The following is a 72,089-nucleotide window of genomic DNA, read 5'->3' on the forward strand; positions in this document are numbered from 1 at the left end:
TGACAAAATACCTGAGCAAATCAACTTTAGAGGAGAAAACACTTATTTTGGCTCACAGTTCAGAGGTCTCAGTGCATGGTCACTTGAACCCATCCCCTTGGGCCTGTGATGGGGCAGAATGTCAGGGCAGGAAGCACATGGGGAGCAAAGGAGCTCGCCTCGTGGCTATCAGAGAACAGAGAGGCAAAAGAAGGGGCTGGAGTCTCCAAATCTTCTTCAAGGGCATGCCCCCAAGGACCTAACTTCCTTCCATTAAGTCCCACTTCTTAAAGTTTTCAACACCTCCCAATAGCACTAGAGACTGGCAACCATGTCTTTAGCAAATGGCCTTTGGAGGGCATTTAATATCAAAACTATAATGGCTCCTCTCTTTCACTATTTCAACATTAACTCAAGAAATATTCATTGAACAGCTACTCTGTTCCAAGCACTGTTCTAGAAGCTCTGCTCACTAGTGAACAAAACAGTCCAAATTCCTGCCTTTATAGAATAATGACACGCACATTGTATGTTTGTGTGTACATGTACATATGTATATTACATGTGTAATGTCAGATGGTCCTAAGTATTGTGAAGACCCATTAAGTAGAGAAGGAGAATCAGAAGTGCTGGGGTGAGGTGCTGATTTATAGAGAGTGATCAAGAACAGACTTTCCAATAAGGGGACCTTGGAGCAGAACCCTCAAGAAAAAAGCCACGCAGACACCTGTTTTCCTGATTCCCGGGTGAACATCAGTTGCAAAAGGTGAGATCATGTTTAGTCTGTTCACAGAACAGTGAGGAGGTCAGTATGGTTGGGAAGGAAGGAGGAGAGGAGGAAAGAGGGAGGATCGAGCAGATCATCTGCTGTGCTAAGGCCTTTGACTTTTTCTCTAGGTGACAAAGAGACCCACTGGAGGGCTGGGAGGAACACATCAACAATTTCTGAAAGCTCTACCTTCAAATCCTTTCCATCTGATCCTTTCTCACTACCTCTAAGTCCACACCATTTCTCCCTAGGACCATCACCACAACCTCTTAACTGGACCCCTTACTTGCACCCTTCCCCCTTTCTAATCCATTCATCCCAAGATAGCCACAATGATCATTTTATAACACACACACACAACTGGGCATGGTGGCTCATGTCTATAATACCAACTACTTGGGAGGCAGAGATCGGGAAGATTGCTGTTTGAGGCCAGACCAGACAAAAACTTTGTGAGACCCTATCTCAAAGAATAAATTGGATGTGATGGCATGTGCTTGTGGTCCCAGCTATGCAGGTGGTGGAGGTAGGAGGATCATGGTCTGAGGCTGGCCCTGGACAAAAGCATGAGACTGTATATGAAAAATAACTAAAGCACAACAGGGCTGAGGGCATTGTTCAAGTGGTAGTGTCTGCCTAGCAACCGCAAGGCCATGAGTTCAAACATCAGTACTACCAATGAAGAAAAGCAGAGATAAAAGAACATACACAGAATCCAGGCATTCCTTGAGTAAAGTGTCTAATGATTTCTCATCCAACAACATGGCCTACAAGGCCCTACACGAGCCTCCCCTTTCTTGTTACCTCTTACCACTCCCATTCATTCCTCTTCAATCATGTTGACTTCCTGTCTGTTTTTTGATCAGGTTAGACACCTGCTCATCCCCTCCCTTGCATTCTCATGCACTTACTCCTTCATCCAGGCATTCTTATACCTTGCTGCTTCACTTTATTCAAATCCCTTCTCAGTCACTTCTTCTCAGAAGTCTTCCTAATTCTTCTATCTAGAGCAACAGGCTTTGGAATTCTCTGTCCTATCACTCCATATTGTATTTCTTCCTGACACTTTTGTTTCTGAGCCAGGGTCTTGCTATGTAGCCCACGCTGACTTTAATCTTGTGATCCTCTTGCTTACAGCAACCAAGCACTGGAGTGTGTGCCATATGGGTGTGTGCCACCATGCCTGGCTCTTCGTGGCACTTTTTATCTCTTGACATATTGCATATTTGTTTAGCTTCTCGCTCCTTCTAAAATAATGCCTAGCATATAGTAGGGACTCAGTAAATGTCTTTTGAATCAATGTATGAGAAGTGGGGAGAGAGAAAAACTATTAAAGTATTCACACATATGTACATACAATTGCAAAAGTGATGAATCAACACCTGGTACTAGGAGAGCCTGTGGTAAGGAACCCCAACTTAATTAGTGAAGACAGGGTACCCTTCCAGTGGAAATAATGCCTGAGTTGAAATCTGATCAGCCCAAAAAGCAAAGAAGGAGTTAACCAAGCAAAGAGGCCAGAGAAGAGTGTTCTAACCTGTGGAAACAGCACATGCAAAAGCCCTGAGGTAGAAAGAGGTCTGGCAAATATAAACAAGAGAAAAGGAAGCAGTGTATTTGGAGTGGACACAATGAGGAGCATGGTGTAAGATGAACTGAAAAGGTAGGCAGGAGCCAGGGGAACAGGGCTTTGTAGGCCATATTGGAGAACGTTGTCTTTTTCCTAAGAATAGTGAGCTATTGAAGGGTTTTACAGAAATATGCATTGAGGAGTATAGGGAAGGTAGGGAGGGAAGGGACATCATCAGATGTGAATATTTACGTTATCAGTCTGGTTGCAGTGTGGAAAAAGGATTGAGAGAGTAGGTAAACATGGATACAGCACTTAGAGGGCTATTCTCATGGTCTAAGGAAGAGAGAGATGGTAGTTGCATCTGGAGGCTGGGGAAAAGGAGGTGGAAGTAGAATGAAGTCAATGGATTTGAGAGAGATCTAGCAAATAAAGTCAAAAGACTTGGTACTGAACTGGCTATAAGAAAGAAAGGGTATCAAGGATAATCTCTAGCTTCGGGGGTTGTATAACTTGATTGAATAAATATTCTTTTCCCTGAGATAGGAAACTGGAAGAACATCATGTTTAGTAAAGAAAACAAGCACTTCTGTTCTGAATGTGTTGATTTTGAAGAGTCTTAGAGTTATTTAAGAAGTGGTGGTGACAGTAGTCAGTTGAGAAAGAGGTCTGAGTAAAGATATAAATTTGGGGGCCAATAATACAGAGGTGACTATGGAAACCTTGAGCTCTAACTTAACCCACAGAGAGTGAGACACAAAGAGAGACTAAGCCCAAGCTTTGTGTAATTCCAACATTTCCCAGCCAAGTGGAAGTTAGGAGTCTGCAAACATTACTGAGAAAGAATGGGCAAAGGAGGTAGGAGGAAAAACAGAAGGAGGCTAATATCCTAAAGTTCAGAGAAGAACAGATTCTAACAAGGTGGAACTAATCACCTGATGAGAAGTAGAAGATTTGGATGCCTGAAAGTGTAGGATTCAGGAGCATGGAAGTTAACTGTAACCTTAGTGTTTGAGTGATGAGCCCAAACAAAGACTCAAGGGGGATGGATGAAGAGGAGAGGAATATCTAGTCCGGATAATGTGGAGGATACTTTTCAGGAGTTTGGAGGTGGAAGAATGGACAGATGGAACAGAATGTGGGGGTAGGAGAAAGTGAGTCAAGTGAGATCATTGCTTTTCTTAAAGGTATAGATTTCAGCATGGTTAAGGAACAACAGAAAGGGTCCAGTAGAGAGCAGCAGGTTGAAAGAATATACCACAGAAAGAGGGTGTTATTGACAGTATGAAGCACTGGAGAGAGCAGGAGGAGAAGATGGGATTGAAGTCCAGGTGGGAGGACTGGCTTTCAATAGGAGAAGGCATAGTTCTTTTGCAAGAGGGGGAGGTTAGGATGGGGACAGACACAGTGAAGTTTATGACCTTGGTATATACCGCAGATATTATCCATTTACTTATTTTTAGTACTTGTGGAATTGGACTAGGAGACAAGTGACCTTGACTCTAGTCTGGGATATTTCTCTAAATAGGTTTTTAATCTTGGGAAAGTTATTTGTCATTTCTTTGCTCGTTTTTAAAGTGAGGATGCTTTTACTAGATGATCTCTAAGATTTTCTTGAGACAGAATTTTACTATTTTGCCTAGGCTGGTCTCAAATCCCCATACTCAAGCCACATACCTTCAAGCCTCCAAAGTGCTAGAACTACAGGTATACACCTGGCTTGTAAGGTTTCTTAGAACAATACTATTCTAAGTAAATCAAAAGAAGATGAAATCAAAAAAATACTTCAAATGTTCATTTTCTTGTGTTCTCAAATGCAAGTGCTTACTTCCACAAAGTTCAAGGTGATGGGCTGAGTCAATGCATTTAAATTCACTTTCCTTCCAAAATCCCACTAAAATGGCAAAATAAATATAAAAATAAGAAAAAGATAAGCGTGCTAGAAAGCTAGAAAAGGTATCACCAGTAGACCATTACAATATAGCGAGCCAGGTACCGTGTTAAACAGCTTACATGCTGTTTAAATTATTCTACAAGGCAGGTACTATTAATGACAATGTTCTTTAAATTGATGTAAACAGCCACAGAAAGGTTAAATAGCTTGTCCAAGACAGGCAGTCTGGTTCTAGTCTGTATGCTAGACCACTAGATTATGTGACTTCCCAGAAACAGTAATAACTTTCTGAAAATTATATTGTGGAACCCATACCCTGCCAACCCAGGAACAGGAGAAGGATATGAGAGAAATGATCATGAATTTTCTAAATGGAGTCCCAGAAAAGCTCAGAGTTAGCAGGGCCTGGGACCTGGAGTGAGTCATGGATCAGAAAGCAGAGAAGTGAGCTGAAATTCTGCCAAAGCAGTTGGGCCACTCTCCAGCTCTGTGCAGTGTCTTACTGTAGTGCTCACCTCTGACTACAGCTGCTGAGCACAGGTTTCTAAATAAAGTTCTTGTGCACAGAGAGGGAGCATAGCATGGACTTTGTGATTGGAAGGAGAAATGGAGAGTGCCCAGGTAATTTAGGGGCCATCCTAAGGATATTGTGACAAAAAGCATCTTGTTACCACTATTAAATCCCCTAATGCACTAAATACTCAATAGGATGCTTTTCCAACCTTGGAACTACTAACTACCTAGATTTCAACCAGTCCTTACTCACACTTGTTAAACAGGAACCCTCCTCTCAGCACACTCTCAACCATTCACCTGCACAGTTCTGTCACATTCAGAGGGAAGGCCTGTCAGGAGAACAGTGATGCTCACAACTGCTGAGGACTCCAAGTCAGTTACCAAAACATAGTAGTCTAGTTCTTCATATGAATGGCCAATCAGAAGACATTTAAGTTCTGACAACATGATAGATACACACTAGGATGAAAGGCAAGACAACTGACTTCAGAGGGAACCAATGTGCAAAACAGAAGATACAGCTTAAAAATTCTAATTAGTATTTTGGGAGATGTCCATAGGAAAATAATTAGTCTGGTATAAAAAAGAAATAATCCAAGAATAAGACAGAGTTCCTTCAAATTGAGAACATAATTGCTGAAATGAAATAACTCAGAAAAACTGATAAGGAACCATGGAAATAACCCCAAAACTGTCTTAGTTATTTGGCAGCCCAAGTCATGAAAAACACTATGGACTATGAATATATATACATATACACATATATACACATGCATATATAGGAATATATAGGAATTCCCTGTTAAAGGTTTCAAATCAGTAAAAAAAATAGTTCAATTGATAATACTGAGACAATTGGCTACTCATTGGAAAAAAAGAATCAAGCTTAAGGTCTACCTTAAATATAGGTTATACCCTTTCTCTCCTGCTTCAATTTCTTTATCTCTATTAAATCATTCCAATCAACCTTCAGACATGAAGGATGCCTCTCTCATCTCCAACACATTCTCCTTGGCCTCCATTTCCATTTCTCTTGAGCTTGTTGTCCATGGTTTCTCTCTATCTCTACTTCTCACCTTTACATTCCTAAAGGTAAAACTACCGCATTAGGTCTCCCACTTTGACCACTCCTACGTATTTGCTCTTGTCAAGGTCGCTAGTCACCTCAGTGTTACTAAATCCAATGACTCTGCTCTGTTCTCATCCTCCTCGACCTCTTAGAGGTATGTGGCACAGCTGATCGCTCCCCTTTCCCTCTTCAAATACTCTCCTCTGGGCTTCCATGTGCTACCATTACCTCCTGGTTTTCCCTCACTTCACTACCTCTTTCTTCTTAATCTCCTCTAGATCTCAGGTTGCTTCAGGGATTGACTGATTCTGGTCTTTCTTCTCTGATTCCACAGTCTCTGCTTTGATGACACTAGCCCAGAGTTTTCAATATCCTCTATGTAACTATGGCTCATAAATGTACATCTCCAGCCCAGACCTCTAACAGGTAGATACCTCTTCTAATAGGCATCTCAAACTTAATATGTCTAAAACTGAATTCTTAATTTCCCAACCCCAATTTGTTACCCACACTTTACACAAAAGGAAATACCATAAGGTTAAAGGTATAAAGTTAAACTATTAAACTACTAAAAGAATATATAGCAGCACATATATAGTAAATATATTATAATGTATGTATATTTCTAAGCCAGACATGAAGCTCAAGAATCCTAAAGGGAATGATTTGCCAACTGACATAGAGTAAACTTCTGTGCCTTACCAGCCAAGTTACAAGACAAATACCAGACTGAGAGAAACTACTTGTGGTTCCTATTCATAGTGATTGCTATGTCTTATATTTAAAAGACTTTCTACAAATCATTGAGAAAAGGCAAAGAAGCCAGTAGAAAACTCAGCACAGAATATGAATATCTAAATCAGAAGAAGGAATGTCAAGTCAACAGACATTTGAGTCAATGTTCGACTTCACTAGAAGTTAGGGAGGTACAGATTGGCAAAAGCTTGAAAGAACAATAAAACCTAGTATTAACAAAAATATGGGAACAGACTATTCTCATATACTTGTTGTAAATGTAAATTCACTCAACATTTCTGGATGGCAATTTGGCAGAATCTATCAAAATTTAAAGTACATGTGATTTACAAAGCAATAAACCACTTTATGAAATCTATTTTGAAAAAATGCTGTTTCTCTAAATGTATCAAATATATTTACAAAGAAATGTGCATTTAACAAAAACACATTTCTGATTTATAACAAGATAAGTACAAGCCAACTATAACGTCTCAGCAAGAACACTGTTCATCTGGGCATACCTCCAGAGAGACTAAGCTGTTGGTCTTTGCTCAATTTAGAAGCAAAACTAAACCCAACCAATGTAAGGAATATCAGTCTATAGAGAGGTACAGTGAAACTACTGATGTCTGTCTGTGTGACTGAAGAGTGGTAGACAAGGGAGAGTTCTAAGGTGAGTCTAGAAAGACAGTCAAGGATAAGATCACTCAGAGCCTTGTGGGCAGGCCATTGTAAGGAGTTTGGGTTTTACTGTGTTGGATAAAATAGGATAGTGCTATTGGAGCATTTTGATACAAAATCATCAGAGCATTTGGGGCAGAGTTTTTAAAAATTGTTCCAGCTGTTTTGTAAAACTTTTTGTAGAAGAGGACAAGAGTGTAGGTCGACAGTCCAACTTGGCAGCTCTTTCAGGCAAGCAGGCAAGAGATGATGGGGATCATGGGAGTGGAGATGGGGTCATGGATTCAGATTCTGGATATATTTGGAGTTAAGGCCAATTGGATGTGTAGGGTGAAGAAGAGAGAAATCAAGGATGATGCCTGAATCTTTGGTTTGACAGTTGGGGTGCTAAGAATGAAGGAAAGACATGATTATTTACTTTGATACTGAAATCACCAAGAATGATGACAAGGTAGTGGTGAAGTCAATGAACCACTTCAAGTGAACAAGTGGGACTTTACAAGTGTATCCAGAGAGTAAATTAATTCAATTAACAAAAATTTATTGAGTTCTTACAGTGTGCCCGGCACTGTTCTAGCCTCTATGTGCTATTGCTGAATCCATGCCACATTTTTTGGCTGTCTTGTCTCCGTGCAGACATCACACCTGCCATTTGAGAAGGGTCCATGCCTAATGCCACCTTTATTTCTCTGCCCCACCTCATTGGGCACACACTTGCCCAATACATACTTGCTAATTGACTGAATCAAATGCTATTGAACAGATGTTGCAGTGAGTGCAAATATGCTAAATCAATCACTTAACATCATATTACTGTTTCAATATGATAATCCATGTAGCCTCCAGTATGAGGTGATAGCATTGAAGGACTGTATAAATTTTTGTTAATCTAATCTATAATTTCTTTAGAATCACCTAAAAATCAAAGATTATGTTATTTAAAAGGCAGTATGAAATACGTTAGGGAGCAAGAAAAAAATGCAGTCAAGATAATAATCACGTTTTCAAGCTTGAAAATGAGATAGATAGTTGAGTCTGGCATTTTCACATTAAGATGTTGCAGGTTTATTATTATTTAAATCTAATTTCTAGGATAAACTTGGAAAATGGGAAACCAAAGGGCTTTTATTCTTATATCCTGACTCTTCTAATACTATCATTACAACTTCAGCATGAACACTGTGGGGTGGTGCTAACAGTGGAATGTTAGAACAGCGATCGCTGCGTACTAACTTTCTTTACCTGGGCTGACATGACCAGCGCACCTGAGTATCACAGCCTGTAAGTTCTACAGATAAACAGAGCATGAACCCAGCCCACCTGTTTATGCCTTCCAGTTGAGGGTGATACACTTGGCATGCCATAACCTCAGATCATCTTGGTTTCAAATGGAAAGCAAAGCTAACCTGGAAGAGTCCAAACACCTAAAGGCGACTTTACAAGATGAAATGTTTTTCTCAAGCTGTCGTGTCATTGCCTGGGATAGTGGGACATGTTCAGGACTTAAGCTATTTGCAAAACCAATTTGTGATTTTTAGAGAGTAATCTTAGTATTTTTTCTTGTATCAAGGAAGCATTTAATAAACAAAGTCAGTTATGTAAATGAGGTGTGGTAAGAGGCAAAAAAGAATTTGAGCAAACTGATCCTAAATGACATTCATTTTTTAAAAATATGCAGTTTTTATGAGAAAGATTTGAGAAATTCATAATATTGACAAATATCACAAGGGTAAATCTATAAGCCTACTGTTCTCCAAGCCATGGCTTTGTTCAGACTAATTAAGAACTCTGAAATGTTTGATTTACTTTTTGAAAGATTCACATTGAGAAAGGCATGATCAGAATATTAGCTAATTCTTACCTTCTCTCTCCAAGCCTTAGAAATGACCAAATAATCTACACCAAGAAAACAGGTGGCAGTCTGAAAAGGAAGAGGTTGCAGCTTTCAAATGATTTGGCTCTTCAGGGCTCCAGAAAGAGCCCGATTTGTTACTGGTTGAGAAGGAAGGGAAAGAAAAGATACTTAAAATAAATTACTCCAGTTTTGCTTTATCAGGTTTCTTTTGTAGGAAGCAATGATTTCAATATTTCATTGCAATTGCTAATGGCCAGTATATTTTTATCTTGTACTATGAAAAAGTTTGTTCTTGTTCGAAGTACTTGTGATTCTCAGAGAGCAGGCCATTCCAACCATGCAAAGGCATGCCTGAAGCCACATCTGGTTCACACAATTAGGGCTGAATGTAGACCAGTGAGAGGTATTAGGTGTAAATTAATCACAAGGAGCATTATATTTAGAAATTCTGTCAGATAATTGTTGAGCATTGGGTGCTTAGAATCCACCCCCATATTTTCCTTTTTTTTTGACAATAGAATGTACTGTTACCTTAATAAACTATTTTAGGACCAATAAAACTGGATTACTTAGCAAACAGGTGGCTGTACGTGTACTTCATTACTTTGTTAATTTGTTTATAACACCTCACAAGTCATTTACTATTTTACAGATGCTTGTGACTTTCACTTCCAGTGTGTTTATGTGAAGAGTATAAGGTTTTGGTACCAACTAAATTAAAGAGCAAGGGAAGAGGTCAGACTATGGGGACATAACTGAAATCTCTCTTACACACACACACACACACACACACACACACACACACACGTTCACAAAGGAGATGTTAAGTGATGCTTTCTTTAGACAATGGTGACCAGTGAATTAACTTATTACTTTCTTAATGGCTTTTACATCCCAAAGTGATGGTAAGGAGTCTTTACAAGCAACGGCCAGTATCTGAAACAACAGACTAGATGTATTTTGCTTTCTTTTGACAAATTTTGGGCTACCAAAATTACACATTTTAATGTAAAAAATGAAATGGCTCTCTTCTCATGATTGCAGAGCTAAGTTATGTTGTAGAGTTGTATGACCCAACCACTATGTTCAGAAGGCAAATCATTTTTTCTTTCATTTAGAAAAGCAACTATCTAGTAAATCAATGTTTAAGTGGTTCTGGCTTATATTTGAAGGACACTATTTTGGTTTGCAATCTTTATTGTTGTAACTTTATTCACCTTTACTGATTCATCCCTGGTAAAAATCTGGGCACGAGTGGCTCATTCCTGCAAGTCCCACTCAGGAGGCTAAGATTTGAAGTATTAGAGCTTGAGGCCAGCTTGGGCAAAAAGTTCTTGAGACTCCATCTCATCCAATAGCTGGGCATGATGGCATGCGCCTGTCATCCCAGCTATGATGGGAAGCCTAAAATAGGAAGATCACAGTCCAGGCTAGCCTGAACAAACAACTGCAAGCTCCTATCTCAAAAATAACCAGAGCAGAAAGGGCTGGAGGTGTAGCTCAAGTGATAGAGAGCATGCCTAGCAAATGCAAAGCCCTGAGTTGAAACCCCAGTACTGCTAAAAAAAAAAAAAAAACACTTGCAAGATTTCAAGAAATCCCAGACATCAACTAAAAAATTCTCAGAGCAGAAATGAGCTTGAAGTACAGGAACTCTTCTCTGTCTAAAGAGGGCAATGATTCCACTTACAGAAGCTTTAATGAAAGAGTGCCATGGCAATTTACTTTAATGCTTCTAAATTATAACTTAATGCTACACCATCAGTATATTCACCAATACTGAATTTGGAAAGCACAATCAAGAAGGACTCACAATTGTATTGGAACTACACAACTTAGCACAATGCCAGGAACTGATTCTAAAACAAAAAACTTAAGTATGCATGATAAAATTCTTGTCTTCAGGGGATCCATGAGCCTTTCCAAAAGGTACACAAGAAGTTGTGCAGTGCGTGTGCAAAATACATTTTTCTGGGAGTGGACTCATCACTTCAATTAAAGGAGCCCAGAGAGGCTAAGAAACAGTACATGGTAGAATTATTTTTAATAATTGAAGCTGTAGACCACAGGAAATTCAGTTTTGCACGAGTCAATTTTAATGAAAGAAAACTGACTAGAAAAGAAAACAATAGGTAATTTGCAAGTACTGAGCCTGGAAAAAAAATCCAAGTTGTTATTTCCTTTATGAGTTCTGGTTTAGAATGGGAGAAGGGGGACAGAACTGGGAACACAAGTTGGAAATAAGGTCCTAAGGGATTTAGGATGAATAAAGAAATACCATGAATTTAAAATGCAACTTAAGTCCAATTTTCAGTTTTTGCATATTATCAACTTATTTTTATTATTTAGTATCACAAACTTCAATTAGAATACTTTTAAAAATATTCTTTTGCATGCATTTAACAAATTGGACAAAAGGACAAGTATCCAGTTTACCTGCATTTTAACTAGGAAATTTTAAATGAGGAGCCAGTTAACATGTATTTAAAATCATTAGGAACATACAGGTAACAATGAAAATTCCAACGGTTAATGCATTATGCAACCTACCACTATGCACACGTTTGTGTAACACTACTAATAATGACCCCGGAGCACAGGCAAGTGGAGATGGAGGACTCTCCCTAAAAAGCAAGTGTAAGGGGTTAAATATCATCATCGTCGTCATCACTACTGAGGACAAAGCTGCTGCCTGTGGACTGAGGCCCATCTTCCTTCACATTCCCCACAGTCCCCCTCTCATCAGAATCATCAAACAATTTCTCATTGGAACCCTCCTCCTCGTCATTGGAATTGTTATCCTTGAACAACTTTTCATCCACATCTTCATCTTCCTTTAGATCTGCATCTTCTTCATCTTCCTTTTCATCTGAGTCTTCAAACAGCTTTTCATCTGCATCATCTTCTTCCTCTTTTTCATCAGCATCTTCACACCCTTTCTCATCTGCATCATCTTCATCCTCTTTCTCATCAGACTCATCGTCAAAAACCTTTTCACACGTACCTTCCTCTTCCTCCTTTTCATCTGAATCTTCAGCAAACTCTCTCTCAGAGCCTTCCTCATCCAACACCCTTTCAGAGCCTTCATCAAGTTCAGATTTGTCAGTGTCATTTTCTTCTAACTCTTTGTCAAGAAGGTTTTCAGGAAACTCCTTGTCAGAGCCATCTTCATCGAAATCTTTATCAAGACCGTTTTCTTCAAATTCTTTTTCAGAGCCTTCTTCAGACTGCTTTTCAGAGCAGTCTTCGTCAGTTTCTCTCTCTGAGTTGTCCTCCTCCAACTCCTTCTTGGGGCTGTCCTCTTCAGACTCCTTGTCAGGGTCAGCATCTTGAGACTCTTTTGCTAGGCTATTCTCTTCATACTCATTTCTGATTCTCTTCTTAAACCCACTTTCTGAGCCATTCTCTTTCACCTCCTTTTTAGCATTACCCTCTTCACACTCTTTTTTGGGGCCACCACCTTCAGAATCTCTCTCAAGGAAGCCCTCTTCAGATTCTTTTTTGGAGAAGCCTTCTTTCACCTCTTTTTCAGACCCACCTTCTTTAGCATCTTTTCCCGAAGCATCTTCTTCAAATTCTCCCCCATCTTCTGTTTTTTCAAACTTGTTCTCATCTATAGGGTCTTCAAATGCCATTCCAGCTGCAGCTTCTTGAGCATTCATTTTGGATGTGCTCGGGTGTGCTGAAAAATGCCTCATTCTAGAAGGCCCTGCTCTTTCTGGAGCACAGACAGAATCTGAACGCTGAAGGCCTCTGTTTGCCTCAGGAGCATTGAGGAATGCCTCCCATCCTCTCAGCCTTTCCTCCCTTTCTCTTGAGGTCTCTTCTACCTGTGGATAGTAGAAATTGCCATTATAATGAGTTTTACACAAAGGAAGTATCAACTTCTCTGAGCATTTCTAATATTGATGAAAGCACCTTGAGTTTGTAAGACAATACTTTTAAGGAAATTTAAGCAATTCCCTGTCCTCAGTTTTAGAACTCTGCATCTTAATTTGTTGACCTTAAATAAGATCATTTAAATAAATGCAAACAGCATAATATTACAGAAGACAGGAAGAGAAACATTTTAGTTTCATGTGTCCTTTTCTTATTACTATTCTGAGCAAGTCTCAGTGTTTCAGACTTAGAAACTGAAACACTGAAATGTTTTTTCTATCTTCTGAATGCAAAGTATTATTTAAAAGAACTGTTGTTACACAAAACCGATTAAACCAAACCCCCAACTTCAAGGTGAAGGACAGATAGATCAGTATTTGTTGAGACTGAAACAATTCCTATCCCTTCACAGTTGCAGAATTTACCTGATAATCTGTAGTCCCATCCCATGCTTGGGCAGTGATTTGACGGCCACCAAACCACCTCCCATCAAGGGTTTGAATACAATAATCAGCTTCCTCTGGATCCCTAAAAGACACAGAGGCCACACCATCTGGATGCCTCTGGAAAGATAAGAAAGAACAAGAAGGAATAATGGTAAGATTAAAAACAAAACACATTTGATAAAGTAGGCAAGTTGATCCTTTGAGCTAAAGACTTTATGAAGTCTGTCTTCTATTTTATCCCAGTCAAAGACATGCAGTCAGCTGCTGCGTTAGCCTCATCTTATCTAGCAAGAACCAAGCACAATGTTCTTGGAAACATTTTTGCTGACAACACCATTAAACAAGAGGGAAGACAGTGTAACTGTTGGAAGATGCCCCATCTTCAAACTTCAGCTTCCTCATCTGTAAAGTGGGTAGAATAGTTCCTTCCTATATAAAAGGTTTATGAGGATTACATGAGATAACATACAAAGCAGTTTGTAACACACCAGCAATAAATGGTAATTTTTAATTATTGTGTATCAGTGTTGGTAATAGAAGGGCAAGAAGAAGAAATACACAAGAAGATATATTTCTATTGTTCCAAATACAGAGGTAAATAATTCACAGAGAATGAAAAACGTGGATAAATAAGAAACTATACATTTTTCTTGTACTTTCATTTACCTAATCAAACACTCTTGAAGTGATGATAAAGGGAAATGAGACAGGCATATCAAATCTATCAAAGCTTTGACTTGTAAATCATGTTCATCTAACTATTATGGACACATGACTACCACTAGATAACAGACCTACTGTATAAAAAACAGTAATGTACAATCCAGGGGCATTTTAATGTCTGATAATCTTTATTAAGCTAGAAGAATGACTGCTTTAGGATTCATTTGTGTAGGCCATGAACTTACATCAAAGAGAAGGAGCTTCCTAATTTGTCCAAACTTTGAACACTCCACTCGAAGGTCTTCTCTGATCTCATTCAGCACCAATGGATCATCCTGTAAAAATAAGCATGATTAGAATAGGTTTGCCCCTTTCTATAATTCCTGTGAATTCAAATTTCTTGCTTGACAAACCAACAAATGAAAAAGGTTTTGTTTAAGGTTGGTTATGTTTGTGTGCAATCTGTAAGAAAAAAATAAAAAATAAGTGGTTAAGTTTGCCTTTACTTTAAGACAGAGGAAATGGACAATTATGGTATAAAGCAGATGTCTACAGTGACAAAGGAAAAGGAAGGAAAGTGGGAATTGTGTCAAATTAACAGCAGCTGTGAGAACAGAAGTCCTGTGGCACATACTGAGTAAGAGCCTGCTAACTCCTGTTCTGCACAGGCATCATAATCATACTGATGAAGCCCTTTGCTCTGTGTTTTAGATTTGTAGTTATGGAAATGTTTTAATAGAGAGATATCCCTTTCATTGACTTAATCTAAGGTTTTTTGGCATTACTGGGCTCTGAACTCAAGGTTTTGTCCTTGGTAGGCAGGCACTCCACCGTTTAAGTCATGCCTCCAGCCTTTTTTTTTTTTTTGCTGGAAATTTTGGAGATAGTGTCTAGGGTCTTACTTTCTGTCCAGGCTAGCCTGGACCACAATCCTATTTTATGCTTTTTGCAGTTTCTGGAACGACAGGCACACACCACCATGCCCAGCTTTTTTCCATTGAGATGGGGTCTTGTGAACTTTCTTGTCCAAGCTGGCCTATAACTGTGATTCTCCTGATCTCAGTCTCACAAGTAGCTAGGGTTATAGGCATAAGCTACTGGCACCAGGCTTAAGATTGTATTTTGAGCTTTTGAGATTCTATTTTAGCCAGGTGAGGTGGCCCAAACCTGTAATCCCAGTTACTCAAGAAGCAGAGATCAGGAAGACCATGGTCCAAGGCCCTGGTGAGGCAAAAAGCAAGAGACCCTATCTGAAAAATAATTTTAAGAAGAAAAAGTACAGGTGTATGACTCAAGTGGTAGAGCACTGGTCTAGCAAGCACGAGGCCCTGAGTTCAAAACCCAGTACTGCCAAAAAAGATTCTATTTTAATTCACAGGATAAACTTTATAAGGATTCCTGTTTCTTATCTGGTGGCACAGTATTACATACTACATGATGTATTAAGCACACAATGATATACATTCTTGCTGTTACTTTTTTAAAACACTGTGAGTATATTAAGAAATTCAAATACTGCTGTTTCTGGTGGTCTTGAGTTCAGTGGATTTTCCTCCCCAAAAAAACAAAAGGACTGACGATTCCCAGTGGAAATGAACAAATCTTTCTCTGACTTTCAGAGCATAAAAAAAGGCTCAGAAAAAGTTATAGTATCAACTTGAATTTTAACTCTAAACATATTTAAATGAAGATTCCTAGCTATGAATTTCTACTGAAGTAGAAATTCAACTTTTATTTTCTAGGAAACATTTAACATTTCTTACAAGTTTTTCTTTTTCTCACCAACTAAAGAGGAATTACAATGAACTACCAAAAAAGTGGCTTTTCTTCCCCTAAAGTTCTTTCAAAAAGCCAAAATAAACAAATGGCAGGTAATTAGTACAATTAGACTTAAAATAAAAATGGTAAAATCCTACTCATTTGCACAAATAAAAGGCTCAAAAAACCACACCTGGCAGACTAGACTTCCCCACTTCTCTAACCTAATTTTGGAGAAGAAAGAGGCCAATTTGCTTTACACAGACCACTTGAAACCAGGCGGGATGTGCAGACGACAGTGCACACCAACATAGATTTCTCTCCTTGTGAACTCTGAAGCCCACCACTGCCAGAACAAAGTATCCTGCCACCCTCTGAGGCATAAATTCTGAGAAGAAAACTTGCCTTTATTTACAAAGATGCTAAAGCCAAAATGTTTTATCCACTGAGTGAATGAAAAGAGCTTTTGCTTGGAAGTAACATGGATTCCATCCTATCATTCGTAAATAGTAAAGGCTGGGTCTGGAAGTGTAGCTCAGTGGGAGAGCATATGCTTAGCATGCACAAGGCCCTAACACCATAAAATACTGCTGGTATATTAACAAATATATATCGAGGGTCTTCTGTGTGCCAGGCACAATTCTATACACTGGGATACAATAGCAAACAAAGTAGACAAAGTGCTGGCTCTAACTGTAGCTCACATTCCAGCAAAGGAGATAAAATTATTTCAAATAATAATAAATGCTATGAAGGAAACAAACAGTTATATAAAGGCTCTGTAACTCCAAAGTAAAGTTTACACTAAACCAAGAGTAATTTGTTTTTAAACAATCAGGAATTTATTAAGCATGAAAATTTTATTTAAAAAAATATCCATTCGAAAAAAATTGCGAAGGACAATGTGGAATAAATGTAACTTTTGGGGGCAAATAATATTTGTTAAACTATTGAAAGCTAAGTCGGCCCAGGGTGACAGTTACATTCAAATAAGGTATCTCCATGAGTAAGGCAGGAGGCAGAAACAAGAAGAGATACAATCAGAGACTTCTACTAGCAGAAGGCTCAGATACTTTGAACTAACTTTGCACTTACACGCAGGTTTGAGCATCAGGAATATGAAATATGTAAGTCAAGAACTTCAAATCATAGAAGTAAATAGGTCATCTAATAAACAAACCATGGATAAAATGTGACGAATCACAGGAAACTCTGGGGTGTGCCTAGTAGACTAGATACTGTGATTTATCTATGCATTCCTTTTAAAGTCCCATGCAATAAGGACAGCATTTCCAAAAGCAACTACAGATGCTCAACTTACAATGGGGTTATGTCCCAATAAACCCAAGATAAATTGAAAATAGATTAAGTAGAAAATGTATTAGCTTTAACATACTCAGGATGCTTATACTAGCTTATGGTTGGGCAATATGATCCAACACCAAGTCTATTTTACAACAAAGCGCTGAGTATCTCAGATAGCTTACTGGATACTGTACAATACATTGAACAGTAGGTTGTTTGCCCCCATGCTTGCATGGATGGCTGGGAGCTCCAACTCCTGCCACTGCTTGGCAGCCTAGGGAAAGATCAAAATCCAAAACACAGCTCCTGCTAGATGTGCATTGCTTTCACACCACTTTTACATAAAGTTGAAAATTTTTAAGTCATACCGTCTAAGTCAGAGACTGTATACTGTGTACATTTGTATCTTTTAATCATACTTTAGTATTACTACAAATCTAAAGCAGCTATTATATTTAAAGATTCTTGTGGATTTCTGGTCAGAAGAGACATTAAGCAACTTTATAAAGAGGTCACAGAACTATCTAATAATGTCAAAAGATGTCCAGACTCCACAGGTACACAGTACACCCTATCATATCACTAGCCACAGTGATGGAGTTCCACTGCCCATTTTGGGGCCTCTTATAAGGGGACTAAAATGATACTGTCATTGTGATACTTAACAAACCATATACACAAGAATGGGTATTAGTTGCAACAAGAACATTTATGAACCTGGGATTTTACATTACGAACATCTCTTCTCATGTGTAACTTGCTATTATTAATTCCAGAACCAAGCAGAGAAGAGTTGTTTTCCCACTAATGATAATATCAATCTACAACAGCAAAAAGAGATAAGAATAGAGGCACAGGGCTGGGCACAGTGGCTCATGCCTGGAATCTCAGCTACTCAGGAGACGGAGATCAGGAAGACAGTGGCTCAAGGACAGCCCAGGCAAAATGTTACTGAGCCCCCACCTCAACAAAAAGCTAGGTGTGGGTGGTGGTGAACAGCTGTAATCCCAGCTGTATAGAACACTTAGGTAGGAGGATCAAGGTCTGAAGCTAGCCTCAGGGAGAAGTGAAACCCAACCTGAAAAATAAACTAAAAGCAAAAAGGGCTGGGGGCGTGGCTCAAGTGTAGACAGCCTGTCCAACAAATGCAAAAGCCCTGAGTTTAAACACTAGTATCACCAAAAAATAAAAATCACCAAAAAATAAAGAAAAGAAAAAAACGGAGACACGATAAAGCACTTGGACCCTTGACAACAATTAATTTCTCTTACACCTCCTTAGTAGCTAACTTTTCTCCATTCATTCACTTTAATTTGCTGCTCTTGGAATCTTACATACACATTAAGTATTATAACCTCCTCCTAAGAGTCACAAAAGAGTTTTGTAAAAGTGAGGGCCTAAAAAATAACCCCCAAAACCAGGTACTGAACTAAACTAAGGTTTTTTAAGGATCAAACTTCTAGTGGCAAAGTGAAGTTTACATTTGCAAGGGTAAAACTGTACTCTCCACCAAAATCAGCCCAGATTTATTGAACTGCTCTCAAACTCCACAAGCTGTTCCCATCAGTTTTTTAATGACTTTCCATACCAAGCAGCTGTTGTTTGGGGGCCACAGTATGAGTACTAAACAGTCTTACCTGGGATGCAATTAAAAGAGCATTGGGCTAAACAAAGGGAGATCCAAAAAAATTAGATTCTTGGCTCTATTTTTCTGCCTTACAGGATGTAGCATGTTAAAGATGGGGCAAAATAAGCTTTGAGCTCTCTTGAAAGAAAGTGTATTTGTTAAAATACCATTTCCTACCTCAAAATCCATAGGATGAAACATATTTTTGATGATGACAACTCGTTCATGGCGCATCCTGGATGGTCCGGCTCTTCTCTCAGGTCTCCAATCCAACTGCCTAATGCAATAAAATAGTAACAATAAACTGAATTTTGGTTAGATTTGTTGGAGAAAATGAGTGGTTAATATAATCCTTCGTTGAGTATTTAATACTCAAAAATACTCCAAAACAATAACATGCATTTTAGTCACAGTTCCATTCTGAAATAGAAATATTTGCAGGGGAAAAATAAATTCATTTTCTGAAATCCTCAGCATACATTTTCTTAAAGCAGCTCTTGTCTCATTATGTAAACATTCCAATGAGGCTTCTAAAATTGCTAATTATTTAGTATTTTAGCTAAATACTTGGCTGTCTAGGAAGATATAGTTGCCCCTTGTCACCTGCAGAGGATTGGTTCCAGGACTCACCTTGAATACTAAAATCCTAGGACGGTCAAGTCCTTTACAGAAAACAGTATAATATTTGCATATAACCTACATATATCCTCCCAAGTATTTGACATCAACTCTAGATCACTTGTAATACCTTATACGATGTAAATGCTACTTAAGTAGCTGTCATACAGCATTATTTATGTAATAATGACAAGAAAAAAGTTTGTACACATTCAGTACAGATGCAATTTTTCCCAAGTATTTTCAGTCCATGGTAGGCTGAGTGTGCAGATGCAGAACCTATGGATATGAAAGGCTGATTGTACTTCTGAATTCAAAAAATTTTTAAATTGTATTAGTTTTCTGGAATCTTATTACAAAGAACAAACTGCACTGAAATATAAAACCACTCACTTTTTGTTACAATTTTAAATTGTTTATAAAATTTGTTCACATCTATTTTTTACTAATCTTATAAAAATTATGAGACAGCACAACCAAAGCACAATGTTAGACATGTAACAGAATTCACTTGATGAAAGTATTTATCATTTTGACTGATTTCTTAAAACCACCGTGTTTCAAAATGTCTGTTTAACAACAAACATTAACAGAAACATGATATTACATATATACTATTTACAACTACACTAAGACATAAATGCAATGATAAAACACATCATTTCTAATTTGTACTAACAAATCTGTATATAAAAACTTAGCTTTTGGTATAGCTGATTTCAATCTACATTGAACATGAACTTTGTTATGTAAACCTAAACTATCAAACTTAATTAGATGTTAACATTTCCCAAACACATGGCTTCCCTTAGCTTAATCTCTCTCTTATATTACAAATAACCACCTCAGGAAAAGAAAACCACCACTACTGCCGAATCAGTCCATCATACAGACTACTGAAGACCCCCCCCCCACACACCGATGAGCTAATGAAATTCTTTTAGAATAATAATCTGTAGACATTTGATGGAATAAAACTAAGTGGCTATTACCAAAAATATACTTTATTCATATGAAACTTTGAAAAAGGAAAAAAATACACACTTTTGTTGCAGAGACAGCTTCTTCTTATAATCTTTGCACTTCTTCTTCTTCTTTGAGGCATCATATTCCCCCTTCAGTTGAAACTTTGCCACCTCGACATGTAACTTGTAGCCTCTAATTTCATCTTCATCCAAAAGCTTCAATGCAAGCTCCACAGATTCTCGCTTTATGAAGATAAAATAAAATACAGTAAGTTACACACTAAGATGAAAGTTAAGGAGTTTTTTAGGTGAATAGTAACTACCTACTTTGAGATTATAAAAACTCTAGAACATAAATCGGGAAATTTGCATTGGAAACATAGCTTTACTTAACCAGCATGTGAATTTGGGCATGTTGCTCAAGCTCTCTGAGCCCCAATTTCTTTACCTGTAAAATGGAATAGCAATGCCTTTATCACAGAGCTCCTGACAAAACTAAATGAAAGGACAGGAACCAGCATATCATAAATAGTCAATAAATTGTATTTCTGGGTAATTTTGCCTCTTGGAGCCTCAATTTCTTATCTGCAGAATGAGGCAAGCAGACTTGCATGATTTCTAAGGTGCACTCCAATTCTAAAAATTTGTAAAAACTCCCTCTTAAAAGATTGGATGACTGAAGGAACTGGAGAAAAATAGACATTTAACTTTTTGCTTCATCAACTAATATGCGGGCCTGTAATGCATTGATAAGTAGAAGATAATTATCTGATGGCTAACATTAAATACATTTCTAGATTTGGGTTCCTACACAAACAGGGTAGTTATCAGCCCCACACAGTGAAAGATCTGAGGCTCTGAGGAAACATAAAAAGACAACTGAATTCAGCTGCTCACATCGTATGTGGATCTTGGAACAATTAATTATATTTTTCTGGACCTTAATTTACTAGTCTGACAACCTTGCACTTTTCATGGGCCCTGAATTACACATACAGGTTTCATAAAACCCCGTTTTTTAATTTAAAATATTTCAAAATCCAATCAAACATCCTAAGAATCACTTCTCATATTTTCAGGAGTTCTTGGAACTTGCAAAACTCTCAAATCTTACATTTAAAGATTACAAAAGTATCTTCCTAGAATGGTCATGTTCTCATGCTCATGTCCTATCTTCATCATGTGTAAGAACCAGGTCAAAAACCTATCACCTAGATAAAAGTTTCAAATTTAAATGATGACAAACAGCATGGTTGGTGATGATGACAGAAATAGACAAGTCAAGACTACAAGCAGATAACTGGTTGAAAAGAAAGTCAATTTTGCTTGAAGCATGTTGATTCTGCAACATGCAGCAGAATCCTCAGTGGAATCAGAGAGGTCATGGCTGTGGAGGATGATGGTGGATGTAGGACGGGAGGATCCTGAGCTTTAGGCTCACTGGTCACACAACCTGGATACTTCGCTTACACACTAGGTGTCCTTGGGCAAAGTGCTCAGACCTTTCTTGGGCCTCAGCATCTTCATTTGTAAAGTGGTGGTAATGACAGTGCCTCACACAGCATTATTAAAGTGCGATGAGCTAATCCAGTACCCATCACAATACATTTTAATGATTATAAAAGTGGAATTTTTACTTACTTTGTCAAAATTTCATGTTATCTTTCAAATAAGTTGTTTGATTTGTTCAGAAAAGATAAATTCCAATAAATAAGTCATTTAATTAAATAATGCCAAGTTCAGTCTAAAAAAAAAGCCTACCATACAAAAACCTGTCAGCCCAATTCTACCCTCTTCTGATCCCTCTAGCATATTGTACATTCAAAACTTACCTGTGTTGTTTGTACCATTATTTTATCATTTTGACTTCACTTTGGAATTATTTTCAGGTTCTATGACAAATTTACATGTCATCACCATGCCCACTTCTTTTACACCTGGCAGTAATACATACTTAAGGTGACAAGTGTTACAGGAATGATGGCTGCCTTTGGCACTGAGCTTTCCCTGTACAATTCATGACACCAAGTTTACACAAAGTTCTGCAAATTTCTAATACCATTCTCTTCTTTCCCATTTAAAGCAGCAAACATATGCTATCATCTCCTTCACGGTCTAATTCAGAGGTCAGAAAATCCTTTTATAATCAGGCAGTTAGTAAACAGTTTAAGTTTGAGGGCCACGAGGTCTATGATGCAACCAATCAACTCTGCTGATGAAACACAAAAGACTAGTGAAACACAGCCATAGACAAGTATGTAAGTGAATGAGAATGGCTGTGTTCCAATAAAACTTTAATTAACAAAGGAAAGGAAGGTAAAACAGATCCTGTCTGGGGGTTGGTAACAGTGGGAGGGGGGAGGACATAAAGAAAGGTTGAAGGAGGGCAAATATGATGGAAATATTTTGTATTCATGTATCAAAATGGAACAATGAGACCTGTTGAAACTATTCCAGGAATTGGGGGAAGAGGAGATAAAGGAGAATGATGGAGGGGTTGAATTTAACTACGATGTATCGTAAGCACTTTTGCAAATGTCACAATGTACCCCCAGTACAATAATAATATGCTAATAAAAAATAAAATAAAATGAACAAAACAAAACTTTATTTTTAAAAAGGTTGCAGGCTGGACTTTGCTAAACCCTTGTCTAATTCATTCCACTGAGCAAATGTCAATGGCTTTTTTTCTTCCTGTATGTAAAAATGTTTTCTTCATTGAAGACATGCACTAATAAAGAGATCTTTTACATTGAGAATTTTAAGACAAAAGAGGCACTTTAGTCTCATATAATATTTTGACCAGATAACAAAGGCAAGTGATACACACAGGTACTCTATGTGTAAAACTGAAATTTCAGTTTCCTTCATATCTTGTTTTGAACAGTTCTCAGTTATCATCTATAAAAGATTATAGCCCTGGCTCCAGAGTTAAAAATGGAAACACAAGAAGTTTATTGGCCATATAACTGACCTTCAAATAACAGCAAAGCCCATCTCCTTTCAGATTTCCTTGATTATCTTTGTAAAGTTTGACCTTAAATTCTTCTGTCTGAGGATCTCTCATAATAATGCCAAATTTGGACATAAGCTGTATAAATTCATCCACTGTAATATCTGGAGGCAAACCTGTAATTTCAGAAGAAAATTTTAAATATTTATAAGGGTGAGAATTACTTAGCATGCTACCAATTAGAAATTTACAACTTAGATGAGTGCAAAGCTGACTTTCTAAATCAATGCAAAAATACCTTATCTGTAGAACTGAGGAATAGTCACAATTTTATGTATTCAAATACACAGTAAAATTATGCTTTGCTCAGGACTCACTGAATCTGAAGGGGCAAAGTGCCATAAGTTACCTAAATCAGATGAAATTTGCACATACTTAATTTTTCTTAGTTCTGTAATAAACAAATTTCTCACTAATGAAACAGCTGAACAAAAAATGACAGGATAAAAAATGCACTTTAGAGAAACTGAAAATAAAAAATCACTTTGGGAAAAATATCAACATCAGATATTTCCAACCCTAAGTTTGTTTAAAAAGGTATACATACCAGACACATACACGTTTGTATTTCTATCTTCTTCAACATGAAACCATCCTAAAAATCAAAATGAAATAAATAAATACTTATTAAGAAAAGATAAGAGTCACATTAGGAAATCTTGACAGTGTGGCAGTTTCTTGAAACTTTCAGGAATTTTCTCTTACCCTTAAGAAGACTAAGACAAACTTATTTCATATTACTACTCAGTTTTAAAAATATTTGAACCTTTTTATGGATAATTATAGAGCCCCATCTAAAAAATTATGATTCTTTATGACTGATATTACTTTGATTAATAAAATCTCACCTTATTATTTCTTCAATCCTATTATAATTCTCTAAAATGCAACTATATGTTCATACTCATTTTTAATTTTTTACACCCATGCTTTATAAACTAGAACCACTTGCCTGCTTCAGCCTTTCTTTTTTCTCCCTTCTTTCTAGGATCAGTGGGTTCAGGGGTTTTTCTTTGTGGTGGTTCTTCTACAGGCCTAGTATTGTTGTCCTGGACATTTGCAGTAGAACTAGATGCACCATCACTAGAGAAGCCATAATTAGCCTGATATGTAGCAATGAAATCTTCGGTGATCTAAATAAGAAAGTCAGTACAGATACATATAGAAATTCAAGGTTATTTCTACCCACAGAAGTTTAAAATGTGCTATATTACTGTATATTCAGTATAGAAGTGTTTCTATAGATAATAGTTGTAGTAATTACAGTATAAATACAAGAATATTCACCTTATATAGAAAACTGCATACTATGATAAAAGTAAGACACAGGTAGGTACTTGGATTATCAACACCAAAGTGTGAGACAGGTTAAAGCATTTTAAATGATATTGGCAACTTTTTTAGTAGTTTTATATATAAATTACTAGTTTCTTACCATATACTTGACTAAGGCTACAAATATATAAAACAAAGGAATTATCTGGTAATGATGAAACAAAATAAAACCAAAAGGTCAACTAACAATCTAACTACAGAATCTACTTTTTTTTACTGTATCAATGCACAAATATATTTATACAGAAAATATTTATATGCCAATATGAAGACAGCACACAACATGGAACTCTGATTTGGTACATAAAGGAATGGGACTAACAATTGTCAAACAAAATGCTCATTTTAACTCTGTAACTAATTAAGTCATATTACCATTTAGTGTCAGAACAAATTAAAGTTAAGTGCAGTTCATATCTGTCTTCCTAGCTTGGGGGTGGGGAAGTTCTGTTGCACAATGACAAAAATGCAGTTACATCATTATATCAATAATAGTAGGTAACAGAAATGAGGAAATTTAAAACTCAAAATTTGAAGAGGTACAGGCTTCAAAACATAAAAGAAAAGTTATCAATTAATCACTTACTAGACTATTGTCAAAGGTACTCAGAAGGTGGAAAAAACCAACTCTGAATTCAAGCTGGCTTTACACGTAGAAAAGTGAAATAGTAAATTGTAAAGATTTGGAGGACTGCAATATACATGAATGCAAAATGGGAATGAAAAATTGAAATAAAGAATTTTAAAATAACAATTTACTTCCACAACGTAAACATATTTTGTTTTACTGGCTTTCAAGTCACTTAGTGTGCTGTTCACATCCTTCTAACTGATGCTCTGCCCCTATGATGGTTAGATTAACAAGGTACTTTTACTACAAGGTTTAAGGCACCAAGTTTAACACTAGTTACTTTGCTTCCCAAGCTGAAATATAACACTTAACAATTTTCAAGTACTTCAAACAAATGTACACAGATCTTTTCCATCCATCCTCTGTGCATCTCTAGTCATATTACTGCGGTTATATGGTTCCAACGTAGATACCCTGGGGATTTAGTAGAAAAATAAAGCAAGGTGCAAAGAAAAAGTTCAGTCAATAAATGGCTACTGTAAAAAAATCAACAAGCTGCATTTTGCACATAGCATATAAGCTAAACATCTGAATAAGGCTGGCTATCTGAGAGGAACAGTTACTAAACCTGGTGTTTTTCCTCTTTGCAATAAAAAGCAGTCATCAGTGTAATGACCAACTATGACCTTCACAGACAAAATTAATACGGCCGAAAAAAAGACATTTAAGACACCACCCTAAATATTTACGTTTCTCTACACATCAGTACTGTAACAGACACAACAAAATGACGCGTCACCATCCCATTCACGAGGGACTAGGACCAAGGACCTCAGCAAAGCAAACGTAAAAGGAGTGCCCTGTAAGGCTGGCTGGGGGCCCGCTCCGCAGTGGCGACCACACCACTCTCACCTTGGGGAACCAAGCTTTCTTGTCCAGATCCCACTCATAAGGGGTATCAGCCGGCTGCTGCCCGAAAGAATCCGTTTCTCCGCTGGGATCTTTCGGGGTGTCACCGTCCTTGGTGTCTCCATACAATTCTTGCATTCGCAACTGCTCATCAAACTCGTCATTCCCACCCAAGTTGTTGGTGCTCATGTTTCCTACCTAGGCCAGGAGCAGGGTTCAGAGAAGCGAAGAGGGCCAAGATGACGCTGGAGGGGAGCAGAGAAAGGGAGATCAGTAGCGCTAGGCTCTTGCCCTGCCGCCCCCCGGCCCGCCTCCCGGCCCGCCTTCCCGCAGCGCCCCAGCAGTCTCCGGGAAGTCGGGACCACACAGCAGCTGCACCGCCCCTGGCTCCGCCCACGCACCCCACGTGTGCGCACGCACGCGCGCGCGCCTTGATTCTCCCAGCTCGGCCCGCGCCGCTTCTCACCAGGCTCGCTCCGCAGGCCCTGGGCGCCGCTACTCAGTCCAGGGCTCAGCGGGAGCGCGCACGCGCGCTGCCGCCTCTAGAGACCAAGTCGGAGACGGCTGTAGCTCCCGCGGCAAGTCAGGAAATTATTTTGAAAAGGAAGCCCAGCTCAGACTGACGCAGTGACCACTCTAGGCGCGTACCGACGTCGCGGGTTGCGACGCCACGCCCACAGTGGCGTCAGAAGGCGTCGACGCAGGCGTGCGGCTCAGGACTCTGGGGCGGAGCGCCAGGGGGCGCGCTGCTGCCGTTGTGGACACCCACCGGAGTACGCCTACAGAGGGACACGACCCGCGGGGACCATAGCATCCTAGAGACCTCGTTCTCAGCGGGGTCCCCGGCAGGTCGAGTCTGGTTTGGCCCCGGCGGTAGCCCGAATGACGGCGTGGGAATATTCCCATGCAGCAGGCGCTGGGCGCGCATCGCGGCGGCCGCCATCTTGGGGAAGTGGGTGGGGTGAGCAGAACGAGTTTTTCTCCCATGGGGTAAACGACGCGCCTCCTTCGTCCAAAGACTCCTCCCTTGCGCTGGAACCGTGTCTTTTACTTATTTGCAGATGACTGCCCTAGGCTAGTCCCTGCTCTAGTGCATCGTGGTAGTCTATCTACCCACCTGGCACGCGGTCTGATGTCTAGTGTGGAGTGAATGAATGAGTGAACGAATGATGGGTAAAAGGGCCAACTTTTTCTTATTCTCACCCCGTCTTCCTTTATCCCTCTGGCAGTTTTGTGGGGAGGAGGGAGGAGCCTGCCCTTGTACTGCAGGACATGGAGGTGCTCACATCTCACAGTTGAGGTTTGAGTGTAAACATCCCAGGGTATGAACACCAGTTTCAACTGTCCACTTGAGTCCACTTCTTCAGCATGCTGCTGCACTAAGTAGAACCTTTTTTCCCATTTATTTGGGTTTTCTTTAATTTCATTCAACAATGTTTTACAAATTACATTGTATCCCTCTTGCAGTTTGAGTACTTTTTGTACTTTTTTTCATTTCATTTAGTTTATCTAATTTGCTGGAATACAGTTGTTAACGTTCTTTTATAGTTCTTTTAATTTTTGTAAGGTTATTAGCAACACCTCTTTTTCTGATTTTGTTAGCATATTATAGTTGTACAGGGGAATACATTGTGATATTTACATATATGCTTACAAGATATCTTAGTTGGGTTTACTCCCTCCATTGTTGTCCCTCTTCCCGCCTTCTAAAAACAATTTCAACATGTTTCATTATTCTGTTTTCATATATGGATACAAAATGCATCTACCATATATACCCTCATTTCCACTTTCTTGTGCCCACCCCCTCCCACTGATACCATTCCCCGGAAAAGGCTTATTTTCCCCTCCTGCCCTTCATTTTTAAAATTAAGTGTATATTGATAGTCAAAGGGGGTTTCCTTGGTACTTCAGGCCTGTATGTATCGTGCTTTAAGCAAATTAACCCCCTCCCCGTTACTAACTCTCTATCACCATGCTCCCCTAACATTCAACAGGTTACTGTACAGTGCATTATATTCATATATAGATGGTTGTTTCAATATTTTTCATTCTCTAACATTTTCTTTATCTCTCCTCCCTCCCATAGCCCCCTCAAATGGACTCACTAATACAGTTTTGTTCTCTCTCACTATATATGTATATATGTATGTGTGTGCGTGTGTGTGTGTGTGTGTGTATATATATATATATATAAGGTTATATATGTTTCTGTATTTGCATTAACTTATAGATCTAGCTTCCACATACACGGGAAAACATGCATTCTTGATTTTTTGAGCCTGACTTACCTTCACTTAACATGAAGTTCTCCAGTTCCATCCATTTACCTACAAACAACAAAATTCCATTCTTCTTTATGGCTGAATAAAACTCCAGTTTAATCTAGTCATCGGTGTGGGACATCTGGACTGCTTCCAAAGCTTGACTAGTGTAAAAAGTGCTGCAATAAACGTGGGTGTGCATAGAACTGTTCTTTTCCTGTAGAAATTGCACAAGTTGCCAAAAGTGCAGAGGTCTATATTTTTTAATTAGATATTGCGTTCCTACTAATTTGCTGGGTACTGTTGGAGGTTCTGGTGACAGCGGTCAAGAAGAGAAGCACATCTCACGGAGACAGGTGATTGGTAAGTAATATGATGGGAGAAATACGGGATGCTCAAGAGCAGTGACTCTCAAAACTTTTTGCTCTCGGCACCCTTTTATGCTAAAAAAAAAAAATGCTGTTGAAGACCCCCAGAGAGCTTTTTCGTATGTGGATATTTATCAGTACTTGCTGTAATATTAAAGCTGCCATTTATTTCTTATTCATTAAAAACAACAATGAACCCATTATGTGTAAACATCAGTATCATAATCCAGACTTGAGAGTAGGGAAAAGCTTGCCAGAAGAAATCATTTCTACTATTGTAGGGCCTTTGCTTGTAAACATAGCAGATGAATGTGGTTGTAGAAAATCCTGGCTCTCCACATTCCTAGGGTATACGAATCTGATTTTAACCATAACAATGTCTTTTTAATAGTAGTTTGTTCTTGTTTTAAATTATGTTTCTTTTTCATGAAGTTCTTGTTCTCATAGGAGCTATTGGAGAACTGCATTTGCATGCATTTTATGAGTTTTATTAGGCTCATTTAAACATTGCTAAATATTTCTTCCTAGATCCAAAAATAGTATATGGCTCTTTTCAACAATATACTGTTGTGCTCCCTTTTTCATTCCTGAGTGAGTTCACAGCATAGGAGACAATGTGCTATGCCACTTTATTGCACATGATACTCTTAAATGCCTGTTGTACCCACAAACCCCCTTCCAAGCAAATGACCAAAAAGTTTATGTCTAGATCCAGTGTCATCCTGTTACTCTGGCCCAAAGGCTGTCTGGAGGCCTGTGTGAGAGGTAGCATTGCATTCTACATTTGATTTTACTAAGTGGGCCAATAAAAGCCTCTTCCAGGAAGTTTGGGTATGAAACAGAATAAGGTGTGTAGAATAGAGTAGAAGCAAAGCAAGAAGACCTACCTAAGGAAGGTAAAAGGCAGGCCAGGAGCCTGTTATGGAGAAGTTCCCTAGGGATGAAAGAAGCAGCTAAAGCAGCAGACTCCAGAGGGTCATGGAGCAGTGGAATTGGAAGCTAAGTATACTTGTACCTGCAGTGCCATTCTCTTTGGCCATGACATGTAACAGTTTTTGTTTTTTTAACAATGCTCTGGTCTACAGGTTTCGGTTCTTTCTTAGGCTTACTTCCCTATATTTTTGTAGAATAAATTCCTAGTGACTGAGGTACTTGGGAAGCATCTCTGTCTGTGTAACCTCTCCTTTTCAAGATTTTTTACAAGTCACAGAAACACTCAAAGTAACGAGCAAAACCAGAGGCTATAAGATAGGGGGTTGCTCCTGAAACTCCATGACCACTATGGAGATGGACCATGTGAGAGACTGGTGGACCTGTGAAAAGGAAGAAGATGGAATCCAAACAGCTGCCTTCCTTGAAAAGCAGCATCATTCTCTCGCTGACTTCTGTAAGGGGTAATCTGTGTTTTACTCCTGGCCATGGCCTTCTTGATGGATAAAAATACATTAACCTACAAAACCAGAGACTGGTTGCTGGAAGAAGTTACCTACTTTGCCTAGGAACTATAGCAAACTAGGTTTTTTAATGGCCTCTTCAAGCCCTCTCTGTTTAGGAATGTTTTTGTCCCCTTATCGTGTAATTTGAAGACTTAGTGGAAATAAAAGGAACTCCTGACAAAAAAGATCGATGGATTGCTGACCTAAGATGGTTTAAATTGCAGAAATTCTTTAAAACCTAGTCTGTTATTTGTAATAGGTATGCCAATGTTAAACTATTACTTCCAACTTCAATGAGGAAGACTTGCCCACTAGACATGTCTTTTGTTTATCTAACTTTGTGACTGTATTTTTTTGCTTCATAGATATTATTATAGTCCATATCCTAAATCTTGGGCAAGAAAAGACCCTGAACAAAATTGCAACATAAACAATATTTGTTTTGCTTATGTCCACCACTTCCTCTTATCTAGGACTCTCCAAATAAATGAATTCTTCCATAGAACATTTCTGATACCACAATAATCTGAGTGAAAGAAATTCTGGATATTGTGGCTTACTTGTTCCGTTAGCCCTGACAAGGATAATCTGTTAAAAGAAAGACCACTCACTCCAAAAACTTAAAAGAGCCACAAATTTTAACCCCAATTATCTAGCTTTGGATGCCTTATAAAACCATTCAGGGAATTATTTCATATCAGATCTTTAACTCATGTAGGGGTTAGTAAGAACAAAAACAAGTTCTTTGTGCTCTTAGTTTTCTGAACTGTTAAAAGGCTGTTGGATTTTGTAAGCTGGAACTTTCATCAATTTATTTCTAAAATGTTATGCTTAGAGAAAGTAACTCAGGAAGGTAGGAAAAATAATTTGGAGTTTTGTGATATAAAAATGACATCTTGGAATTAAAATTGTTCTTAGTTATATTTTATCAGAAATAGTATTTTAGGATATAAAGTTACTCAAAGCCACTGAAACTTTATTTCATATTTATTTGTTTCCCCACCTTTTACAATGTCTACCTTAAAACAATATTAGTACAGTATCAGCACCCACATTTTAAGTAAACCAATTTTACAGAGATTTAAAGGCTAGTGTTAATATAGAGCCCCTTTTTGAGCCACGCCATTAGAAGTTCACAACTACACAAGCCATTTAAAGAAAGCTTAAATATACCAAAAAGCACACTTGAAAATCAAGTTTTTAAAAATACAATTTTAACTATATGCCAAATATAAGCTTTAATTTGCTCCAGGAATACATTTTCTGAAACCACAAATTTAAATCTAACAAATCTATTGACAACAGTTACTTAAATGACATTTATTAACAAGCTTATTTTATTAGCACGTAGGAGCAGAGGACAGAAAATCAGAGCCTTCCCTCTGACTTGCAGGGACAGAGATGAATTAGGTCATACTCTTACAGGACTTAGGCACCCATCCAGTTGAATGAAGTCAAGCAGGAAGATGATCTGATGATTACTGCACACCTAGGTGTTAGGGATTTCGTGTGGTACTTCTGCAGGTTTTAGAAAGAGGGCACTGCTTACCCAGAAGAAATGAATTTCCTTAAAGAATTTCAGAAGCTGGCAGGGTTGCAGACTCTGGGGTCCTTAATGACATGGCACACACACATGGCCACTTATTCTGCCGGGGAATAAGGCAAGTTCTTAATACTTGGGATAGATAACTTTGCCCAGTTACTAATCAATAGCAGTTCCTGTCATGAAGTCAGAAAGTGTTGACCCAGTAAGGGAAGTACCTTGCCTCAGATTTTTAACTCGGTACCTTAAACCTGCTGATGCTAAAACATTGTTACCTCAATTGCCGAGATTTAGTTGCAATGTAATAACAATTAATGGAAAAGGGCAGTCACCATGAAAGTTTTTTTTAAGGAAACTGCTGAGGAGATGTCTTACCTCTTTTTGAACCCCTTTTCATATACAAAGTAGAATCCCTAGATTTATATCACATAATAAACACAAACACAATTTTATAACAATCACATGAGCATATGAGAAATTAGAAGTATCAGAGATAGGATGGAAACAAATTGAGTTTTTAAGCTTCATCTTGGTTATTTCACCTTCCCTCCTATTCACCCTCCCCTTTCATTGGCAGTATCCAAACCTGCCTGTATCTACTTAGTGGGCTTCATTTTATTTAGAAAGCCCAATGACATTTGTGTCTGCACTTCAAAGAAAATCATGGTTTGTCTTTTACTTATAGAGCTCTTGCATTCTGGAAATTTCAACACAATTCACAAACAACAAAAACCCAGACACCATACACCTATGAACAGTGTAGAGATGGGTGCACACACTGGGAGGTAAAACACCATTTTAAATGGAAATCTAGACTCTGTCCTCTTCCTTCTTCACATTACACCCAGTGAACAAGGTCACACTAATTTCAGACATCTGTGTGCTAGCAGTGCCCGGGACCCTTCCCATCACAGCCAGGTTGTTAAGAGGGGTATCAGCAAGAGGAGGCTCAGGCAGCCCTGCCTTGCAGCAGAAGAGCTGAGCTTTAAAATGCTTCTGGAAGGTTTTGCTCAGCCAGTAGAGAGCAAAGGGGTTTACACAAGAATTACTGAAAGCCAGCACCCGAGAGAAAATGGTAACAATAAAATGAATGGCAGAGGGGTCTGTATAGCTTTGGTAAGTGAATGAGTGGTAGAGATACAGGAGGTGATTTGGCAACCAGCAGAGAGCAAACAGAGCCACCAGCACCAATACAGTTTTGGCAATTCTCTTCCGGGATTCGATCTACAGGGAGAGAAAAATGGCACACACACAAAAAAATCATTTAGCTAGCAGAAATAAAAGCCATCCTGTAGATTTATGTAGAAATTTACAGTTAACAAGCTGGTCTTCTTGGAGCATGTGCTTGTGAGCTGAGACATGCAGGAAATCAACCTGTGGCTACAGCATAGAGCGAGTTAATTGGCATGGTAACCAGTGATCCTAAGTCTTATTAACTCTAATTCAGAGACTTCCCACCATCCCCCTGATTTTAAAATACTCTAGAATGTCTCCAGTTAGTTCAAGGAGTGCTGTGGCATTCCCTGCGATTTAATTTAATTAAAAATAAAGACACTATCCAAAACTGCCTTCACTGGATCAATAGGTTAAAATAATCTGGAGCTCACCAAAGCTGTCAAGTTTGTATCAAAACTTGTTTTCAATCTATAAAAACTCTAAAGATACAGTCAGAGGAATAAAAAACAAATGTGCCATCCTTCATATTTGCAAATACTCCTACATACATCTACTAATAAGAGAGACGAACCAGATTAAGTGAAAATATAACCTGTGGTCACGGACAGAGCAAAGATAACTAACTAGTACATGGGCACTGAACATGCAGCTCCAGCCTCATGAGTACTGTTGTGAAACTAACCCAATGGACTAGCTCCAAAAAAAAAAACTCTCCCTCTTCCTATTCCCATCCCTCTTTCCCTCCTCCCTATGTGTGTACTGATTAGGAGATAAATTTAATCACCCCCTCCCCAGAATAGAAATGCTTTTATTCCTAATCAAATGGAACTATGTTTTTGCAACATATCTTTTATTCTCTCGGTATTTATGAGAAGAGACCACACCTGGCTCTTGCAATGGTCTTAATCAAGTGTCTGTGAGTCATTGTGTTGCCCGTGGCACTTCATTTTCCCCTCCCAGACCTCAGTTCACATCTGTGTGTATATGGTTTGCATTGAATAAGGTGATGGTCTTGCCAGTTCTACAATTCTGTGCATTTCTATTATTCTGTTACGCTCTCTTAAATAAAAGATGCTCTGCTTTACATTCTCCCTTATGTGATGTTTCTCACTATTCCATAGGGTAAATCACTTTGCTCCCAAACTTCAGCTGTCCCCTCTCTAACAATAATAGTCTCACTGTTTATTGAATGCAGAGTAACACAAGGAACTACGATGAGCATTTCATCTATGTCATCTAATCCTCATCTTAATTTTACAGGCTCACAGAGGTTAAATTGATTGCTCAGTTCATGTCTGATAGAGTTGGGATTAAAACCAGAGCCTGTGCACATAACAAAAATACACACTGCTATTGTATTTATACACAGGTAATTATACAGTTGCTCACTCTGCAAAAGTATGGATTTCACCTCTAAATCCAAACTATATTTGCATGAGTAGTGGTTAATACATACCTGCTTTCGGGCATGGCTTTGCTCCTCAGTAGGTATGTTCAAAGTGCTTTTGTACAGAGTCCTAGCAATCAAAGAATAATAGACAGAGATAATCGAGAGTGGGATAATGTAGAACACTAAGAAACACAACAGAGAATGGATTTCTTGCAGAAGCCTCTCAGAGACAGGATAGGAGGCACACGATTCAAATGTCATATTCTTGTTAGGATCTCGAAAAGTATATACATTTGAGAATATAGCCTCTGGCAGAGCAAATATCATAGACACGATCCAGATGCAGCCAGCTTTTGCACAAGTCTTCAGGATGGCATTGGGGGGCTGTCGCTCAAGCGGCTTCACAACGGCTTTATATCTAGAAACACATAATCAGAGGCAAAGGTCAAAATTCACAGGCACATTTCGCAATTTTAGGATTGGAGTTATCGTAGTAGTCATCCAGTTCTACCCCTTATCTATTTCTATATAACCAAGTCAATATTAACCAAGTAGAATTGGTTATGGCTTCAAAGACATATAAGACACCCCAGGATTTTCATTTAGGCTAATCAGTTTTCCTTTATTCACTCCTGTGAGATATTCCAGATTTGTCATTTTATAATTATATACAGACCCTCTCTTTTTATGTGCAACCAAGAGTAATTCACTTCCTATGTATTACCTTAAGTATTCTAAAAGAGTACTTTTTGTATAAGTGACTCACGTTAAACCAAATTAATTCTCCTCTTCTCATGAGTGAGCAGTCTTTGACCTTCCTAGAAAAGAATTCCAGGGATTTACAGCGATAAAGATGAGAGGGTTAATTTCTTCCCCATTCAGAAGCACTACTTTGTTGCCCAAGCTGATCAATCAGTGGGGAGATTTAAGGCAAGCCAAGGGTGAAATTGGAAGCCTTGTGCCAGTGCAAAGATGCCTCCTCAGTCAGACAAATCCACCTTAAAGTCTATAACCTTTACAGAAGTCTGCACTCAGGTAGAATATATGACCATTCAAAGAAAAATCAGAAAAAGACACAAGGAAAGCTTTTCCCCCTTGTCAGATTCCAAAATCTGTAGAAGAAGCTATTCCTTTTGGCACTGCCAGTCATTGATTACTTACAGACTTCCTGCAGGCTTTTTAAAACATCACTTTTAACATTTGGAACCTCAATTTTTTCATGTTTTCACAGTTATCCTTCTACAATAGGAACACAGAAAAACACAGTACTTAGACTGAAAACATCCTAACACAGTCCAAACACCCTGACGGCGAGAGGTTTTCGTACTCTATCCATACAGCTCTAAAAGTCAATCAGGGTTAATTTATTTTTCTGGAAACCATAATGTCACTGAATTCCTATAGAGAAAACAAATAGAATTAACAAACTGATGACATTACACTGAGTTGCCAGGGAGCTGAAAACCTTACTGTTTTTCAGTCATTAGCTAATTTGATAAATTTCAAATAAATTAGGTGCATGCTATCTCTTTACCATCCTTCCGATATACAGTAATGCATGGGTGGTCAATTTCACACCTATGCCGATATTTTATGTTGACTATATTGTGCCACTAGGCTGCACTAATGTATAAAGCATGGGTTTTTTTTTTTTTTTACACCTGCAGCAATTTGCCTTACTTAATAAGCAGGAGGAAAATAAAAACACTGTTCGGTATTCCTTCAAGCAAATAATTACATTTCAAAGAAAAGAAATCCCCCCCAACAGCATACATTTTCAAGTACTTCCCAGTTGCTAGCACAGGAATTTTAATATTTTTACACCAACTTTTTATTTAAAATGCCACCGGATTTTCCAATCCTAGATCTAGGTTACCAAGCATGAGAAAAGCAGAAACGGTAGCCGGTAAAAGCTAAGTACAAGCTTTTCTTTTCTTTTTGCCTAATTTCACCTCCCGGCAAATATAACAGAGAAAAGAAACTCACCTGTCAGCGCTGAGAATTGTTAATGTGAACACTGACACACCAACAGAAGTGAGCCGGATGAAAGAGAGCACCTTACAACCAATTCTTCCGAACAGCCATCCTTCTGCGAGGTAGTGGGTCGCATCCACCGGCACACATGTCAGCAGAAGTAAAAGGTCCCCGAAAGCCAGACTGGTGATGAAAATATTTGGAACTGTTTGCATGGATTTGGTCTTGAAAAAGACTTTGATGAGAATAGCATTTCCAAGGATGCCCACCGAAATGATCACAGCATAAGTGATATAGATGGCACACAGTGCTTCTATTCCTGGAGAGTTGTCCCCGGTCTGTCCTTTATTTGTGGTTTCGTTGGAAACCACAGAGCTTGATGATTCTGTGTCATTTGTGATTGAAATTAAAGTCTGATTAGGTGACTGAGGCTGCCTTAGAGACATTTCTCCTGGAGACTGTGCCTTCAATATTTCTCCTGCTCAGTTCAAATGTAGTTGATTGTCACGTCTAGTGCCTACGTCTAGTAATGAGGTGGTGTTAGGAGAACAGAGCACAACAGAATGGAAAGAAAATCCAAGACATCAGGATACTCCTTTCCTACGGTTGTTCTGTGTCTCCCAGCATGCTTGGCTAAGCGCTTACCGATCTGGCACTCGAGAGTGGGAGGTGGAGGATGGAGGAGTCTTACTGGTTTTCCTATGACATAAGAGGAGGGAGGGGGCTGGGGAAATGCTCTGCAGTTGCTTGTTCTCCCCTAATGAGGACTCCTTGAATAATTAGACTCATTAAGTGATCTTAGTGTTTATTAGCATCACCCTGTCTTCGTGTCTACCCACCATGGTCTGTAGAGATTTTGGTGATTTTCTCCTAAAAATACCTCATTTACCCCTCTACAGTCACTGGGTAGTCTAATGCACTTCCTTTTACATGACAAATAAGAGTAGTTGTCCCCTGAAAGCACTGACTTGAACCCACTCCTCAAGATTTAATATCATGGCAGTGCTGAAGTAACAAATCATTCATACCTTGACAGGGCTTATGCCACCTCCAAGAAGCAATAATTCAGGTGACCTGGGCTTCATACTAGCTCCGACACATGGTAATTACCAATTTTGCATATTCCTGGGGCTACACTGTGCCATATCAAAGTAACCTTTAAGAAATGAAAAATCTAGACAAACTGCCAGCTCTTTTGTCTTTAAATGCTCTAATAAAAACAATTTTCCCATTTGACTATTTTAATATTGCATATTTGGGGTGGGGGGTGGAAGCTCTTTAGGGATTTTCTCTCTAGAAACGGTTAAAATGAAACTTCCTTATCCCAAAACAAAATAAACCATAACAATGCCAGTTGAGTTCCTGACACAAAAGGACCTGTAAAAATGAAAATCATTATTTCCAGAGGAGATTACTCCAGAGATGAGGGGCCTGGCCATTGTGTTTACATCAACTGAAGGAAGTAAAAAGTTAAAGCTATCACCTTAGTGCTAGCAAACAAAGCTCATTTTAAAAATAAAAAATGGGGGGTGAGAATGGGAGACCAGCAGTTTGAAGGCACCTAAGAAGTATTCTCTGAAATTTATCAGATTCAATGGATCCTCTCTCAGCTAGGAAAAACTTTGCATGGAAGGTCTTTATACGCATAACCATATTAGAAATCAGTCTGGGAAGTAAAATAGAAACAGTAACATATTTGGCTAGCTGATGACCAGCGGAAGCAAATGAAGGCTGCTCGTTAGGCCAACAGAACAGGTGCAATAAATTCTACAGAGAACTTGAAGTGGAAGAATTGCATCAAATGCCTGGTTCATTTGAGCCCTCCACACCACACCCATCCTCTACTCTTTATGAAATTATCTCCACTGCTTGGAGTTACTCAGCTAAATACATGCTTTGGATAGGAATGGGGAGGGGGAGTGTTTTCATAAACCCCAATCCTGAAGCTTTTAAGTATATGCACTTGAGTCATTTCATACAATGGACTGACTCTTTAAAATCATTTCTATTGCTGGGTGAGATGGCTCACACCTGTAATCCTAGCTACTCAGGAGACAGAGATTGAGAAGATCACGGTTCACTGCCAACCTGGACAGAAAGTTCATGAGACCCAATCTGAACCAATGGCTGTTTGTGATGGGCGTGCCTATCATCTCAGCTACATGAAGAAGCACAAATAGGAGGATCTTGTCTAGGCTGGCCCAGGCATAAAGCTAGACCCTATCTCAAAAATAACTAACCCCAAAATGGCTGACAGAGTAGCACAAGTGCGAGGCTGTGATTTCAATCTCCAGTATATTACCACCAAAACCAAAAATCATCCCTACAAAAAATAAAAGGGGCTCTTCAGTTCACATCTCTTTCTCACCTAATGATGAGGTCACTCCAGGATTTCCATGTATCATTTGGCAAAGATAGTGGTATCTCCCATACCACTATCTGACCTCTACACAGCACTGCTCTGTAAGAAGCATGAAATTTCTGAAATTATCTGAATTCCCAAGATCTCAGTCATGCTTTCAGCAGGTGCAGCCATCAGCGTCCTCTGCCTTCTTACTCTGTCTTCTGGTCAAGAGAAGTCAGGAGACAGTAGCAGTATTGGAATGGTGCTGGAGAGATGGGATCTTAGAATTCCAGATTCCCAGAATATCAGAGATGGAAGTGACCTTAGAGATGATGAAATCAAATGCTTTCATTTGCAGAGACAGAAATGAGGTCCAAGGGGGGAAGTAGCTCATCCAAGGTCTTGAAAGTACTTGGTAGCAGAACTGAGATGAAACTGATTCTTTCTGGCTTGCAAAAAGGTAAAAATCATTGACAGGAGCTGAAAAACACTCAGTTCCTGCCAGCAAGCCATATTTTCTCATTTGGCATCGTAGACTTAGGTTTTCTGCATATTCTGTTAACCCAAGAATAAGAGATTTCCAAGCTAACCAGCAATTCATGATATTCATCTGTTTTTATATCTGCTCTTCATCTAGTTAATCATTTTTAACAGGCGCTTCAGGGCATTGGCCTATACAAAATGATGAAATCACCTTTTGTGTTTAGTGCATAATTGGTCAATATTGTCATCCAAGATTTTCAAAACCAACTACTTGGTTATAGACTAAGCAGTTGAAATATAATCCTAATGAAGCTTTTAACTCAAAGGAAGTATTGGACATTGAACACATCAATCACTAATTTTCTGAAATCGGATTCCCTGGTTCAGCCCAATTCAGTTACTGTAAAATATTTTTTAAATGTCCAAGGTGTTTGGGAACTAAGAGTGCTGAAGAACCCTTCTCTGCCTCTAAGTTGATGGAGAGAAGCGAAAAACTTGACTCTGAGATTCTCAGCCATTAGTTAATAAGTACAGTGGTTCTCAAATTTTGGCTTCCACCAGAATTACCAGTCAGGCTTATCAAAACAGAGATTGCTGAGTCTCACCTCCAGAGGTTCCAATTTGGAAGGTTTGGCATGTGTTCTGAGCATGCGTCTTCCACAAGTTCCCAGGTGATGTCACTGCTGGTGGCCAGGGAAATGCACTCAGAATCATTTATTTATGATCAAAGTAATCCAATTTGTTCAGGAGAATCATGGGTTTTTCCTGTTATTAAGGCCTAGGAGGTATTTCTGTGGGTCTTCATTAAAGAAAAATGTACTACGTTATGTAATACACATGTCAAAAATCTTCCTGGACCTGCAACTCCTCCCTATAAATCTCTACTTCTGGTGAGCTAGATTTACTGAATTTTTGGGTACCTCTGCCCAAATGGCCCTGGGTTGATCTTCCCAATGGAAGAAGATAAATGGGATAAACTTTTCGCTTCTGACTCAAGCACACTCTGTATATTCGGGGACTGAAAAGTAACCCAAACTCTCAATCACTAATTACAGGGGTCCCTTCTTTTATACTCTTGGGCTAAGAAACAGGATTGATTTCTTTGTCATAAATTCACAGGGTTTTATCAATTGTAAGAGGATACACCTTGACTCCTAGGTATATTTGGATCTCTGTAACAATGATTCCTGTTGTTACCAAATTCTCTCCTCTTCTTGCCCCAAAGCTTGTTGGTACAGTTTCAAATATCAAGAGGTGATCATTATTCAGAATGGCCTCCACAGAGAACAAGTAAAATAAATACAAATTACAAGGATAGACTCTAATAAAAGTAACATCTTCAATTGAACCTTTAGCAAACGGAAGTTTTTGTTAAAGGCAAATTCTTGGCATGACGAAACCTAATGGCAGGGCTGGGTGCATGGCTCAAGTGGTGGAGCATCTGCCTAGCAAGTGTAAGGCCCTGAGTTCAAATACCATAAAACCAAAAAAAGTTGGAAGGCTGATTTTGCTGGAGGTGTGGCTCAAGTGGTACAGCCCTTGTCTAGCAAGTACAAGGTCCTGAGTTCAAATCCCAAACAGCCAAAAATAAAAATAAACAATAAACTTAATGTCTCCCTAAAAGTGGATAACCATGTAGGCTGTTCCCAGATTTAAACACCTTTATAGACAACTTTGTCACTATTTATGTCCACTCACACATGCCTGATCTCACATGCTGTGACCAATGTGAAGCTCTACGATCATAATAGATTGAGACAATTTTGGATTAGATAAAATGTTTAGGCTTCCTGGATATTGAAGTATGAATTATAAAGAAGATGAATTTATCTCAATGCATTTCTACTTCTCAGTAATATTCTTTCTTTGCTGAGAATTCTCACCTATACCCCTGATCATGTGTCCCATTCACACATGGCATGGCTTGCTTTCAGCCTCCTACTCATTAATCCCTGTTAAATTGTTTCAAATCAATGAAGACCACACATTTACCATACGGGCCCACAATTCTACTCCTAGGTATCTACCCAAAATAAATGAAAGCATATGTCCACACACAGACTATAAATCAAATGAATATGGAAGCATTTTTCATAAAAACAAATCATAAATACTCAAATGCCCATAAGTTAGAAAACGAGTAAACAAAATGGTTATTCAATAATGGAATACTACATAAAATAAAAATGAAAAACTATTACTGGATGAATTTTAAACATATGCGATGAAATACCATTAATGATTCCTTAATATAAAATTTCTAGCAAAGATGAAACCATAAATAATGGATAGCACATCACCGGTTGACTGAGTCTGAAGTTTGGGGCAAGGATAATTGCTAAGGAGCATAGGGAAAATTTTGGGATAGTGGAGGTGTTCTGAAACTATGTGATGTAGTTGCCTGGTTGTATAAAGTTATTAGAACTTAAATTGTACACTTAAAGTAGGTGAATTTGTGACATGAAAATTAGAGTCAATGAAGCCGAAGAATGTGGGTGGGGGAGAAGTAAGCCTGGTGCTAGATGCTGTAGAGGGCTTAGAGATGAGAAAGATATTTCTAGCAGTCTCCACCACATTCTGTCAGGACTAGGGCTCATACTCTTGAGAGCTACATAGCACATGGATCAAATAATGAAAGAGTTACGATAAGGGCATGAACAATCACAAAATCTGAATTTCTCTGGCCCCAATACACACTTGCTCATACAGGATGTCTAGCTTCTTGTTAAGTCCTCCACCTCAAGCACTTTTGGGAACCTGTAAAGATTGGGGTCCTAGCTATAGTTTGGAGCCAAGGTTCTGCTAGAGTCAGTGGCAATTTTTAATCCTTTTGGGTCTTTCATAAGACCTTCCCTGTACTCATAAACAGAGATACTCCCCCCGACACTATTGCTGTCCCACTGGGAGTCCCAGACTCTGTCCTACAGTCTCTATATCACTCTGCCAAGTATAATCATTTTTTCCACTATTTCACCAAACACAGCAGTCCCTCTCCAGTGATCATCATTGGTCTGCAGAGCACTGCCAGCATGACAAGTTATGATAAGCCTACAAATTAAAAATTAGGTCTTTTATCCAGTAATATCCAAATTACAAAGGCATTGAGGGCTTTTGTAGGAAGAATTTTTTTTAGGAAGAATACTAATGATATACGTAAAGAAAAGAGAAGTAGAACAATGAAACCTCTTGAAATTGCTTTAAGTGGGGTAGGGAGGGGGTCAAGCGGGGGAGATAATGGGGGCCATCCAACTTTGTGTAATGTATGCCTATTCGAAATCATCACAATGAATCCTCCTGTACGATGAATATATCCTAATAAAAATGAGAAAAAGATTTCTAATGATGTCCCTCATTAAACAGAACTAAGGATCTCTAGGTTCCCATGAACCAGTCTCTACTTTCTTTGTTCAATGCAGTCGACTTGGTGATTGGCAACTTAGTCTTGCCTCTTGAAATGGACTTTGAAACCACTAACTTCAAGGAGGTCCTACTCCTTAATATCAGACCCCAAACTCTAAAGTTGATACAGGAAAGAGTAGGAAATACTTTGGAAGTAATAGGTATAGGCAAGGACTTCCTCAATGGAACCAGCTCAGCAACTAAGAGAAAGCATACACAAATGGGACCTTATAAAACTAAAAAGCTTCTGCTCAACAAAAAGAATGGTCTCTAAACTGAAGAGACCACCCACTGAGTGGGAGAAAATATTTGCCAGTTATACATCAGACAAAGGACTGATAATCAGAATATACAGGGAACACCAAATACCAAATCAGAATATACAGGGAACACCAAAAACTAAACTCTCCCAAAATTAACGAACCAATGAAGAAATGGGAAAGTGAACTAAACAGAACTTTCTCAAAAGAAGAAATTCAAATGGCCAAAAAACACATGAAAAAGTGCTCACTATCTCTAGCCATAAAGGAAATGCAAATCAAAACTACACTAAGATTCCACCTCACCCCTGTTAGAATAGCCATCATTAGAAGCACCACCAACAACAGGTGTTGGCAAGGATGTGGGGAGAAAGGAACCCTTATACACCGCTGGTGGGAATGCAAACTAGTACAACCACTCTGAAAAAAATCTGGAGGCTTCTTAAAAATCTAAACATAGCCTGCAATTTGATCCAGCAATACCACTCTTGGGGATATACTCAAAGGAATGGGTCACAGGTTACTCCAGAGGTACTTGTACACCCATGTTTATTGCAGCCCTATTCACAATAGCCAAGTTATGGAAACAGCCAAAATGCCCCACTACTGACGAATGGATAAAGAAAATGTGGTTATACACAATGGAATTTTATGCAGCCATGAAGAAGAATGAAATCTTATCATTCGCAAGTAAGAGGATGGAACTGGAGAACATCATCCTGAACGAGGTTAGCCAGGCCCAGAAGACCAAAAATCGTATGTTCTCCCTCATATGCGGACATTAGATCAAGGGCAAACACAACAAGGGGATTGGACTTTGATCACATGATAAGGTGAGTGCACACAAGTGAGGTATGAGGATAGGTAGGTAATCCAAAAAAAAAAAGGTAGCATTTGCTGTCTTCAATGCAAAGGAACTAAGGCAGAAACCTTAACGCAACAGAGGGCAATAGGAGAAGGGGACTAGGAACTAGAGAAAAGGTTAGTTCGAGAAGAATCAATTTAGAAAGTAACACATATGTACATGGAAGCAATGCGAGTCAACTCCCTGTATAGCTATCCTTATCTCAACTGGCAAAAAAAACATTGGTCCTTCCTATTATTGCTTATACTCTCTCTTCAACAAAATTAGAGATAAGGGAAAAACAGTTTCTGCTTGGAAGCAAGGGGGTCGGGGGGAGAGAGAGGGTTGGGGGAAAGGGAGGGGGCAGGGAAGAAGGGGGGAATAATGACCCAATCATTATATGCACATATGAATAAAGGAAATTTAAAAAAAGGAGGTCCTACGTACTGCTCTCAGTTGACTATTATTCCCATTTGTATATGAGGAAGATGAGATGCAGAGCAAATCAAGTTATCAAGTTGAAACCAGGCTGTTGGTTCTATACAGTTTGTGCTCCTAACCACTACCCTAACAGAAAGAAGTAGTCTCAACCAAGCCACCAGCTTTGACTAGGTCCAACACAGAATTCTGACTTGAGTCATCCTCATGAAGATTAAGTACCTCAGGAAATCATCTATACTCTGTCAGACTCAGGTCAGAGATGTCCTAAGGAAAAAATGGCGTGGATCCCTAATGGCTTAGATGCAGCTCTGGCCTTGGAGGAGCATCCACCAGGTGTCCAGAATGACAGCGTGTCTGATCCAGAACGCCCCACCAATGACCTGGATTCTGCTTCTCCTTCCATGGAAAATGTCCTCTTAGAGGAGCATCCTTGTTCCTTCTCTGCAAGCTCTATCCAAGGCCATTAAACATCATTTATGCTGTTGATTTCAGCAATTCATGTTAGGAAAAGGAGTCAGGGTCATGTTTCCTTTGCTGCCATGAGACTCCTTCATGGGTGCAAATCTATGATAGGACACAGGCATAAGTCCTGGGAGGCTGTGCTGGGACAGATTCAGATAACAGCTATCATAGTATATTCCTAATGTAGACTTGAGCTCTATGTCCAAGTCAACTTTGTCCATGGCATTGCTGTTACCTCCCTTTGGGAAGCTTTATCTCCTGAGTGGCCCCCCATGACTGCCCCAACTGACCAAACTTGCTTGGTATAGCTGAATCCCAACAAGGACCACAGTCTAATCTCAAGCTAAAATCTATGCCACAAGCAAGATAGAAATTAAATTCTATCATACTTCAGAGGAAAGAGAGATCACAACTAGTTAAAGGAGGGTTGAGGACTCAGGAAAGGATTTATGGGAGGGTCCAGTTTTTAGAGAAACTGCAAAGGATTTCAATAGCTAAAACCAGGGTCAGGGAAGAAATCAAAAATAAAATATACAGCAAGGACACAGAGGTGGGAGTGGTTGGGGTCATGAGCAGTCAGTTTTGCTGTGATGTGGGTGTGAATAGCGAAGCAAGGGAAAATAAGTCCAACAAAGGAGGTTGAGGTTAACTTGTAGATCACATTTGAGCTGTGGGTTGAATTCACATCTCATTCAATAACTGATAAGTAATTCAAATATTTTAGCAGATGGGTGATGAATTTGAACCCCTCTCTTCACTGCCTCAGATAAGATATCAATTCTGATATACTTTGTGGGATATAATTGTGATATAATTGTGGGATACAGGCACCACAATTATACTTATGGTTAGGCTGTACACTTCAGTGAATTAAAGTGGATGTCTGGATCAGCTTGGCTCATATAAAAACGTCCAGGGCACACCTAGTCCCTTAAAAAGTGTACTAGGATATATGGCATGGGGAAGATGAGGATTAGTGACCACTAGCTGTTTCAAGGGATTCTTCCAGATCCTCACAGTAACACTCAGCCCTTGATTTACCACCTCCACCCCTTACCATGAAATGACATAATTCCCCATCTAGGAGATTTTGTAAATTATCAAGAGAAGAACTGGTATCCAAAATTTAGGAAAGGTAGGAAAATATAGGGCTGAAGTCATCTGAATTAAATGCTGAGACAGGGCCACAAAAGTAAGAACAGTCGCTTGAAGCTAAGACAAGAGAGCTGGCCAAGAGCTCCCTTCGCTTTAAAGCCAAGCCTGGTTATATGGACTTGGGATGTGGGGCTGAATGCTCAGGTAAGAGACCTGTGGTCCCAAGAATGGGGACTGGAAGAGGTCATAGTCTGCGATATGGCAAGATCTGCACTGCCCTCTTCCAGGCTACATAAACCCCTTACAGCCAGGTGCAAGAGAAGGGTGGCTTTCCTGGGCCATGTTTACATTCAGGCTGTAGGGACTGTGTCCATGGTGTCCTCATTACTGAATGTTATTTGTTTGTCTAAAACACATTTCTATCAGAAGTGCAGGGGACCTGAATAATAGAACATCACATACCATGACACACAAACTAAGTATCAATTGTAAGAAAATAAACATGTAGATGAGCTGAGCTAATAGTTGTGACTAATAAAAATAGTTTGAAACTCTGGAGATGCATAAAGATAATAAAAAAGAAGTGGACCATGGACTCCTGACAAGCAAAACAAATCACTGTGGCACTGTGAATTTGTAAGTATGCTTCAGTGCACATTTTCTTTCTTTCTTTTGTTACCTGTAGGGTGCCTTGGTTTCACAGTGGGGTGACTGATGCACTCAATAACTCCCTACATCACCTGGCATGTATAAAAGCAAGGGGTCGTGCCCCTGCCCATCCCAGGTGCAATGGGGACCAGGGGAGCACATTGCCTGGGCATCAGCAGGAGAGAGTCAGGGAGAGCGAGGACTAAGCTGCGTGTTCACTGTACACCTGGCCTTTCTCACCCGGAAGCAACCTACCCAGGAGATGACTTCCCAATGCAGCTCTGGTAGGAACACCAAGGGTTTCCATCCCCCACCTGTTTGGAGCCAAGTGTGCCTGGCATCCCTCAGAGGAACTGGCCAGGCCTGCTCCTAGAGAGGCAGCATGCATCCCATGAGTGCAGAGCCTGCCAATCAGGAGGGCTGCGTGGACTCGCAGCCCTTAGCTAAGGAGAAGTTCACTATGGACGTGAGCTTGGGGAATGAACACCCCCTAGATCAACCTGAGGTTGGTTACCAGAGGTGGAGTGAGAAAAAGGTTTTCAAAACAAGACTTCCTCTGGCCCTGTTCCAGTTTTCCTCGTCTCTTAGAGTATATAACAAGGTTTCATATGATGACAATTAAATGAACTGTTCTAAAGATCTCCACACACACCACGTTTGAGTGCATATGCATATGCAAAGTTACCTGCATAATCTCAAAAATGATGTCTTGAAAGGTCTTGGAAAGGATATTTGATCAAAACAACCATGAGTATCAAAAGGGGATAAGCTGGTAAAGCCAGAACAATTTGCCAACAAGGCATTCTAGAGTCCTCTAAAGTCTGGCTTTCACTTGTCACAGTCCTGGATATTTGGAGCTCTCTGCTTTATTCTATTCTTTGGCTCCCTTTACATGAAAGTAGCTGTATTTGGCCTTTACAGGGCTAGGGTATTAGATTTAGGTAATGTTATACTCTTTCCACTGTGTCTGCTACAGACAAAGGATCCCTATCTCTCTCCATTTCTAGATGGCTAAGTTAGGACTACTTCTTAAACCTTCATCAGTGAGTGACTTAAGGACATACAATGATGAAGACTTGAAGAGGATATATGATCATGATTTTGAGAAATATGAAAGCAGAAGCTGGAAAACAAGGATTTAAACTTTCCATAAAGTGATTCATCCTCTTTCCACAAGGATCAATGCACTCTTTCCACAGTCCTTTACTCTGTCTTCTGTTGGTCCTAAATTTAAACTGTCTAGGCTCTCCAGCTTCTCCCTTCTCTCAGATAGACTGAAATATGAAAGCTGTTATTTGTGCCTTTTCAGAGGCCAGGACTGGAAGCTCCATCAGTTTTTCTATTTTCCCAGAGACCAATCTACTTCCAAAAGAAGCAGCTGTGCATCAAAAGTCATTTTCCCCTTTCTTGACGGGGAAGAGGGCACCCCAAAGGGAGACTTAGAGGGAGCTGGAGTCCAAAGAAAGCAGGATGTGGTAAAGGAAATATTGCTGCTCTGTGAGTTCTAGAATTTGGTTCACAGGCCTCTATAGCTTTGTGCCTTTAGCTTCTGCAGACTTCTGTCTGAGAGGCTATGACTGAACAGCTGTGTGAGTGCCTCTATAGAGGCTGAGATCTGGAAACATCAGCTTTTCCAGAACCTTACCTATTTCTGATAGAAGAGATCGTGTACTGATTAAAAGGGGTTTAGATCAACAGAGATGCTCCCCTTGGTGGGTGGCTGGGAGGAAGCCCAGAAGGAGATTGGGTAAGACGTCACAGACAGTAAGAATTAGTATTTGTCAAGTGGGAACAGCAGAGACCAAGTTGTTGCCTTGTCCCCAGTGACTCCCCTTCATTGGTGCTACCCCTGTGGGAGGACACTCTGTATGCAGACCAGACAGGAAACTCAGCTGTGAGTTCTCCAGAGCATGGTAGAAACAGTGGAGAACACGTTTTGCCTCAGAACACAGGGTAGGAGATCCCTTTTCGGGGATACAGCAGCTGTGTTTTTGACTTTACAGAGGCAGGTGCCTAGAATTACTCACAGCTTTTCTGTCATCTTTCAGCTTTATCTGTGTGGAAGAGATAAGTGTGGGTGGTAATTTGTGGTAGAAAAATGTGCATCAGTAGTGATCTTGCCTTGTATGATGGGTTGAAAGACAGCTCAAAGGCTGATTTGCCAAAGAGGCTGGCCTTGTTTAGGGACTTCTGAAAGTATTCTGTGGACTGGTAAGAATAATAAGGGGAAACTTCCTCCTGTCCCCATAGCAGGCCCCTTGCAGTGCTATTGACTGTGCCCATACATTCACTCACTCTACCCTTCTCTAAGTCTTTCTTTTTTTACTGATACTTCGATGTGTTTGCCTTACACAGTCAGAGCTTAGACCTAAGGGTTTTTGCACTTTTTCCTGCTTTGTATTTTTGTCCAAGGGAAAAGTGTGTGTTGGTTCATAAAGGAAATGGTTCAGTTAGCAAATAACTTCTAAGGCTTTCAAAAGAGCCTAAAGAAGAAAACAATTCAGGCATAACTGAGTATTTACACCAGGGCAACAGGCAGTGGTGGAATTGAAGTGCAGACAGGCGGAGAACAAATTTGATCAGTTTGTGGTACATGGAAACTTTTTCAAAGTTCATCTCAAATCAGATATCATAGACTGTGACTACTTCTAAAGCTGGCCTTGTTTAAGGGTAGCTGTGCCACTCCTTATCCATCCTACTTGCTTTCACTGTCACCTTTGTTCCATCTTATAAGAGAGTCTTTAAAACTAGAACTATTTAAAAATGAATAAGCCATTGTTCCCTGGCTGCTGAGGGAAGATTTTAACCTAGCCTCTGCCCTGCACCTTTCTGCTTCGTAGTTCCTACTATTCACTACTCCAGGAAGTGTGGCCTGGGCCCCAAGGTCAAGGACTCTCTTTCCTAATGTCACCCTTTACTTCTCCATCCTCCTTCTATGCTAAGACATTGGAGAGCAGGATTCCATGGGGTCAGGCTTGAAGACTGGCCTTTGGGGGCCTTCCCATCCCAGGTTTGCTTCATAGTTCCTATATTTTTGTAAGCCCCTGAGAGTGGTAGTCCCTTACCCCCTATTGCCTATCCTGGATGGAAGAGTTGACACTTGACCCCTCCTCTCTGCTGCTTAGCCCCCCCTCTTCCTTCTAGTAGCTTCCGGAACTTGCTGAGTCTTTTCCAACTGTGGAAGCAGCTTTATGAGCATGTGGCTTGCCAATTCACACAGAGCTCAGTGCTTAGAAGGGCCTTGCACTTGCTTTCTTGTTCTGCTGTCATCATTTTGAAATTCTTAATAGTTCTGGAACAAAAGGTCCCAAATTTTTTGTTTTTCCTGAGCCCCACAAGTTATGTAGCTGGTCCTGTGTGGCTATCTTGTCCTGAGATCAAGGAGGGAAATGGATATGATGCATTCCCCTCTACCAAACCAGGCCTTGTACTCTGTGGCTTTTTCAGTGCAGACCTTAACAGACTTCTGTGGATGCCTTAAGAGGTCAGCAGGTAGCTCTTCTCTGGTGGATGAGATAGATGTGCCTTATCTCCAGTCATGGGGTCTATGATCTCCATTGAAAGACTAACTAGCTCGGAGGCCAGCAGGTGTGAGGGAAGAAATATGTGCATGATGCTTTGTGATGAATAAGGGTTGCTTGGCTCAGATTCCTTGGAGCTTGTGGGGTGTGCTTTGCAGTGTGTGTTTCCAGCCACATTTCTATGCAACAAAGCAGAATCTCAGCCTGTCCCTGAAATTCTGCTGGCACTGGGAGCAAGACTCACAGGCAGGACATGGCCTGGCCTTGAGTGCTTAAGAAGACTAAGGTGAAGGTGTCTACTTGGGTCAGGTCATGGTGTAAATCCAATCTTCCTTCCTGCCTTCCTCCCTCCTTTCCTTGCTTTCTTCCTTTCTGCCTCCCTCCCCTCTTTCCTTCCTTCCTTCCCTTTTTACCACTCTCCTTCCCTCTCTGCCTTCTTTCCATTATCTTTAAGTCTGTGAATTTAACTTGTCTCCTAAAACACCATTCTGTAGCACCTTGCCAGGGTTACCAAAAGAATGCCTCCAGGAGAGCAACTCACTTTGCCAGTAGGGGTGGCACAGGCAGTCTGCCTTAGCTTTTATTGGCTGTACCAGGTGCTCTGGTCACATAATCTCAGAAACAGACATCCTGCAGGGGGTGGGGCCTCTGTGTTTTAAAGGGGATCTTCTGTGTATGACTTTTCCCAGAATATTCTCCATACTCAGCCTTTGCACCAAAGGAAGACGGGAGTCTTGGCAGGCTGACTTCTTGGGTATGATTTCATTGCCCTGAGCTGTGGTTGGGAAAGAGGGCCACAAGAGAAATACAGTGGGAACAGTGGACAAATACAGAGGCTGAGGACAAGCAGGAGCTGGTGATACTTAGAAGTGCTTGATATAAATACCTCTGCTTTTTCTTTACATCAGACTTGGAGCAAAGGACTGGTCAACAGGCAGAGTGTGACCACAGCAGGCAATAGGTGTGTAGATCCTGGGATCCATTTATGTACCAAAAGAAACGGGAGGCTCTGAGGGAAGGAGAGAGGAGAGGTGCTGGGGCAATGAAGAATCTGGTGAAATAGAAGAGAAATTCAGAGAGGTCTTCAGAAAACTGTTGACAGGTATCAAATTCTAGAAATAAGATTTTGGTCTATAGAAGAGAAGCCAGCAAGAGCAAGGCTGGTGTTGTGGCATGACAACAGGATGACAGAGTTCAAGCTAGCTACAATTCATTTATTGCTCTTGCTTTACTAGCTAGATAAGTGCAGTGACCTAAAAAAAAAGGTTTAGAACAGCTCCCTTGGCTGCTGTAGAATACTAGCCCTTACTTGGACCACACTCTGGTGTTTGTGTAGAGTTTTACCTTGCCTGAATTGTAAGACTTTGGAGTCTGAGGCACGGTACCCAGTTCAGAGTATGGTGGTGTGATATTCTGTGTAAGCTCTGGTTTCCTCCTAGTTCTTGTGTCTACATGGTCTCCCCTCAGCAAACTGTGCATGGAGAGGGTTAGCATGGCTGTGATACACCAAGGTCTATATCCCCGTATGAGGATAACTACAGAAGATTTCACAAGGCACTAAAGGCTTATACTGTTGTGGCTGCCTCTGTCACAAAGACCCATCCTCTGGGGTATAGTGAGACCCATCTTTGGTGCACTGTGGCAAAATATTTGATGCAATCCAGTTGAATTTATAAGTCCCCTCACTCCTAAAGAGGCCACAGGACACCAAGTCACACCATTTGCAATGCAACCTAACTGCCAAGGAGCCAGGTATTATTACAGCTCCAGCAATCCTGCATGCTGGGACCCTGGTTGAATTGAAGACAAAATTACACACCCTACTTGCCATGGCAAAACTGAACACTAAGGAAGGCAGCACTGCTTCAGAAGACATAGACCAGTACTCCCTGGAAGTCCACAGCTATAAACAAGAAGAAGGAAAAGTTCCAGCAGCTTATGCCATAAGGAGCCACAATATGGCGGCTAGAGGGTAAGGAACAGAAATACAAAATGAAACCTAAGATCTGACCTTATCGGAAATTCAAATTTTAATTTAATTAAAGTTTACATGCAAGTAAAGAACAGAAACAGGGTTGATTGGCTATTATACCTCTTCAACAATGGCTCTGACCTAAACTTGTCTCTTCCCAATATCGACCAAGTGGTAAGTATGTCATGTAATCATTAGTTGGCAATCTACTGTAGGCTCCTACCAACCTCTTATAAAGGGCCCATCCTGACAAGGGTCCCTATATCCTGTACTGGATTTTTGTGACCTAACAAATAGCCCACCCCTCCACAGGGGTACATACTCATTGGCAGGGACCTTAGCAACCTAACCTCATCAGAGGGCAGATAACTGATAAGCAGGATTAGTATGACTGAATACCATTTTGGCAAACACTTGGAATGCAGAAAATGCTCCTCCCATCCCCCCAAAGACCTACCTAGATGCAGATGTTTGACAGCTATTTATTAGGAGTGCTCCCCCACATTAGAGGGCATCTCTGCTACCCCTAATTAGGCAAGCATTCCCTGTCAAAGAGGCCCTGAAGGAATTGGAATTACTGAGCACCCATGAGGGCATCCCAATACCACTGTTTACCAAATTCAAACACAAAATAAACCATTCAAATGCTCCTGAAGCTCAAATCATCAAAACCTCCAGCAGACTTGCTGATACTACAAACTTTGAGATTTAGGGCCAATGACTGAAAATGCTATCTTGAAACTACAGAACATCTTAGGACAGGCCACACAAATACCCCAATGGATATCAAATATCAAATCAAAATAGCTAGCAATATTGCTCAAATTTTTACATAAGCTGTCCTGAACCCCCAAGGACATTTTTTTACTGGGTGCCCCTGTAGTTTCAGATGATTATCTGTGCACTTTGCTCCAGAGCTCCTCCTGCTAGCAGGTAGATTTTCATACTGAGCTGGGTATGGCAAACCCGTATCACTTACATACATGCAACTATACTTACAAGTGTCTTGGCACAGTGAAGCAAATGTCAGGGGTGACGTGCAGAAAAATAAAAGTGAATGCATTAAGTCACTCCTAGAAAGATGACATTTGATGAAACCATTTATATCTACCAGGTGAGATACCATCAGAAGATCCCACCATACTCTGCCCATAGGAAGCAACCTATTCTGCTTCTTTGATCTCCCATCATCCACGTGGAATAATTGTCAGACATTAGTCCACCTCTGGAACTATTCAATCATTCAGTGATACTGCATATATATAACTCTTGCCAGTAGGCCCTCTTGTGCAAGGATAGGCAAAACAAGGAGAAATGAGTCCACTGCTAAAAGGGGTTCTGGAGACACATATACTGGAATAAACCTTTGTATTACCTGTGATCACTGGCCCTAGTGTGGTGTGTTTAGATATCTAACACCTTAAAGCAGGAAGAAACAGTAGACCCTGCAGTGGGCATAAGGACCAGAGTCCTATATACGACACCAGGCTCGGGGGAGAAGCACACATCCAGTGACTAGAACAGGCATTCAAGGAGGGCATGGTCTTTGGGACAATGTATGTGCATTATGGTAAAGAGCAAGGCTTTGCCTTTTTTCCACTCATTCACAGGGCCCCGGATGTGCTAGATACGGGCACTGGGCTAAGTGCTGGATATACAATAATGACTAAAACATGATGATACTAGCTATATTAGTCTATTGAGGCTGCCATAGCAAAACATCATAGGTTGGGTGGCTTAAATAGACATCTATTTTCTCACAATTGTGGAAGCTAATAGTCTTAGATGAGGATCTAGTGGTGTCCTTGCTGGTGAAGGGCTCTTCCTGGCTAGTAGGCAGTTACCTTCTCACTGTGCCTTCACATTGGGGTAGCAGAGAGAGAGAGAGAAGGGATGGGCTTTCTGGCTGGTGTCTCATAAGGACACTAGTTCTATCAGATCAGCATCCCACTCTTAGGACTCATTTAACCTTAATTGCTTCCTTATAGGCCTTATCTCCAAATAGAATTACATTGGGGGTTACAGTGTTAACACAGGAGTTTTGGAGGGACACAATCTAGTCTGTTGCACCAGTCCTTGTGAAAACGATGAACAGAAATGGCTTCAGCTCTATTACTAGCTGTGTGGCCCTGGGCAAGTCACTCAACCATTCTTTAATTTAGTTTTCTTAACCATAAAATGAAGATGATAATACTTATGTCCTAGGATTGTTTTGAGGCAGTGGCAGCTCCTGGATTTCCATATAGGAGTGATTTAAACAGTCTGGTTGGAAGGAATCATCAGGGGAACTTCTCTTTACTATCTTAGCAAGTAATGTGTTTTATCATTATGTATATATTTATATGGAGTTGTTTTCAAGGATCAGCTGGAGATAGTGGAGGAGGGCTAAAGCCCCCAATCCCTCAAGCCACCCCTTGACTCAAACACTTTGTGAGAATAAAACAAAAGCAGAGTATGTAAAGTTCTCACTACAGTGCCTTGTACATGGCAAGTAGAACTTTTGCAAAATCCAACTATACAATGTAGTCCACAAGACTGGACTTATGTAACCTTGATCATGGGTTAAGCTAGATTTCTAGTGAATCTTAGTCCTCACTAAGTCTCAGACTCACCTGAGATCTTTTAAGAAATACTCATGCCTAGGTCCCAGCCTCAGAAACTCTGAATCAATTGTTCTGATGTGAGACCTTAGCATCGTCTTTTAAAAAATCTCTAAGGGTGATTCCTAATGTATAGCAAGGGTTGAAAGTCAATGTTAGGTTCTGGAGATAGATCTAAGTATATAGTGGAAGGTCAAATTAACATTGCTTTGAAAGAAGGGAGACTTGCTTGAGTTAGGACTTTCAAAGTAGGATTAGGGGGTGTTAAATGACCACACTGATCCAACAACTAGGTGGGCAGCTCTTTTCTCTCCCTTTTATTGTGAAGATATAACATTATATATATACATATATATATATATACATACATAATCAATAAGTATAACCACTATAACCACAGTATTTCTTTTCGTGCTTTTTCCAGTGGAAATGTCACATCATAAGACACTTTTGGAACTCACTGGCTAATGGAATGAATAATTCAATCTTCAGGAAATTAGAAGCAGTACAAACATTCTTTTTTTCCTTTCTACTGTGAGCTCAAGATGTTGCTTGGCAAATACATCTGAGTATATTTCTATCTTGTTTATTTCTGGGCACCCAGCATCTACTCCAGTGTCTTATGTGGAGTGGGTTCTTAGTAATTATTTATTGAATGAGTGAATGAACGAATGAAATGAACATGGCTTCCTACGCAGGTCAATGTAGATGAGCTTAGCTGCCAGGATACATTCTAATTTAGGAATGTGTGCGTGTAAGACAAGCCTTGTCTTTATATGAGTGGGTTAATGTTAATTTTAAAATAAATTATTATAACTAGGAATTCTCATGTGTGCTGCTACTTCCGAAGACTAAAGTGAGTGAAGAGGAGGTAGAATTATGACTCTGAGTTCATCTACCAATAATTTGATACTTCCTCCTTGAATATGTGCCACTACACCTGTGCAAGTTTTCACCTTGGTTATTAAAACATAATCAAGTAACACAGTAAGGTCACTGTGTTTAATATCATCAGATTGTGATCAGACATTTTCCCCATGACCTGAGAGTGAGGTTGGTTTTCTGAAAAAATGGTCATTTGCCTAGCCTGTTTGCTTGGGTTTATCTAAGTCTTTCTTACTTTTGTGCTCAGTTCTGTTACTCTAGTTATAATTTGGAAAGAGCTTTAAAGCATCAGTGAAAATGTTCCCTTAATGGAATCTTAGAGGCAGGCACATAAGCTGGAACCAATCCACAATCCCTTATCCAAAACCCTTGGGTGCCAGCTGCATTTCAGAATTCAGAAAATTTTAGATTTTAGAAAGATAATATGGTACATATACTCTATCTTTCTTAACATCCCTAATGGAGTCTAGGGAAAATCCCATAGGAAAATGCATTAATAGTTCTACCGTAAAATGGGTGTATATTCACATTAAATACAATAGCTCAAAACCATAAATAACCCAATGCCATTTCAGGACAAATTTTGCCACCAAATGAATTTTTAAAGCTTAAACTTTTCAGATCCTTTTGGATTTTGGACTTGTAGGTAGGAGATTATGGACCTACAACAGGGTGCCTTAATGGAAAGTGCTTAGAACAGTGCTTGACACTTAGTAAGCATTACATAAGTATTAGATCACTCACGCCAGTGTATCCTCACTGCCACATTTAAGATAAATGAAATTGGACCAGGGCAAAAGTATTACTCCCTCCACCCAGTTACGGTGCAAACTTGTAAAATTTAGGGTCATAGATAAGTAGTCTGTTAGAAGATCTGGCTTTTAATTGTGGAGTAGCTTATTCCTTCCAGGTTTTCCCTCTCACTATTAAAAACTACTAGAAATAACACAACAAACAAGCACTGGAAGATTTGGAAAGATGGAAAGAAGATATTTTGGCACCTTGGCATTTGAAGATCTCATGGTGGTGAGTCCCCTGGATTTCCTCATTGCTTCCTGTATATCCTGTACAGTGTAGTAGGAAAGCCTTCAACCCAGCACTGCCAAAAGGCATAGACCAAAAAAAAAGGTTTTAAGAGAAGCTTGCTTCCCCCTAGCTGAAAGGACAGGAAAGGGGTGCTCTGACAGACTACAAAAGCATTTGGAAAATACCTATCCTACTCCAGCCAGACACCAATTGAAAAACGGTACTGGCCTCCATGGTTTTAGCAATGCTAAATAAGGAACTCATCTTCCACCACCCACTCCCACCCAGTGAAATCAGGCAGTGTTCTGACTCCCCTGCCAGGATACTGTCAGCAGAGCCCAGCAGGGAGCAGAGCCTCAACGTTTACTAGTCATCAATGAGGATAACCAAGATAGGGATGCAGTGTGCCTATCTGCATTCTGATCTGCTACCCACTTTGGGGTCAGTGGGCCCCTGTGGGGAGATCAATAACCACTTCAACCCAGCATCAACAAGGTGCAATGATGCACTGTGACAATGATTTGTTTTTGTCATATAATGAACTTTCACCCCACTCATCTGCAATGAAGCAGTTGGAAGTGATTGCTCACTTTTGCTGAACTCAATAAGGAGTTGAATATCTACCCTCATATGGACCTGCACACTATATTCTACACTTAAACAAGATGGCTGCCTGCTAACAAAGACGAGTACATAAAAACCAGACTCTCCTAACATAATGCCCAAAATGTCCAGGATACACTAGAAAACCACTCATCATGCCAAGAACCAGGATAATTGCAGTTGAAAGAGAGCAGACAATCCTCAGGAGCCAACACTGAGATCACTTATAATCCCAGCACTCCAGAGTTAGAGGCAGAAGGATCACATGTTGGAGGCCAGCCTGGACTATAAAATGAGTTCCAGGCCAGCTTGGGCTAATAGCAAGAACTTGTCTTAAAATGTTTTTGATAATGGCTAAAATTTTCCAAATTGATAAAAAAAAAAAAAAACCTTTAGTCTTACAGATTCAAGAAGCTAAGCAAACCCCAGATAGGCTAGACCTAAAGAAATACACGAAAAGTCAGATCATAATGAAACTCCTGAGAACTAAAGACAAGGAAAAAACCCTTCAAATCAAACAGAGAAAATGGAGAGATTATTTATAGAGGAACAACAATTCAAATGACAGTCACTTTGGGGATTGAGTTTTTTGAGTTCCCTGTAGATTCTAGACATTAGTCCCTTATCTGCTGAGTAGCTGGCAAAAGATTTTCTCCCATTTCATGGGCTGTCTTTTGAGTCTAGTTTCTTTCGCTGTGCAGAAACTCTTTAGTTTGATGCAGTCCCATTTGTTCATTCTTTCTCTTAGATGTTGAGCCTTGTGAACTCTACTTAGGAAGTCGTTCTCTATGCCCATCTGTTTCAGTGTATTTCCTACTGCTTCCTGGAGTTGTTTCAAAGTTTCAGGACTTATTAATATAATTGATCCACTTTGAGTTGATTTTGGTACAAGGTGAGAGACAGGGATATAATTTCAGTCTTGTACATGTGTATATCCAGTTTTTGTAGCAACATTTGTTGAATAGACTATCTTTTCTCCATCATGTGTTTTGGGCTCCTTTGTCAGAGATCAGTTGGCTATAGCTGTGTGGGTTTATGTCTGGTTCTTCTATTCTAATCCACTGGTCTTCATGTCTGTTTTTTTGCCAATTCCATATTGTTTGTATTGTTATGACTCTGTAGTATACTTTGAAGTCAGGTATTGTGATATGATACCTCCAGCATTGGACTTTTGCTCAGGATTGCTTTGGCTATTCAAGGTCTTTTGTGTTTCCATATGTATTTTAAGATTGATTTTCCTATCTCTGTGAGGAATGTCATTGGAATTTTATTGGAGATTGCATTGAACATGTAGATTGCTTTTGAGTGTATGGCCATTTTTACAATGTCGATTCTACCAATCCAAGAGCATGGAAGTTCTTTCCATCTTTTGATGTTGTCTTCAATTTCTCTCTTCAATGGTTTATAGTTTTCATTGAAAAGGTCTTTGGTTTCCTTTATTAAATTTTTTCCAAAGTACCTTATTCTTTTAGAGGCTATTATAAATGGGATTATTTCTCTGATATCTTTCTCAGTCTGTTCATTGTTGGTATACAGGAAGACTACTGATTTCTGTATATTAATTTTGTATCCTACTACTTTGCCAAAAGAGTTTATGATTTCCAATAGTTTTTGATAGAGTTTTTAGGGTCTTTTAGGTATAGGGTCATACCATCTGCAAATAGGGATAATTTGGTTTCCTCCTTCCCTTTTATTTCTTGCCCCTATCTTATTGCTCTGCTAGGAACTCCTAACAATGAAAGTCAGAAGGAAGTGGTTCTGGGGAATATGGTTCACTGAAAAGATTGCAAAATTGGTAAACCTCTAGTAAGACTGGATGACAAATCACCAAGATCAGGAATAGAAAAGGACATTACTACAAATCCTGTAGCCACTAAGAGGAAACAAACAAGAAAAGTGACACAGAAATTTGACAACTTAGAGTATAATACTCAGTACCTCAAAAAAAAAACTACCAAAACTCACCCAAAATGAAAAAAATAGTTTGAATATTTTATCACTATTAAGAAAATTGAATCCATAATTTTAAAGCTTCTGGAAAAGAAATGTCCATGCCTAGATAATTTCATTGACAAATTCTATCAAATATTTAAAGAATAAAAACCCTACATGATCTCTTCAAGAAAGTAGAAGGAACATTTCCCAACCTAGTGTATGAGGTCCTAACATGAAAACCAGGTAGAGACAGTAGAAAGAAAGATAGGAAGGGAGGGAGGGAGGGAGGCAGGAAGATTTCATTTAAGTCTTTAATCCATTTTGAGTTGATTTTTGTACCTGGTGAGAGATAAGGGTCTTCTTCATTCTTCTACATGTGGACATCCAATTTTCCCAGTATCATTTATTGATACTTTTTCCAACATGTGTTCTTAACACCATGTCAAAAAATCTACCGGGTTGATTTCTAGGCTCTGTTCTTTTCTGTGGGTCTGTGTCTTTTTTTTATTCTTTGGCTATAGATAAATCACTACAATCTCTGCCTCTTTTGTCACATGGTGTTCCTCATGTGTAAATGTGCCCCATTTTTCCCCTTCTTATAAGGACATTAGTCATTGGGTTAGGACCCACCCTAATCTAAGATGACCTCATCTTAACTTGGTTGTGTCGTCTATTTCCAAATAAGGTCACATTCGCAGAAACTAGAAATTTGGACTTGAATGTATCTTTTAGGGAGAAAAAATCAAGTCCGTAACATAAACAATATATTTAATAATATATCATATTCATAATATGTAAAGAACTATGAAAACTCACCAAAAATCGATTCAGCTATAAACTGATATTTCACTAAAGAAGAGATATGGTTGTCAAATAGGCATAGGAATAAATGCTGAACATCAATAACCACTAGGGAAATGCAAATTAAAACCACAATGAGGTATGACAACATGCCTTTTAGAATGGGTAAAATAAAGACTATGATAGTAAATGTTGGTAAGGATGTGGAAAAAAACAGAATCACTCATCCATTGTGGGAGTGGTGGGTATAAAACAGTACAGTCTTTGGAGAAAAGTTTCACAGTTTCTCATAAATTTAAACATATATTTACCATATGACTCAGAAATCTGAACTTTAATATCTTTCCTCAGGTTACAAAGCTATAAGTGGCAGAACTGAGGCTTGAACCTAGGTCAATCTGACTGCAAAGCTTGTGATCCTAAGGTCGATGTCATAACTTAGACTCCAAACTTGGGCAGTCATGAGGCCAAAAGGAGGCATTGCATGACAATGTTACTACCACCTTCCTCACAACTATTTACTAATTGTGGCCTTAGCTTTAGCATCAAGGTCTTTATACTGATGACAATATCTCAGATTTTTATCTATACAATCATAAAAGTACTCACCACCCAGGGTTATTGTGAATTTGGCCTAAAATGAAAGGTGGTGGTATATGTGAAAGTGCCCCGTAAACATAAGTCTCCCTGCATGCTAGCCGTAGGTGCATTTTATTCCATTACATTTCCTCTAGATTGGCAGCTAAAAAGCTTTCTGCCTTTCAGCCATGCCACAATCCACAAGCTCATCACCCAGTTTGCTCTCTGTGTGTTTCTATGGCATCAATCACCATAGTTTCTAGCTCCTCTGACAGAAATATTAAGTGAAAGGCAGTTTAACAGAAGGAATTGGTGAATTTGACTCAAAGAACTCCATCCTCTCCACCTTGAAGCAGTGTTTAGCTGAGTGGCAGCAGGTCACATTGTCATTACTGCCCCATTCATTGCTTCCTGATTCATTTTTTGCAAAACTTAAATAAATGGTTGCACTTCGCGTTATTTTTTTGAGGCTTTCAATAACTGATAGATCTTTCTGAAATCAATTTTTGCTGCTGAGATAAAATTTCACAGTTGTTGCCTGCAGTGCAGTTGGAGACCTGTGTATCATCTGTTTTTGTATGACCCATGAGCTGAGGTTTATTTTTTATATTTCTAATGCTATAAAAAATGTTTTGTATAAATCAAGACATATGAAAATTACATGAAATTCACATTTCAGGGCCCATAAATACAGTTTTTTCATTGGAACACAGCCATTCTTCTTGTGCATGCAGAACTAAGCAGTTATAAAGTTGACAGTATTTGCTATTTGGCCCTGTATAGGTAAGGCTTGTCAAGGCCAACTTTACGTGATAAGAACACTGATGATCAGTAATAGTTAGGTCTACACTCAACCTACATCTAGCCCTGCTCCTCACCCCAACACATCACTCATCTCTACTCTCATGTTTTACAAACATACTTATCTCCCATATTATGCAGCAAGTTCTTTGGAAAACAAGGTCATTTTTTTTTAGTTGCCTATTTGTATCCCAGTAGGTGCCTAGCACAGGGTTTTAGTTATAATAGACAAATAATGAGTGTTTTTAAAACAACAGAGCTGGATCAAATTTCCATAGCAACTGGGTTTCATGACTGAAGGGTCACTGTGTGGAATCCTTTATATCTAGTATACTTCATTCAGGGCTACAGATAAAATAGTCTTTAAACTCTGTAGTAGAAAGATGCACAAATCACATTTCTGTTGAAATGTCTGTTTTTACTATCAGACTAAAGAAGACATTTCTAGATGTGTCACAAAATCCAAAAAACCGTAAAAGAAAAAGCTGACACATTTGACTATATAATGATAAAGAATTTCTCCATGGGGAAAAAAAACCACTTAAACAAAGGAAAAAGACAACTAAACCAAAGAGAATTAATATCAGATAAAGAATAAATTTATCTAAATGAATTGTGTTTACAAATTGGAAAGAAAAAGACCAACAAGGCTTAGGGAAAAATAGACCAAAAAAATGAACAAGCAGTTCACAGAAGAATAAATACAAATGGTTGTTGATATAAAACAATGCTCGGCTTTGGTAATAATAAGAAATGCAAATTTAAACTCTGTGATGCCATTTTCACCTATAACACTGGCAAGGTTTAATGACACATTTTATTGGCAAAAGTATAGGGAAAAAACACTCTCATACATCGCTGGTAGAAGTATTAATTTTCTCTGTATGAAAATTCCACTTCTAGGAATTTATTCTACAAATGTACACATATATGTGTGAGATGATTTACATACAGGATTAGTCATTGGGACATTTAAAATTTTTATTAGTGTATATTAATTGTAAAATGAGTGATTTTCATTATGACATTGTAATGTACTTTGAAACATTCACCTCCCTTATTCTCCTCTCTTGTCCCCCCCTCTTACTGTCCCCCTTCCTCTTCCCAAATAGTCCCTTGTCTACTTTAATGACTTTAAAAAAATCTAGATTCATTGTACCATTTTTGTAATAGGAAAACATTAGAAAGGGTAACTAACAAATAAATGATGTTAAACCCATAAAAATGCAATGTTATGTAGCTATAAAGAATGACAAGAAAGTGACGTACATTTTGGGGACAGAAAAAAATAGTAAATTTTCAATGCATACATTTTATACATTTTGAATTTGTGCCATGTGATGCATTGTCTTAAAAATAAATTTAAAGTTAGGCGATGATGGCTCACACCCATAAACCCAGTTACTCAGGAAGCAGAGATCAGGAGGATCACAATTTGGGCAAGAAGTTAGGGAGATGACCCTCCCCAACACCATCTCAACAAAAAAGTTGATGGACACTTGTCATCACAATTCCATGGGAGGCCATAAGTAGGAGTACAGTGGTCCAGTCCAGTGGGGTATGGGGGGATGGAAACAGTGTGGTAGGGGAGGGGATAGGTACCCTACCTGAAAAATAACCAAAGCAAAAAGGGCTTTGGTAAGATTTAAATGGTAGAGCACCTGCCTAGCAAACAAAAAGCCCTGAGTTAAATCCCCAAGACCACTAAATAAATTTAATTTTTAATATATGTTTATTTCTTGTTTCTTGATGGTAAATACTTCATAGTTTGTTATATTAGCATTCACTATACCTGTGGTATACATTTCTTTTGCACTTATTCAGTGGTTAATAAAACCTATTAAAATAAATGTCTATTTCAAAGAGTAAGGAATTTTTTAATTTAGGGAAGACTGTAGAGTATAGGTTAAAATTTTAGCACATATAAATTCACCGAGTCTGGGACTTTGCCATGAAAAGAAAAATTTGTGGAAATATATATACATTTTAATTTAGTGATAGGCAATGATAGGAATGAACATGGCAAAACGTCTCATTTATGATGAATCATTAATGTTGGCAATAGGGCCATCAATGGAATTTCTAATTATTCTCCTTGCCAAATCCATCAGATAGGGACTAGTCACCCCACGTGTTTGTAACAAGTGATATTTCCCCTTTATTTTCCACACCCTGTTCTTTTCAGCACAGTATTGATTGTGAAAGAATGAAGGTCTCTTCTTCTCCCCAAGTTACTTTCTCCTTGTCATCTCTTTCCAAACAACCTTTCTCCACAAATGTCAAAACAAATTGGGATCATGAATGGCTACCTTATAAGCTAACCAAATCAGAAAAAGAACTTTATTTTCCAAGTATATTCTTTCTAGGGATCAGACTTAATATATGTACATATTCATATAAAATTAACTGCTAGGATAATAATTCATTTTACTTACACTAGCTATCAGATCTAATCTTCCTTAAGTTCCAGTGGAAGTCTCTACTATCCAAATAATATATCATGTGATTTTAAAATTGGAGAACTAACCAATGCTTTCAATGACACTAACCATGCCACACGATATGATAAGCGTTACTGCCTGTTTTCTGGTCTGTCTCCCTTATCAGCTTGTGGGCTTCAAAACAGCAGGAATGGCTGGTGCATTTTTTTCATCCTCTAGGCTTCCAAAAACATTGGCATAGAATAGGTGCTCAGTTGGTTGTTAGATGAATGAATGAATGAGCAACCCCCCACCCCATTGTTTTCTGCCACAGTTTTGGTAGCAGGAATATTTAGATATTTGGTTGTGTTGGTTTGGGGTGAAAGTGAGGGGGAGCAGACAAGCAGTACTTCCCAGAACTTCTGTACTCCGCTGAGCTGCAACCTACTGGTACACAAAAAGAATGAAGTAAATAACCCAAAAGTGTCTGAACCACTGTACCCTTGGCCTTCACACTAATTTTGTGGCTTGTTAAATTTTTTTGACATTTAAAAAATTATTTTATTAGAAAATAATAATTGTATGGGGGTGATACATTCTATTTACCCCTCCCCACATTGTTCTCCCTCTTCCTCTCTCCACCACTTCTCAGAACAATTTCAACAGGTTTCATTCGTCTATTTTCATATATAGATACAAAATACATCCATCATATTCACCCTCATGGTGGCTCATTAATTTTGTTTTCGTCTTTGTTGCTTGGTTCATTTGTCAATATAGTAAAGCCAATCCAGACATCATCCAATTGCAAAACTTAGAATTCAGGTGAATTTGTCTATGGATTAAACCTCTGGTCATTAATTTAAGTGGAAAATAAAGGCTTATAATTCATTTGAGTACATGTTCCCAGTGAGATGTTCTGGAAACACACCTCATTTTTTGTCTCTAAGCCTCTTGTTTTCCAATAAACTAGAAGTTGGCAAACTATGGCCTACAGGATGGCCACCTGTTACTATAAATAAAGTTTTATGGGAACACAGCCACACCCAACTGTTTATGTATTATCTGTGGCTGCTTTCACAGCACAGTTGAGTAGCTATGACAGAATGCCTCACTTACAAATCTGAAATATTTACTGTCCAGCCTTTTACAGAATAATCATATGACAAAGTATCTAAAGAAAGATACTTCCACTCAGCAGATAACTAGTAGATCACTGAACTCTAGCATGTGCCAAAGACTAGGGCTCAAAAGGTGACAAAGATCCTAAGTAGTATTTATATAGAACATACTTTCAGCAACAAGAAAAGTACATATTCTCATTTCAGATGACAAGGTAAGTAATGCTGCATTTGAAATCAAAATGTTACAGTGAAAAACCACCAGACATAGCATGGAGATCTGAGGCAGACTAATCTTCTCTCTCTTTCTCAGAAGCAATTATGTATTTTCTAGAAACCTGGAAGAATATCACTCACTTCAGTTGAGAAATCCTGACTCAACCAATGCACATTGTACTGAAAGTAGAAAGACCCCTAATTCTGAAGATATAATATCAATCGTACTGCTGCTGACACATACACTATTTAGCATATGCCAGGCATATATATTAACTTGTCTTATGCTCATAAAAGCTCTATGAGTTAGGGGCTATATCATCATTTTAGAAATTGAGATGCAGAGAAGAGAAGTAACTTGCCTAAGTCACACAATTAGTAAGTGGGAGATTAGACGTTTGAATCTGTGCCGTTTGACTTTGGAGTCTGGGTTCTTATAACCATCCACACTACCTTTAACACATCTTACGATTTTTGGGCTATAATATGAAATGTTTGGCCTTGAACTCTCAGATGCTTCCAGCCAGAGTACTAAAAGCTTCTTGGTTTTTTTTTTTTTATGAGTGATTAGGTTTATTAAAAGGTGACAGTGGTCATTACGGGTAGCTAGGTTTTTATATACAGTGCAATAACATACATACAATTAGATATTTTAGTGTTTTAGGCTGAGGCAGGAGGATTGCAAGTTCAAGGCCAGCCTGGATTATATAGGCAGACCCTGTGTCTTTTTTTTTTCTTTCATTTTTCTTTTATTATTCATATGTGCATACAAGGATAGGTTCATTTCTCCCCACTGCCCCCACCCACTCCCTTACCACCCACTCCGCCCCCTCCCGCTCGCCCCCCTCAATACCCAGCAGAAACTATTTTGCCCTTATTTCTAATATTGTTGTAGAGAGAGTATAAGCAATAATAGGAAGGAACAAGGGTTTTTGCTGGTTGAGATAAGGATAGCTATACAGGGCATTGACTCACATTGATTTCCTGTGCGTGGGTGCGTGGGTGTTACCTTCTAGGTTAATTCTTTTTGGTCTAACCTTTTCTCTAGTACCTGTTCCCCTTTTCCTATTGGCCTCAGTTGCTTTAAAGTATCTGCTTTAGTTTCTCTGCGTTAAGGGCAACAAATGCTAGCTAGTTTTTTAGGTGTCTTACCTATCCTCATCCCTCCCTTGTGTGCTCTCGCTTTTATCATGTGCTCATAGTCCAATCCCCTTGTTGTGTTTGCCCTTGATCTAATGTCCACATATGAGGGAGAAAATACGATTTTTGCTTTTTTGAGCCAGGCTAACCTCACTCAGAATGATGTTCTCCAATTCCATCCATGTACTAGCGAATGATAACATTTCGTTCTTCTTCATGGCTGCATAAAATTCCATTGTGTATAGATACCACATTTTCTTAATCCATTCGTCAGTGGTGGGGCATCTTGGCTGTTTCCATAACTTGGCTATTGTGAATAGTGCCGCAATAAACATGGATGTGCAGGTGCCTCTGGAGTAACAGTCTTTTGGGTATATCCCCAAGAGTGGTATTGCTGGATCAAATGGTAGATCGATGTCCAGCTTTTTAAGTAGCCTCCAAATTTTTTTCCAGAGTGGTTGTACTAGTTTACATTCCCACCAACAGTGTAAGAGGGTTCCTTTTTCCCCGCATCCTCGCCAACACCTGTTGGTGGTGGTGTTGCTGATGATGGCTATTCTAACAGGGGTGAGGTGGAATCTTAGAGTGGTTTTAATTTGCATTTCCTTTATTGCTAGAGATGGCGAGCATTTTTCCATGTGTTTTCTGGCCATTTGAATTTCTTCTTTTGAGAAAGTTCTGTTTAGTTCACATGCCCATTTCTTTATTGGTTCATTAGTTTTGGGAGAATTTAGTTTTTTAAGTTCCCTGTATATTCTGGTTATCAGTCCTTTGTCTGATGTATAGTTGGCAAATATTTTCTCCCACTCTGTGGGTGTTCTCTTCAGTTTAGAGACCATTTCTTTTGATGAACAGAAGCTTTTTAGTTTTATGAGGTCCCATTTATCTATGCTATCTCTTAGTTGCTGTGCTGCTGGGGTTTCATTGAGAAAGTTCTTACCTATACCTACTAACTCCAGAGTATTTCCTACTCTTTCCTGTGTCAACTTAAGAGTTTGGGGTCTGATATTAAGATCCTTGATCCATTTTGAGTTAATATTGGTACAGGGTGATATACATGGATCTAGTTTCAGTTTTTTGCAGACTGCTAACCAGTTTTCCCAGCAGTCTTTGTTGAAGAGGCTGCTATTTCTCCATCGTATATTTTTAGCTCCTTTGTCAAAGATAAGCTGCTTATAGTTGTGTGGCTTCATATCTGGATCCTCTATTCTGTTCCACTGGTCTTCATGTCTGTTTTTGTGCCAGTACCATGCTGTTTTTATTGTTATTGCTTTGTAATATAGTTTGAAGTCAGGTATTGTGATACCTCCTGCATTGTTCTTTTGACTGAGTATTGCCTTGGCTATTCGTGGCCTCTTGTGTTTCCATATAAATTTAACAGTAGATTTTTCAATCTCTTTAATGAATGTCATTGGAATTTTGATGGGAATTGCATTAAACATGTAGATTACTTTTGGGAGTATCGACATTTTTACTATGTTGATTCTACCAATCCATGAGCATGGGAGATCTCTCCACTTTCTATAGTCTTCCTCAATCTCTTTCTTCAGAAGTGTATAGTTTTCCTTGTAGAGGTCTTTCACATCTTTTGTTAGGTTTACACCTAGGTATTTGATTTTTTTTGAGGCTATTGTAAATGGAATTGTTTTCATACATTCTTTTTCAGTTTGTTCATTATTAGTGTATAGAAATGCTAATGATTTTTCTATGTTGATTTTATATCCTGCTACCTTGCTATAGCTATTGATGATGTCTAGAAGCTTCTGAGTAGAGTTTTTTGGGTCTTTAAGGTATAGGATCATGTCGTCTGCAAATAGGGATATTTTGACAGTTTCTTTACCTATTTGTATTCCTTTTATTCCTTCTTCTTGCCTAATTGCTCTGGCTAGGAATTCCAGTACTATGTTGAATAGGAGTGGAGATAGTGGGCATCCTTGTCTGGTTCCTGATTTTAGAGGGAATGGTTTTAATTTTTCTCCGTTAAGTATAATGCTGGCTGTAGGTTTGTCATATATATAAAGCTTCTTGGTTTTAATAGACATTTACATGTACCTAACTGGTAATTACAAGAGATAAAGTAAGACATATATTATGCTATTATGCATTCATCCCACAAATAATGGGTGCTCTCAATGTGCTAATCTATGTTCCAGGCTCTGGGCTTAAAGCAGGGAACAACAGATAAAATCCCTGCTCTTGTGTGCTTGTGTTCTAGTGGAGTGCAATAATAGCAACACACATTTGTAGAGCCCTTACAATGTGCCATATACACTGTGCTATGTCATCTATGTGGGTTCTCTCTTTTAATCTTCATAGGTATCATTAGTCATAATGTGCAGATGAGAAAACTGACAGAGAGGTTAGACACTTACCAAAGGTCACAGCTGTTAAGTGGCAGGGTCCAGATCAGTTTACTTGCAAAGTCCAGCTAACTGATATTATGCTACCTCTCTTGTCAGGAAGTTAGAACCAACTGACTGGCTAGCATATGGTTAGAGTGAAATGGCTTAAAAGAACTCTCTCAGTACTCTAATATACTTTCTTTTTTTTATTGTTGTGCTGGGTGGGGGTATATTGTGGCATTTACAAAAGTTCTTACAATATATCATACTTGAATTTTTTTTAAGTGAATCAAGGGTAATGGCAGGAACTTGATCTGCAAAGTCACATCACAAACTCTAAGCTGACAGGCTAGGACACAACTGATATTGAAATGATGACCCATGACCTCTGGAAAAGAGTCATAAGGGGGATTTTGAGACTGATCATTTCTCTGGATATGAGGATTAAAATTCTAGGATAAAGAATAATCATAAAGACTGTTCTAACCTCTGGCTGGAGAAGTGGTGTCATGCTTCACAATGACAGAGGGCTCACCCGAAGGAAAAACAGAGCCCCAAAACCCATACGTGTGCCTTAGGTCTTCAGTCCAAAGTCATTTGTTACCCAGAGAAGCTTCAATCAAATGCTCTCCAATCCAGATCCTGGAAGGCCTTGTTCCTCCACAGAGTATACTGTAATGCAGGGGATTGGCAGTTTTGCAGTTTCAGTAGCAAAACTGTGCCAGGATTCAGAGTCAATTTCCTTTGTGATTATCATTCAAACATGTGAATTTCCTAGTTTGGTGAGACCTTAGGAAACAATGTCCACAAAATCTAAATGAACCTGACCATCCCAAAGTTCATTCTCAACGGACTTTAGAAAGTCTTTAAGTCTTTAGAACTTGTGTTTATATAGCTAAAGTAAGACCAAATGCTGTATAGCTATCAAATAATTCAGGATATTTCATTGTATAAACCACTGTGCAAGTATTATAAACACTGCACGATGGATCCAATTGATTGAGTAGATGCTAGGATTTGGCTCTGTCAAGTGTGGGGGGCAGTGAGTAATTCAAGGTTTAATTTAAGCTAGGGTTCAGACATGTCTAAATTCTCTGGCTTCATTGAGATCTCCAATATACTGTCTCATTACTGTTCTTCAGTTCTCCACCTTCCTCGCATTTTCTCTTCAGTGTCCTAGGTTCCACAAGCCATTATTATAATCACTTCTTTGCAACCCTCTTTGCATGCTCTCTCTCTCTCTCTCTGTCTCTCCTCTCTCTCTCCTCTCCCTCTCTTCTCTCTCTCTCTTTCTTGCTCGTTATATCTCTATCTCTATCTATGTCTCTCTTCCCCCCTCTCTCCCCATATAAAAATCTCAAGTCTGATTGAACTCAGCCCAAAACCACTAAATATTTCTAAAAACTACCATAGAATTAGGATGCCTGCCTTCACTTGAAGTTCATGATCACAAGTATCTAATCTCTTTCTCCTTTCATCCCACTTCAGCCACTTACTCCCACGGTCAGACCTTAAACCTTGTCGTTATAAAAAAAATGCACCACTTGCAAATTTGTTAATTCAAGGATCCCACTTTCTACTACTTTCAAGTCTTCTTCCTTACTTTCTCCAGTTCCTCCACTCCAACCATTCTTTAATTCTATCCACACCTCCAACCCATTAACTCTGCCACTTTTTTATCGACCAGCTGGAACCCTCACATCCTCACTTCCTTGCCCAGCTTAAGCTCCATGATCCAGTACTGTGATCATCCTTTTGCATTTATCTTCAAATGACTGACCCCTCTCTATACATTAGGCTTGCTTGGAAAAACCTCACTGATGGTTAAACCCAAATTTGCCCCTATTCCATGCCAGCTCCTGAGAAGCAGATCTTACCTAAACCTCAATTGTTTACCTTCCCCTGCTTCTCTGCAGTCCAATTTTTTTTAATTTTATTGTTTTATTATTCATATGTGCATACAAGGCTTGGGTCATTTCTCTCCCCTGCCCCAATCCCCTCCCTTACCACCCACTCCACCCCCTCCCTCTCCCCACGACCCCCTCAATACCCAGCATAAACTATTTTACCCTTATCTCTAATTTTGTTGAAGAGAGAGTATAGGCAATAATAGGAAGGAACAAGTGTTCCTGGTTGAGATAAGGATAGCTATACTGGGCATTGACGCACATTAATTTCCTGTACATGTGTGTTGCCTTCTAGGTTAATTCTTTTTGATCTAACCTTTTCTCTAGTTCCTGGTCCCCTTCTCCTATTGGCCTCAGTTGCTTTTAAGGTATCTGCTTTAGTTTCTCTGTGTTAAGGGCAACAAATGCTAGCTAATTTTTTGGGTGTCTTACCTATCCTCACCCCTCCCTTGTGTGCTCACTTTTATCATGTGCTCAAAGTCCAATCCCCTTGTTGTATTTGCCCTTGATCTAATGTCCACATATGAGGGAGAACATACGATTTTTGGTCTTTTGGGCCAGGCTAACCTCACTCAGAATGATGTTCTCCAATTCCATCCATTTACCAGTGAATAATAACATTTCGTTCTTCTCCATGGCTGCATAAAATTCCATTGTGTATAGATACCACATTTTCTTAATCCATTCATCAGTGGTGGGGCATCTTGGCTGTTTCCATAACTTGGCTATTGTGAATAGTGCCGCAATAAACATGGGTGTGCAGGTGCCTCTGGAGTAACCTGTTTCACAGTCTTTTGGGTATATCCCCAATAGTGGGATTGCTGGATCAAATGGTAGATCAATGTTTAGCTTTTTAAGTAGCCTCCAAATTTTTTTCCAGAGTGGTTGTACTAGTTTACATTCCCACCAACAGTGTAAGAGGGCTCCTTTTTCCCCCCGCATCCTCGCCAACACCTGTTGGTGGTGGTGTTGCTAATGATGGCTATTCTAACAGGGGTGAGGTAGAATCTTAGTGTGGTTTTAATTTGCATTTCCTTTATTGCTAGAGATGGTGAGCATTTTTTCATGTGTTTTTTGGCCATTTGAATTTCTTCTCTTGAGAAAGTTCTGTTTAGTTCAGTTGCCCGTTTCTTTATTGGTTCATTGATTTTGGGAGAGTTTAGTTTCTTAAGTTCCCTGTATATTCTGGTTATCAGTCCTTTGTCTGATGTGTAGCTGGCAAATATTTTCTCCCACTCTGTGGGTGTTCTCTTCAGTTTAGAGACCATTTCTTTTGATGAACAGAAGCTTTTTAGTTTTATGAGGTCCCATTTATCTATGCTATCTCTTAGTTACTGTGCTGCTGGGGTTTCGTTGAGAAAGTTCTTACCTATACCTACTAACTCCAGAGTATTTCCTACTCTTTCCTGTGTCAACTTTAGAGTTTGTGGTCTGATATTAAGATCCTTGATCCATTTTGAGTTAATATTGGTACAGGGTGATATACATGGATCTAGTTTCAGTTTTTTGCAGACTGCTAACCAGTTTTCCCAGCAGTTTTTGTTGAAGAGGCTGCTATTTCTCCATCGTATATTTTTAGCTCCTTTGTCAAAGACAAGTTGGTTATAGTTGTGTGGCTTCATATCTGGGTCCTCTATTCTGTTCCACTGGTCTTCATGTCTGTTTTTGTGCCAGTACCATGCTGTTTTTATTGTTATTGCTTTGTAATATAGTTTGAAGTCAGGTATCGTGATACCTCCAGCATTGTTCTTTTGACTGAGTATTGCCTTGGCTATTCGTGGCCTCTTGTGTTTCCATATAAATTTCACGGTAGATTTTTCAATCTCTTTAATAAATGTCATTGGAATTTTGATGGGAATTGCATTAAACATGTAAATTACTTTTGGGAGTACAGACATTTTTACTATGTTGATTCTACCAATCCATGAGCATG

General features: G+C 39.2%; 2 protein-coding genes across 3 annotated transcripts; both read right to left on the reverse strand.

Annotated features, from left to right (window-relative positions):
- Nucleotides 1–11,123: 11,123 nt before the first annotated feature.
- Nucleotides 11,124–26,800, reverse strand: Htatsf1 (HIV-1 Tat specific factor 1). Of its 2 annotated transcripts, XM_020182643.2 has the most exons (10): nt 26,627–26,800; nt 26,164–26,405; nt 24,298–24,478; nt 23,893–23,940; nt 23,307–23,461; nt 20,412–20,575; nt 18,927–19,026; nt 14,305–14,394; nt 13,376–13,513; nt 11,125–12,901 (listed from the first exon to the last, which is right to left on the reverse strand). In XM_020182643.2, exons 2-10 carry the CDS (start codon nt 26,347–26,349, stop codon nt 11,717–11,719), a joined length of 2,247 nt encoding a protein of 748 aa, XP_020038232.1. In that variant the 5' UTR covers nt 26,350–26,405; nt 26,627–26,800; the 3' UTR covers nt 11,125–11,716. The 2 variants fall into 2 exon arrangements, with proteins under 2 accessions (XP_073920473.1, XP_020038232.1); XM_074064372.1 differs by lacking the exon at nt 26,627–26,800 and having other exon boundaries at nt 11,124–12,901; nt 26,164–26,516.
- A 4,431-nt stretch (nt 26,801–31,231) lies between these two features.
- Brs3 (bombesin receptor subtype 3) lies at nt 31,232–36,757 on the reverse strand. Its single transcript, XM_020182645.2, has 3 exons — nt 36,324–36,757; nt 34,404–34,755; nt 31,232–32,995 (listed from the first exon to the last, which is right to left on the reverse strand). The coding sequence occupies exons 1-3, from the start codon at nt 36,755–36,757 to the stop codon at nt 32,582–32,584; spliced, it is 1,200 nt and encodes a 399-aa protein (XP_020038234.1). The 3' UTR covers nt 31,232–32,581.
- Nucleotides 36,758–72,089: the final 35,332 nt, after the last annotated feature.

Source organism: Castor canadensis, chromosome X (assembly GCF_047511655.1).
Source record: "Castor canadensis chromosome X, mCasCan1.hap1v2, whole genome shotgun sequence".
In the NCBI taxonomy this organism is placed as follows: Eukaryota; Metazoa; Chordata; class Mammalia; order Rodentia; family Castoridae; genus Castor; species Castor canadensis.

Coding starts and splice junctions, on each gene's coding strand:
- Htatsf1 (XM_074064372.1), bottom strand. CDS start 26,349: ATGAGCACCAACAACTTGGGTGGGAATGACGAGTTTGATGAGCAGTTG. Junction 23,941..24,297: donor AAAAAGAAAGGCTGAAGCAG/GCAAGTGGTTCT, acceptor TTTGATTTTTAG/GATGGTTTCATGTTGAAGAA. Junction 23,462..23,892: donor TACAAACGTGTATGTGTCTG/GTATGTATACCT, acceptor CTGAAATTACAG/GTTTGCCTCCAGATATTACA.
- Brs3 (XM_020182645.2), bottom strand. CDS start 36,757: ATGTCTCTAAGGCAGCCTCAGTCACCTAATCAGACTTTAATTTCAATC. Junction 34,756..36,323: donor ACAATTCTCAGCGCTGACAG/GTGAGTTTCTTT, acceptor ATGTGTTTCTAG/ATATAAAGCCGTTGTGAAGC. Junction 32,996..34,403: donor AAAGCCATGCCCGAAAGCAG/GTATGTATTAAC, acceptor CTCTCCCTGTAG/ATCGAATCCCGGAAGAGAAT.